The following is a 72,089-nucleotide window of genomic DNA, read 5'->3' on the forward strand; positions in this document are numbered from 1 at the left end:
CCCTAAACAGGTGCTTGGTTCACTTATGTGTCGGGCTGGTGTTCTGTCGAAACATGCTACCACGTTACAGAAGGCTAAATTTATTGGTATATCTGTTGATCTGTGCTACCCCATCACAAGAGGACACAGTCTGTATTTTTCATATAATTCAGTTTTGTATCATCAAAAATAGTTAATGACCATTAATCCCTATAGGTATGGTCTCAGCAAACTATGTCATGGATGTTCAAAAATCAAATGGTAAATACATTTATTTATGTAGGACACCTCAACCGTATAAATTACCCCGTCTAAGTATGTCTCTTTGTATTTTTGCAGACAGAATGCCTCAACAGTATAAAGTATGCCACAAAACTATGCTAGCTTAGCAGGTATGCTGTTTTGACATTGTAAATAAATTAATGTATCACTTAATTTTTCATTATATAATAATAAAATATCTAAGATTTTAAATGGTAAATGGTAAATGGACTTATATAGTGCTTTTCCAGTCAGTTTGACCACTCAAAGCGCTCAAAGTAATTTATTACATACAATTTCTATGAAAATACATAAAAATATGTATGACAGTAGTTAATGAATTTTTTCCACAATCTGGTGCAGCTAATCAGAATTTAGGGTATGGATTTATAGGCGTGTCCTCAACCGCACATAGAAATGACATTTTGATTTCATACACATGCACAAAAACCATAAGCAGTACTTCTCGATGGGTACGATGGACTGTTAGAGGGCCTCAATATATATATATATAAAAAAAAAAAAAACACAACAGTTAATCTTTATTTTTTTACCAAGACAGTTCAAGTTATTGATAAATTAATTTGATCATCACCAGACAGGCTTTCGTTTCAGCTTTGGAAAGTTTTACCACATTTGTGTTAACGTTCAGTGACATAGCTTTCCTTTTCACCATCATAAAGGCATCATTTTCCCAATTTTATTGGGGAGAGTCTGAGCAGTTGACATGGAGCCATGACAAATAATCACAGCTGAGATAAAGTAAATCTTTGCGATATACCCATAGCATTATCTTTCACCTTTAGTGGTCAGCCTCACTTATTATCATGTTGACTTTCCCAGGAGAGTGAAGGCTTCATAAAGCCCATAGATCTGAAATGAGTTGTTCAGCAAATACATGTCAGAGTATTGCCTGGCTGTCCACATGCTTTATACTGATGTCCACATACTTTTGGCCATTTAGCAAACTTTGCTGGCAAGCCTGCCAACTGATACTTCCATCCACAAAGATGAAAACTTAAATTCCAGACATACCAAATCTCTGAAGGTCACGTTTCTTTTATGAAACACAAAGTGAAAGCAATACCGCAGGACGTAATCTTACATCTGCTGAAGTTTGCAGTGTCACTTCCATGCTTGGTTTGATGTATTACAGACTTCAAAGAGCTGTTGAAATTAATTTAGAGCTTAAAGTTTAAACTGCAGAAGAAATCAGATCATGAAATAAGCTTTGGAACATGTTGCGAATGTTTCTCCCCCCTTGCCACATGAAATGATTTACAATAATGTCAGTCTTTGAAGGCCGAATAAACAATGAATGCAACATGTTTTATTTTTAGTTCACTCCCTTCCCTTTGCCAGCCATCTATTCTTCCTAGGATTATAACAGTGATGACAGGGTCAGGCTGGCTTGAGAAATGTGTTTGTCATACTAGGCTGTGTTCATTTAATCAGTCCAAGTGAGGACTGACTCATTCAGACACAGATGGCTCCCACACACACTTACAGAGAAAGATAATCCGGAGGTGGTGAACTAGTGTGATTGGAAAGGTTTATGTCTACTTATTTGTGGGTGAGACAGCGAGACAGTTCAATGAACTTAAGTCCATGTTCACTGTATGAAATTGAGAGAACAGAGTTATTATGGTGACTCACTGCACTGTTTGTAACCAGGATTTCAGCAGGAGTAAAAACAGCAGTCCTAACTTAGTAATGGAGATGTTTCACTCTAACACGGCTACCACACGGATTAATACTGCAGCTGCTAGTATTACTGCTCTATTAGTAATAGCAAAACTATCAGTATTTCTATTACCACTTTTTATTCCCTTTTATCTCTCATTACAGTTTCACAAACTTTTTTTTTGGCTCCCTTTAAAACGGAGATAAAGTATAATTTTTTATTTTCTTGATGACCATTTTACATCAAGAAACATTGGCAATTAACCTCGCTGTCATATGCTACAGGGGTACTATAGTAGCCTAGAAAGGACAGACCAAACACAATGGCTATAGAGTGAATGTTTTTTGTTTTTCACAGCTGCAACTGTTGTTTGGAAATGCATGATTTTCACATGGCTGGTCTGCGATGAAAACAACAGGTTGTTTGAGTCACAATTCAATTTAATTCAGCTTTATGAGCCAATTTATAACAAAGCCATCTCAAGGCACTTTACAGACGTAAACAATTCAACCCACATTGTGATTCAGTTAAAACAAATCCACCTTTGACCACATTAGTCTTCCAATTAATCCCCCATCCTGAGCATTCACAGCGCGGCATGCAACTGTGGACAAAACGTCCGTGCAACAGGAAGAAAAACCTCTGGCAGAACCGGGCTGAGGGAGGACGGCCATCTGCCTCGGCCGGACCGGTTGGGTGGAAAGGACAGGATGGCAGGACCAACTTAACTTTTAGCCAGGCAGACCTGCCGACAGAAGATGTGGTGACAGACTGATGCAAAACAATCAACCATTTTTAGACAGAATCATGTGCAATAATACAAATGGATATTTTATTCAACAATTAACACAACTACTTATGTTTGCGCACAATATATTTTTAATACAGGACTTTCACTTGGAGTTAAACAACATCAGTACAACAAAAGTCAAATTCCTCCATCACTGTTGTATTTTGTAAATTAATTTTGATTTGAGTTTGTGAACTTTTCTCCTAGCTTTAATAACACTTTCTTGCTTTATAATGATGGTATTTTTAAATGGTTGTACAGGAACACTCCTGGAAATGATGGCAAGCTGTAACTGCCCCTGCATTTACATGAATGAAACAAAATGAAAATGAAATAAAATGAAAAATTAAATGGAAAAAAGAAAATGTCACTGATCCCGGAAAGGAGAGTTTTTTTTCTTTATGAAACCACATGTAATCATAACTAATGATTAGTCATGCAGCTAGCATAAACTCTGACATGTTAAACCTGTTATTTTGTCCAATAAAAGCAAGCAGGCTAATCTGTAGCAAAGCGTGATTTGTGTTGAGTTCAGTATAATTTTTAGTAAAACAAGAACGTGAATTTATACTCAGCATGTAGAGGAGATTTTTCCCTTCCAAAGCTAATGACATTAGCTTAAATCTGTTGCTGCCATTCCATGATTTAAGAAGGTTTCTACCATGATGACAGTTCAACCAAACTTGAGTGATGCATGATGGGTTAAATAAAATGCATGGCACCGAACCACACATTCTCACAAGTTGGTTCAAATGGCATATGTAGAGTGCATGAGAAATACAGTAGATCGTAAAGCACTTTGTAGAGCGTAAAAATGTGAAAATACATTAAATAAGTGCAAATCATTGTGAAATAGTGTTCAAATATACAGTATTGCACACAAAGATTGAACCTATAGTGAAAGTTAATTATTTCTTACGTGTTGTTTTCATTGCTGACCAGCAGATGTCAGCAGTGTTCTGATTAACTTCAAAGAGGATTTTCTGACTTGGTTTGTGAAGTCCAGTGATTATGTTTTTTTGTGGGGACTGGGTTGGAGGAGGCAGGTTGTCAATTTCAACCATTCCAAAACCAAATATAAACTTAAAAAGGGTGAATTTTAAGTGAATAATATTACCACAATTAACCAATTTACCAGCAAGAGTTATTGTTTTGAAATGGAAATATGTGTGCGTCCTTGGTGTCATCTGTCCCAGCTGAGCTTGGTTGGCGGTTGGCGGTCAGAAGATACGCTAACCTGTTCAGTTGTTATTGTCACTGCTTTCTTCACTTTATGGTAAATAAAAATTTCCCCCTACAGAGTTGAGGTCAGAATCTGACTGTAGAAAAAAGAAAAAAAATCTTGTTTAGGTTGTGTACATTCTTGTCTTTTAGTTTGTTTTGTCTACCTTATTAGAGCATATTTAGTCATTTCTGCTGGACAAATTTATTTTGACTGTTAGAAAGAGATGGCACTAAGGGTATGAACTTTACTTTATGGTTAAATGTACTTTGTGAGGAAACTCTTAAGCTGAATGTGATCTATGCAATTTAAGTCCCAGCTTTGGTGAAGCTTGTAACTCTGTGAATGCAAACCTTCATGAACGCATGCTTTACTTTCCTGATGACAGCAGGAGCATCAATGTTGACTTTTAGTCAGTACAAACAAATGTAACTCCCTCACTTAGATGCAGTTTCTTTGATTGACAGGTGATGGCAGTAATTTGCAATGAAAAGTGATAATCATAGTCATAAAAAAAGGCTTACCAAACTTCAGAGGAGGAAGGAAATGATCTGTTCTAACTGAAGGACACCTTCATACATTCAGGAAAAGGACACATTCAAGGCTGTGCACAATGCATTCAGGTAAGGAATGACATGACACGTTTTTTGTTGACATTTTGCCGCCTCTCATCAATTCCATCTTGAGTGAAATAGTTCAAAAATGAAGATTTGTCAAACTCCTGTTCACAAAACTGCTATTTCCCTGCATGCATGAGTGATGCATGCAGATAAATAACAGTTCTCAGAGTGATGCAGAAAAACTAGTCCATGCTTTCGTTACTTCCAGATTGGATTACTGCAATTCCTTATTATCGTGCTGTCTCCAGCTGGTCCAAAATGCTGCAGCGAGAGATCATGTTTCTCCAGTTTTAGCCTCTCTTCATTGGCTCCCTGTTAACTGGATAGAATTAGAAATTCTTCTCACATATAAAGCTCTCCATGACCAATCTCCATTGTAAATCAAAGATCTCATAATTCCATATATTCCCAACTGAGCACTTTGCTCTCAGACCGCAGGTTTACTTGTGGTTCTTAGAGTCTCTAAGAGTGCAGAGCCTTTGGCTATCAAGCCCCTCTCTTATTGAACCTGCTCCAAGTTAGGGTTCGGGAGGCAGACACAATCAGGCTTAAAACCTTCCTTTTCAATAAATCTGATAACTAGTTATGCCACCATAGGCTTAGACTGCTGAGAGACTACCTTCTCATCTGTCTGCTCCTTCCATGTATAAACATATGACAGTGTTTGCATCGTTAACATATTTTTCCTCTCTCAGCAGGTCTTCCTGACTAAAAGCTACAACGTCTGTTGGTCTCTTTTTCCTGTCCTCTCCACCCCAACGTAACGAGGCAGATAGCCGCCCTCCCTGAGCCGGATCCTGTTGGAGGGTTTTCCTTCCTGTTAAAAGAGAGTTTTTTTCTGTTCACTGTCACCCCTTGCATGCTCAGGATGGGTGATAGGATCAAAGTCAAGATTTTATGCAATCTGTTGGTTTCCCTTTACATAACTAGACTATTATTTATTGAATTGACTCAAACTTATTTGTTTGTAAAGTGCCCCAAGGTGAAATTGTTGTGAAGTGGTGCTATACAAATAAAGCTGAATTGAATGCATGGAGCAGTGAAAACGGTTTGATAATTTTTCATATAGACAATTAGCAATTTGTTTCTAAGCAACAATTCTGCTATAAAGGTGTTGCACCATATTCTGAATTAAAGTGGTAGCAGTGTGCCAGTCACTTTTCTTTTCAACAGTGGAGCTTTTTTGAGGGATAAACTCTCAATTACACATGTGAAGTACTTTTTGTTCCAATAAGGCACAAAAAGGCTGCCCATGTTTTTCTCCACACATGTTTTATATGTTTCATATACACATACATAATGACATACAGAGGCTGCATGAAAGGGGAGTCTGTGTAGCAGTCTCTGATCTCACCTCTGTTCCTCTGCCTTTGAGTCAAACCTGGTTTGTTCTGTCTCACAACATCTTTATCATCTGTGTGCAGCCTTCATAAGACATTCTGCTGTGATCCAACGGCACATCAAAGCACCTGTTTGAAGGTCAAAGGATACGACTTTTCTACTTCCTTGAGAAATTAGACAACAAAGGCTTTGTACAGTGTGTGAAAAAGATGTGATATTTTCTTACACAGTCAGAAAATTTCAAATAACAAATAAAAAGTTCTGATAAATTTCTAATTTCATGCCAAGCTGTATGACTTTATAAGCATTACATGTAAGCCCTCCACCTCGTCCTGTTTGTCTTATTATTCCATGCTGTCTCTTCAGTTGGATTGTAAGCTGTAGAGTCCTTTTTGATGCACTCTTAGACACCAATTCTAAGATATTAAATGTTCTGCCCTCAGTAATTAAAATACAAATTTTAAAAGTTTTGGCCATTACAGTCATTTACCAAACTGGCCTTGAGGTCAAATCTCTGCATCACTTTGATGTATCACAATAAAAATATGATGCAGGGATGATTGAAACTTCCAACTAAAAAAAAAAAACAAAAGCAAAAAACAGATTAACAAAGAAAAAAAATATTTCTGTCATATTTTTAATCTGAATTTGATTTCAATGAGCTGCATGTGGAATGTTTTTGCAATTGACTTTGCAGCCTATTTAAGCCTATCCCAGAATTATCATTTTATTTTATTTTGGTGTATAATTTCCTTTTAGGGAATAAAAAAGTTTTTTTTTTCCATATAATTTAATTTTAAACTCTTGACTCAAAGCACACAAGATATCAGTAGGTCTCTGTGTCAACCAAAAATATACAGTTTTGTCTTTTTTGGGAATAATCTCTGTACAGTAGTTTACACTATTATAATGTTTTCTTAGAGTCTTTGTCCTTCTCCAGTTAACCAAAATGATTCTTATTGCAAAGGATAAGTAGACAGAGTGGGAACACTGAAATGAAATTTGCAGCTCTGTTATGCATTAGCTCTTCAGATAATTTCTATAGTAAAACACGTCATCTTGGCATTAGATAATACATTTGACGACTTTAGTTGAATCCTTAAACAGTTTTCAAGGCCTACATTTTTTCGTTTTTTCATATTCACATATTCAGAGTCTTGCAAGGCGGTTGGTTTAATTCAGGTTAGCCTCTTATTTGCATAACTTTCTGTGTGAAATCATTTCTTAGTTTTCGTGTATCTTAGTAGACACTGAAGAATTGCCTCATGTTTTGTTGTGTTTGTTTTCTCCTTTCCTTCAGTGCTTTGGTAATTCTGTTTTCCCTTTGAAGCATCAGCAAAGAGAAAGAGTAAAGAGTAGCCCTACTACGATCTTCTAAGGTCATGATTGAGATTAGGTTTCAAATTCCACCGCTCCATCTTTTGAGGAGCTTCGATACAACATCCAAATTGAAACCTCCTGCTGCTCGGAAACAATAACTTAGAAACATTTAGCTGACCCCGGGAAATATGCTGACAGTGAAAACTGACAGTAGACAAAAGACACACAGTTCTGCACTGTTTCTGTGATGCAAATCATTGTGGTAACCGAGTATTGGAAAAGCAACAACTAACAAAACAAATAAAAAAAAAATGTTATGCAAGTCTTTACTATGAGATATTGTTGAAGAAGAATGGGACAGCAGCATTTTTCAGAGCTGTATTGTTTGCAGAAAATAGTTCCAAAACTGATTTTTTTTTTTTGTAGTTGTCTAGCTGTTATTTACAAACTGCCTTTGTTTACAGCAGATGCATTGTGTGTTGTTGGAAAATTACATTTCATTGTCCTCCTCCTTTTGTCTACCAGCATTTTTGATCTGCCTGTTTGCCTGGACTGAATGATCTCAGGGGGGTCATTAATAGCACAATAGTAAAAAGAAGTATGTGTTATTTTAAAAAGTAATAGAGTGATAACAATGAAGCAGGAAGACAGACGCTGAATGTAACAGCGGCACATCTAAGTCCTCTGATATGATCTGTTAAATGCTTTTCTTCATGTATGATTCAGCTAAAAGCCACACATCGGGTCCATGATGTTACCACTGACCAACCAACCGTAGTATAGCTCAGCCAAAACACGTGCATACCCTGACAAAATGAACCTCCCTGTCAAAAAAAACAACTACGTAAACACTTTTCTGACTTCATTTTAACTTGGAGTGTTTACACTGGTCTGCCAATAACAGATTGTGTGCTGGGTTGAGGAGAGGCCATGGTGTCAGGTGGAGGGAAGCCAGCTGTGGACATGATTTATCTAAACAGAAACATAAAAGATGACTTGTTTCCTGTAAGAAAAACATGGTGGGAGTTGTTTACTTATTAAGAAAAGAATTGAAGTTGAATTTTCTTTGCATTGGTCTCAAGCAATGCAGAATCAGCATTCTGGTCAAAGAATGCACGGGAGAGTTCATCCATGAATCATATTCACTTGGACCATTTTGAATGAGAATATGGAGGGACAGTGAAGAGTTATCACACTGAAGCACTGATTTCTCAGACATGGAAAATGAAGTAGATGTGGGCAATATTCTTTTTTAGAAACGAGACAGGAAACAATGACCTTCTTATTTCTGTGTTTCATGGCTGATCTGTTCCTTTGTTGGTTAACTTGACACAGCCCTGTCAGAGCCACTTCTCTGTCTTTCCTTGATGCATCAGAGTCTTCTGGATGAATAAGAGACCTTTTTTTTTTTTTTTTTAACAAACCTGATGTAGTTATCCAAAGGCAAAGAGCAATGATGTAACAGAGAGGTAATACATTTCATCTCACAGATATAAAAGATTACTGAATGGTTTCACTGTAAAGCAGAAAATCCAGTCATGTATCAATAAAGAGACTCTTACACAATTATGTTTCTAGTTTTATATCCCTTAAATAAGATCCATCTGTTTTCTGGCTTGCTGAGTTGGAGTCATATTTTGTCCAAACTCTCTGGAGAATTTCAGCTACTACCTTCTTGAGTATCTGTTCACTTTAGACTGATAACCCACATCCAGATTAACATGGCAAACATTTCAGAGGCATGCTACTTCACAAGAGGCAAAGTGCTTTAGACTGAGAATCTGAGATACGTCCATCATACTTAGAATAGTTCTTCCTCTGCATACTGCTGTAAATAGAGGTGACAACTGCATGAGTCCAGGTGATACCTGTTGGGATTGCTTCATGCTTTTTTATTCTACATTTTATTTCTAACAATCAGCATGCTATATGGAAGGTCTTGACTTCCTATGAAGTATTTGTGGGACTCGTATAACTCAGCACGGCTGTGATGCAAATACCAGGGCTTTGTGTTGTAAGGTCAGATGGTTATAGATAAGCTGAATCACAGAGAATAACATGGGCTTAGTTGTTTGGAGGAGAATTTGTTGAAAAAAAAAATGTCTATATTAACTGAAATTCTTTGTTGGATCGACAACATATTTGGTTGAACTTCAGGTGTCAATATGATGTGAGGCTGGTGAGGAAATCGTTCATTAGAATCTGAAAAATGTTGTTCTAATAAGCTGATAATACAAAGAAGTAAATGTTATTTTGTTGGATGAAGTAACGTTGCCGCCCTGTTTCATTACACAACTATGATTTCATAAGAGGTGAGGCTCATTTTCACAAGCAAGAGCATGGCTAGCAAGAATATTTCACCAAAGAACCTGTCCCCACTGACAAGCTGTTGATCTTTGTGAGTTTACAGAAACTATTGGTTTGTTTTGTGATTGATATTACTATAAACATATTTGTAGAAAATTTGTAATTATGACTTCAATGATAAACTATTGTTAAGTGAGGAAACAGGAAATCTGAATATTTATTAAAGCTATGTTTCATTTTCTTGTTGTTGACTATTCAGGTTGTTTCTACAGGATTTATTACTGACTCTAAAAATGATGAAACACCATTTTGCAAAACTTTTATGATGTAGATAATGGAACTGGAAGGTTTAGTGGGCTTATGTTCAACCGAAGTGCAAATTTCTGGATTGAATTTAGTTAAAATCTCAACTTAGGAAAATGCTCTTTAAAATTTATTTGGGAATTTTAATATATATTTGCACTGGAAGCCACTATTTAAATAAAACAATATTGAACTTATAGATGTATGGTCATCAAATCCCAGATTATTTATTTACACCACTGAATATTTTTGTTAATTGTTATTTTTCATTAAATTGCTATCTCCACACAATTCCAACAGACTAATGAAAATAAATCCCTAAATGTGTATCCTGAGTGTTTTCTTTCCACTTATGAAAAAGTAACCTCAAATCCCAAAAGAAAGAAAAAAGGCTTGTCTGGAGTGTGTCAAGTCTCATTGAACTAGCTTAAACCCTGGAAATGACAAGTCTTATTCTAAACTATCAAAATCCACTTAACTAAACTTAACTAAAATTCTCTTTTTAGTTTAATGTGTACACACACACACACACACACACACACACACACAAAAACAAACAAACAAACAAAAAAAAAAACACCTGGCATCTACTCTTTTAACCCTTCCAGCAAGGAAAAGGAATAATCACAGTTCCACAAAGTATAACTTGGTCCCTGTTAAATCACAACTTGATATGCTCATAGTTCAGAATTTGCACAAGTTAGAGAGCCCGAGAGGTCAGTGACTATAAGCTGTAGAGGCACCGGTAGTCAGTGGTTTTAACCTCTTGACAAACTTTCAACAGTGTTAAAGTAAGCTAAGCTGAGCTAAGCTAAGCTAAGCTATCTAGCTGCTGGCATTAGCATCAGGTGTGTTTGCTGTACATTGCCTAGATAATGGTTTTTGAGCCCCTCATCTATGTCTCTTTTGTACAAGAGTAAAGTATTTTCTTTTTATTTTAAAAATGTAAAAATGTTATCAAACAAATAGGTCAGTATTCTGCTGTTCTGTTCTCTAAAGAACCCAGAAATTTCTCAAAATCTGGTAAAGCCAATACAAGTCAAACCAAACCTATTTGTTTTTGGCAGTGTGGCTAAAACTAACCCTTTATTGTGATGATTTATCATTATTTTGCACCATACTAACAGTCTCATAGGAACATCAACATTAAGAGCAGCTAATCTGTAACTGTAGACTATTTTGAGATCTTGTTGCCAGTGACAGCTTGTTGACAAAAAGCCCATTTTTAACACAACTTTCTACTCATATTATTTTCATTTGAAAGGTTGCATAATCTGAGAGCTTGGCAAGCTTTAGGTGCTTAGATTGGCTTGAGATATATATCAAGAAAATGGCTAAAAATAACATACATTTTTATGTGGTTGCACAACAACTTCATAAACATAAAAAAAACAAAAAAAACAAAGATATGTCTTGACTGGGAAAATAGGCGACAAACTCATTAGCATTCGGTGCAACACTGTATATTTTTCAACACATTTGAAGGATATTTTGGTTATTCTCAATGAGCACAAGCAACTAGATAAGACATAATGCACACATTTACATATATTACTCCTATTTATAGATATTTACCTGCCTTTTATGTACAAATATACTATACACTTTGATTAAAAAAAGAAGCATTAAATACATTGGTTCACAGAACACATTACAAGTCCACGCACGATACTGCCTATATACAGTCTTGCAACAATACTCATATTCTTTTTTGGGCCTCTCCTCATGGTCTGACAACCATTATAGTGCAGCACATCACATTAATGTGCAGGAAATGGTTTTTGTCTTGAGTGCCAATGAAGCCAAAACACAAAGCCCCCAATAGCGCAGGATGTCAAAAAAATATCAGGAAGTACACTGACGTATTTGGTGTGGAATGTTTGAGCTTCTCCCCAACATTCTGTGAAAGCCATGGGATCAGTCTGTGGGAAGGCTCATCCAACAGTGGTCAGTCTCACCTCATCAAACCTTCCTGTCCACCATCTGTGTGTGTGTTGAGCAATGCTATTTACAGCTGCTGAGTTGAAATGAAAAGCTAGAATTTGGTGATGCACATAAAAGACTGATTGCTGCAACATACAACTTCATGGACAAATTCTAAAAGTTTGGATACAGACAAACATACAACCCCATATCCATCCTTAATTTCCATCTTTTTTCTGTTGTAATGTTTTACATTAGTCACTGAAATGTGTTTAAAAAAATCCTTTATAGAAATCCAAACACAAAGAATGATGTGTCTGCCTTGGTTACTTAGAGGCGAGTGGTCTGGAAGTGTCAGTTTTATCACCATGCACTTTGAGGTTGCAGCAAGTTTTAACTTCAACACTCAAACAGTGAAGGGGTGTTTGGCGGCACTGCGGGGAGACAAAACCACTGGTAAAAGTGTCAGGATTCCTGGAAATTGTTATGAGGTGTCTGAAAATCTCAACTGCTTGAGAGCTTTAAGCTTTTTCATGCTTGAATTTTGAAGAATTATGACTAAATTCAAATGAAAATTTGACTTTGGACATACATTTTGTTGCTTAACATTGTTTAACACTGTGCTATTCTGGCATTTTTGTTGACTTTAAGTGAAAAATGGTACATACGCACATGGAATCCAGCCAAAAAGATATAGTGATTTTTTTTTTTTTTGGTCATTTCTCAAATTTTACAGATATACAATCCACTCAACATCCTTTTGATGTGTTATGTGTTACATGCAAAAAAACTCATTTTTCTCTTGATCTTTTAATAATTTTTGAAGGGGGGCATTTGAGCCCCTATCAAGCATGATCAAGGATGAGCGAACACTTTTTGTGCATATTGATGCCACCGGCTGTTTATTCTGCCTGAGCTGAAATCTTGGGAGAATTGTCCAGCTCTTTCCAGTTGCCTGTGCTCCCTGTTGGGCTCCGATTGGTCATCTTGGTCAGGAGTGTCGTCCTGCGGATGCTGCTGTCTGAGTCCTCTTTTTTGAAGTCAGCATTCATTTTGAGGCAACAGGAGAAGCAGCGCACAAAATCCTGGAGGAGGTGACCACTGAAGATCATGTATATCCAGGGGTTACAGCAGCTGTTGAGACTGGCAAGGAGCGCAGACAGAGTCACTACTGTGTTCTCAGAATCTGAGGAACAGAGAGACGAAAGAGGAAAAGGATGATTAATCCACAAAACATCTGGTACAGGCAAGGCAGCAGAGGTGCCTGCAACACAGTTCAAGGGGTGTTTAGATGTGGGGCCTCATTTTCCTTGAAAGAAGCGATGAGCTTTGCAAATACAATAGTTTAGAAAAATTAAACTCTTAAAATATCTATTGATAAACAGGCTTAATTCAGAGTTTTTCTTTATTCTAATGCAGAACCCAGTCTGCAGGACACGTTCTGGTCATGTATTTGAAAGAACTTCAAATGTGTAGCCAAAATGTGTCCCCCAAAAGTAGAAATGTTGTATTTATCTTTTTTTTATAAAATATTTACCATAAAATGAGGTGTCGATTACTTTTTAAATAAAAGCCTTAAAAACAATACATTAAAAAAAGGAATAAACGCTGCACTCTTCAGGTTAATAAAGACATTGTAGGGTGTTCAATTACAATTTTTATATATATTTTTGGTTTTGTATTTAAAAAACAAACACAAAAAACAAAACAAAAACAAAGAAACTGATGCGTAAATGCTGTGCGCGCTTGGATTTTGCTTCATCGAGAAGGCTTTTTGCATTATTTCGTCAAGGCTCTCTGTGCCGTTATTATTGGCTGTAAATCACATAATAACAGCAGGATTTACTGCTTTCTTTCAGCACTCACCATCCCACTGAAAGTCTGCATCCCACACGGACCACATCTGCACAGTGAAAAAGGGTGTCCAGCAAATAACGTACGCCAAAACAATCACAAAAGTCATTTTTACGGTCCTCAGTTTGGCTCTTGATATAGTTGCGACGCTACTGACAGAGTTTTTTCCAATCAGCCCGTTCCTCCACGCAGCACCAGCCGTCGTTCTTCTTTTCTTGTACTTGATATTTTTCCATATACTGTGGCAGATGAAACCATAACACATCATGAGAATGACCACAGGCACGAGGAAGATGCCCACAGTTATCCAGGTGATGTAGGCCTTGGCACCCCATGGCTCGATAAAGTACGACCGGCAATCGTCCACGTCCGAGCCGTTATGGATTTTACTAAGGGAGAAGATGAAGTACTGCGGAGTGCTGAGCACCAAGCTGCATACCCACGTGGAGATGATCATGATGTAGGAGCGCTTGGTGGGCTGCTGGAGAGTTTTCAGTGGGTGGCAGATGGCAATGTAACGGTCCAGGGTCATCATCACCATCATGTAAGTGGACGCAAACATTCCCATCACCTGGAGGTGCGTCACTACCCTGCAGAGAAAGTCTGGACCGTAGAAGCGGAAAGTGATCTTCCAGCAGAGCTGCGGCAGCACCTGGAAGAAGGCGACTACAAGGTCAGCCAGGCTGAGATGTTTAATAAAAAGGTGCATTCGCGACATCTTCTTCTTGGTATTGTAAATCGCCAACAGGACGCTCACGTTTCCAATCACAGCAACCACAAAGGTGATGCTCAGGACCATAATCTCTATTTGGGCCAACTCTTCATTTCTCGCAAATGGATCGGATCCGTTCGGATGGACGGTGCTGTTGTTCCCAGGCTTCCCCATAATTAGATCATTAGTCAGATCGAAACCCAGAGACTGATTCTCTTCGCTCAGGAGGAGCGCATTGTCAAGAGTGTACATGGCACTGCCCCTCTGTGCGCCCTAATAGATAAAGAGCCAGAGGGGCTGTGAAGTGCCTCCTTAATCCGTATATGGAACTACCTGATGCTTCCAGAGAGGAACACGCTGCTCTGTGACTCGTGGCTGCCGTGGTGGCTTTTTTAAGTCGAATCAAATTTCAGAGCGCCTGTGCGTAACAAGGATGCGCTGGAGAAGAAGAAGGGGGGGAAAAAAACAAAAAAAAAACAAAAAAACACCAGTTACTCGCTGGTGATAAGTTTTGAAGAGACATTCTTCCTAAAATTCAGGGCTTTACCAATCTCCACATCAACAGACAAGTTTCAGTTTGAATTCCAGTGAGATAAGCTGAGATACACAAAATTAAAATAAGCAGATAACAAATATTATTTTAAATTATATAAAAAAAAAATCCAACAACTTATTTTCCGTCAAAGTGCACACTAAATTATTTTTAAAAAGACATTTCATGTAATTGCAGCAGCAGTGTTATGTAAACTCTAAATGTTAAGCACTTTTTGATGTCACAATTGTAATGCTACAAAGTAGGAATGCTTTTGATCAACATAGAAATGTTGCTTGTGTTCACTTCTGCAGAGCAAGGCCACTTAAAACTGTTTATCTGAAATAATTTCTCAAAGAAGCTCTTCAGATTTTCTTTTTTGCCCAATGTCAAACTCAATACGACTTAACCTGGAAGTAATTAGCTTTAATGTTGTTCGGATCAGATGCAGGGAGTTGTTTTTGCGATGGTAAATCTGTGCAGTATAGCAACACACAATGTTTTACCTTTAAACTTCAGTTTCATTCATAAATTCAACTTTTCCAACTAAATTATGTAACAAAATAAAAACATCTATTGATTATAGACCACCAACTTCCACATTAATTGTTTTCAGAATAAAATCTTCTAGTTCTCCAGAAATTTCTTTCCTCTACTGTCAGTCAACCTGACCTGCTTAGATCTCACCATTTGACTTAGTGGAGGTGAACAGAATTAGCTTTACCACAACTAATTCTTTATTATGTTGGTTAAGCCACAGAATTCAATCGCTTAAAAAACAACTGCTTGACGTCTTCTCAGGACATATCACCCCCCAAAAATGTGGTTTTAGAGAAAATTATTCACCAAAATAAAGTGCTTTTTTCTTCTTCCCTGTTGGATTAAATGATCACTTTTAATGTCTCCATGCAATACAATTCAAGATGAACCAAAAACTAAATCTGCTTTGAATAACAATTTGTGTCAGGCTGTTTTCCCCAAAGACAGCTCATAAGTTTTTCCACTTGATGTTTCAAGTTTCAGCTCTCGATAGCGACTAGCATCTCTGCTACACAATTTGGCCAAACATTCTGAAAAGCCTTTATAACAGTGTAACTCATTTATAAGTATAAAAGGACTTCATAAATAAGTACTACTGCTTTGCTTCTGCTCTTTGCTTCTGCATGTTTGCTGATGTTGCCACAGTTTCCAAGAGACCCATAATATAAATTGCGTATTGCAGTTTCCATTACCAAAGCACATGATTGCCAACTGGCTACGAATGTCTGGCAGCAATTCAGCCCGTCTGATCCATGTGCTGATAGCCAGGATAGCTATCTTTATTGTGCTTGCATTGCAGCCACCATCCAGATCTGTTTTCTTTCATTTCCGACAGCCGTTGCAGTGAGTGGTGCAAAATGGAGCACCCTCCTAAAATTTCCTGCTGACTGCTTGAACTGGTTTAATTGTGTAATAAAGTTTCTTCAATTATCTCTGTATCTATCTCTTCTAATCTTCCCATGATAATAGACAGAATTGATTTCTGACGCCACAGGCTTCTGTTGACCAGCTAGCCAGTTTCCTCCCATGGGAGTCCTGTTATGTGATCCACTCACTCCAGAAAAGTCATGTCTTATCCTAGAGGTGGTTCAAAGACAGTAGCAACAGATGTGCTCCTTTACGCTGGCCTGAGCCATGTTTAACCTCATCTCCTGTTTTTGAACACATTCACCAGAGATGTCCTTCTCTGTTATTACAGCTCCAGGCTTTATTTGTCTCAGTTACTATAGAACATGAGAACTTTGCTCACCATCCTCATCTGTGGGTTGTGAGTCTGAGCCCGGGAATCACGGGAATGCATGTTGTGTCTGCAGCAGCCAGAGAAGTCAGTCTGAATTACTTACATTTCTGTTTTACTCGCAGGCTTAAGCTTTTGTGAGAGCCAGTTAGACACGCTGAGACTTTTTTATGTAGGGATGTAGACATTTTGAGAAAGAATTCATTACTTTAGAAAACAGTAAGTCTTGTACCTAAATCTGTTGTAGACAACCTTTAAAAAAACAATGAAAGTTGCATAAAAGAGTTCAAAATCTCAGTTCAAAATTTGCTGATTTAGCTGCTATTATAAAATCTGAGTGTTTTTAGTGTACTTTCTTCTCATGTAAAAAAAAAAAAGAAACTGAAAAAAAAGAAAAAACAGTACACTATCTTCCTCTTCTAAGATGCTACATATCAGGAAAGAAACCCTCCCTTACAAAGTCTAAAATACATGTTACACTGTGTTATTATTTATTTAGCAAAACTAAGCAAAGAGCACAGGCAGGGTGGGAAAAAACGAAAACACAACTAATCATTTCAGCTGTTTAAAGGATATTTTTTCCATGAGTCTTATGGATTGTTCAAATGCAATTTTTTTTTTTTTTAAATCTAAGCTGATCTTTTTTTTCAAAGGAAGCCTCTAAAAAAGCCCCATTTGTTCGGTTCTTTTTTTTAATAAAGTGTAATGAACTGTCAGATCAAAAAGTGCTAAATGAGGCCATCTAATAAAGTGCTTCTCTAAGATAATTGCAGATGTCTTTCCACCTTGGCATTGAGATAACACCTTTTGCCAAAACATAGTCTTCATCTAGAAGTGCCTTCACTCCACGTTCGTTGATGATAAATTTATCCAACACATTTAATTTGCAGCACTCTTATTTTTAATGCCCCCCCCCCAAAAAAAACCCAAGCCATTCTGTTAAAATTAATAATGACTGACAGTGTAATGTGTCACATGTTGCTGTTCATCTGAGTTTGTCATATATTGTATGTGATACATAAAACCACAACGCTGAAAGAGAAGGTTCTATTTTCACATGATTGTATCTGATGGGGCTGCTGGTCTGTTAAACGGAGCTTCATATCACAAAATTTTGTGTTTTTGTTTTGTCGTAGGTGAAATAGCATGCTGTAATAACAGCGCTTGTGACAGACTATAATTTAAAAACAAAAACAGGATATTTTGCTAAACTTGGCAACTTGCCCAAAGGCTAAAATTATCCCGCCACCAATAATACCTGACCCATCAAATTATATTGATTAAAAAAAATCTGATTGTAAGAGTTATGTGTCAATGTGCAGAGACATGGTAATACATACAACACTGTGTTATAAAAAAAAAGGTCGAGTTAAAGAGGGAGAGAGAGAGACATACAGCACCTAGCTGGTTTGACACAGCGCAGGCTTGCCTGAGTTAGAGCAGAGAAAGTTAGCTGTGAGAAACTGACTGTTTCTGAAGAAAAATTGGAAAAAGCTGAATTTGTGACTGAGGATCTTTGGATCTCCGTTAGTAATTCTAACTAGGTAGATCAACGCTTTATCTTTGTCATTATGCGAGCGTAACAAAATTTTGGGGAGTCTCTTGTCTTAAGCACACATAAATAAGAAAATCGAAATATATATATATATATATATATATATATATATATATATCCGGTATGAAGTAGGTGAAGAGGGCAGGGCTGAACACAATGAGCCGGTTATGTTTATGGATTATCAGAAAATAACCAATCAGTTAGTTGACCATTATTATTCAGTCGTATATAAATGCTCAAGTGCTAAGATTTTCTGTTGTGTCATTAAGGTCTTTCAGTAGTTCATTCAGTAGGAGCATAAACAAGTAAAAAAGAAACAAGTTACTTTAAAGGTCAACCACTTGCATCTTCTGATTTGGAGAGTTTTATTTGTTTGGGTGTAAATTAATTTTTCTCCTGGACTACTGCAGTTCACAGGGAATCATGTCAAACAAAATGTTTAATTATCTATTTACTTTAGGGTTAAAGTTATAATGATAAACAGCAATTCCACATGGGCCATTTATTATGTACGCTTACAGTTTATGTATTTTACATCTGTACTACCTGTTCTCAGTTGGCCCCCAGGGTTGTTAATTTATCTGTGCTTCAGTAAACTGTACATTAAGGTTTACAATCAAGAAATCTGTGTCATGTATTAGTTATGCAACATAGACTGGTATGAAAAGTTGCTCTCACCTCCAATGTGTAATCTCGGTTATGAAAGCAGAGTTTACCCAAATTATAAAGAATAAAATTCAGCACAAGGAAGCTGGCAACGTTTGCACAGATAAGTCAACATCTGTTTTGATTTATTACATAAACTGGTTGCATAGTGCAATTTTGTAACTGGTTAAATAGACACACAAACTTATTTAGATATAATGAATTAAGTTTTTTAAGGTTCTTCAATGTTTGGACCTATAGGTGAGAAAAATAACAAAGGATTTCAAATAACAGTAAACACTTTGAGAAGGCCTTATGGTTAAAATATACTGTGAGTAAAGCTAATTAGCCCTATCCTGTATATGAAAAAGCATCTTTATAATAGCCTTAAAAGTGATAGAAGACATTTTAATTAGCCTGCAATAGAGAAACTCATGTTCAAAATCCACATTGTATAATGAATCTTTATATTGGTGCCCTCAAGTCATAAAAAAGATCTTTATGTGGCGGATTTTACACCAGGTTTGTAGTTTATAAAAGGTACAGTCATTATGATAAGTTGATCTGATCTTGGAAAAATAGAGTGAATATGCACAGAAAGGAGGAAAAACACATTTTTCTTCATGCAATGTCCTTAGGGATCACACTAAACATATTTTTATGTATTGTAATTCCCACCAGTCATCAAATATTCACATTTTTATTTTCTTTTTCTTATTCCTGAAAATGTCATCTATCACAGTTAATCAACATGAACTGTAAATCTACCGAGCATGAAGCTTCTACAGCGTCTGTCAAAGCAAACTCAGGAAAATATCTTTAAGGACTGTAAGAATAATCAGATCACTCAGATAACTTTAGTGAAGCTAGATCTGGGGATCATCTGTACCAATCTTAGCAATGAATGAAAGAAAACTGTGTCCTTTTTTCATCTTTATATTCACTATGGCTAAAAATTTCAGAAAGTATTTCAGTCATTCAAAAGGTGATGTGGACAGAATGCAACTTTAACTTCAACTCATTGGTTACTTGATGGACAGGACGTTATGAGGCCAACAACAGTGAGTGTGCTGAATTTCAATAGATTTTAGTCTGAAATGGACTCAAGTGTCAGAAGAACAAAGAAGATTTTTATATTTATGCTAACTTATTGGGAACAATGCCTAAAACATTAAGTTATATAAAAAGAGACATTGGGATCAGGTGTAGCCACAGACTGATTTCCATCTGTATTCTCAGGGCAGGTAAGGACAAAAATACGTGCAACTGCTACAAATGCAAAGCAAAATATACACAGAGACAACATTTTTACCTCTAATGAAACTCAACACCTACTCCCTGTAATAAATTTTCATTTCACATCTTTTGCAATTACTTTATTTATCTCAACAATACAAAGAAGATACTGTATTACAAGAAAAGACAGAACGAGGTGGAAAGGATAATGTAAAATGTTTAGAGTATCAGCAAAATCTGTGAAACTGTAAGCTGCTTGTACTCCTTTTCATTTTCACTCCTGCATCATAATATCTGATGTGTTATGAGAGACTTTCTGATAGGAACTTTATCTTTTTTTTTTCTGAAACCAAAGCAGAAGAAATGTACAAAAAGCTGGACATTGTAGTGGGCTCTCATTAGATGTGCTGAGACCTAAAATCATAAATTGTTATAAGCCAACAACAAAGAGAAATGAAAACCGAGGAGTGAAAATATTTCAACAGGTCTTATCACATTATCATGAATAAAAATGTTGTTACTTTGATATGAAATCACTCCTTTTTGCCCGGAAACACAGCAATTTTTTTCCCCTTTATCCATCATCCATCATCCAACAGTACCACAGGTTATTTGGTCAAAGAAAAACAACCATGCCATACATAATGGTTTCAACATTCTCAATTAGTCATCGAGATGTTCAAGACCATTTTCTCAGCTGAATGCAGGCTTCACATCCACTTGTCCTGTGTAATGACCTGCAGTTCTGCTCTCACATGGATATGGGAGTCTGATCCCATCTTATGCAACATCCCTGGACCATTAATATCCACATTTTTAGCCTTGTCTTCACATTTCATTGTATGTTTTTACAATCCATTTCTTTACATTAGATAACCTTTTGAATATGAGCCTAATATTTAATACAGTATTTATTTTCTCAGTTTTCAAAACAAAATCTAGTGAAAGCATTTAAGAATAGACGTATAAACGTAACACTTATTAAAAGGGATTGCAAGCAGCAGAGTTAAATTTTCCAACACAACGTTATTTAGTGTGTGCAGACTACAGAGCGCTTGAAGGGATATTTAATTCATTCTGTGGGGCTGTGTGAAATACTTTACTGAAGTAGACTGTGATCAAAGTACTCCTAGGCTAAGTGCACACAAACACAGAGAATTTTAAAAACAGGGTTTTCCTCTTTTATTCCCACAAGAAATTTAAATAAAGCAGCTGAGTCTAAAGCAACATCGGTGGTCTGGGCGAGCAAATGTTCTCTCGCCATTCTTCAGTAGAGAACCCTACAGTACTAAAAGTTCTCCGATCAGCTCAAAGCATTACTGGACCTGGTCTAAAACCAGGAATGTTAGTGTGGAATTCTGTTAATGAAGTGTTGAGGTGACTAACACTATACATCTTTACATGTTCTGTTGTCTTTATTCCTCAGTAAAGTTGACTTGTAACTCTTTATTTTTGTGCAATCTTATAAAAAGTGTTAGCAAGGTTGTACCAGTGGTATTATGCTTACGTCAGCCAATATCTGAAGATATAACTGTCACAAACCAAAAATCCTGGTTTTCCAGTCCACATATGAACAGTGAAAATCAGTCAGTGAAGAAAGCTTTTTCCAAAGTATTGGATTTCAGTGCCCAAAACCTTCACTTGCATGTAAATGACTGCAGCTGCATAGAAAATTCTGCACAATACTAAGAAATGTATTTGTGTGTACAAGGCCTCTATGTGGAGAGTTAAGGAGGGACTCTGACTTTAAAACCACTCACAAAGATTTTGTTTCTACCATCTAAAATATCTCGGACCTCAAAGATTTTATAGAGGTTGAAGTGAACTCAGATGCTCACGTTGTCAGCATCACAACATGGCTACATACAATATTTCCAACACATCTAAACCTTCTGCCTGCATGATGTTATGTTTGTACAAGTAAAGGCTCTGTGAAATCTGAGGGTTTTTTCAATTTTAAGTATGTACAGTAAATGTTTATTTACACAGCACATTTCAAGATAAAAACACAAAGTGCTTCACAATAAAACACAAAGCTGTTTCTTTAAAGTTATATTTCAAATCCTTATTATTCTAAACGTAATTGTACAATAGACAAAAATTTTAATTGGCCACACTCAGAAAAAGTTTTAAGTGTAAGTAACATGGCTAACTGTAACTGTGTTTTGGCTTTCTGGTATCTGGAGGACAGCATCCATCTTCTGGATGGTAAAATTTGGAAAAAAGTTGATCAAGAAGTTTATAGCAGTTATTGTGGCCCAGTCCATATTTCTTATATATTAACATCTCTTCCTGCCCTGGTGGTTCTGTTATCTGCCTCCGAACTATCCTAGGCAGCTGTCTCAGACTTTGATAAAACGTCACTGTCCACATACTCACATGCGTCTTTTATGTTGGCATGGTTGTTAGGAAATACATACACTAGAGGGCAGTGCAGAGTTCAGAGTTCATTCCCAATGCCTAATCCCAAAGTTTCATGGGCTCAACACACGGGGGGCGACCAACGACAGCGACAAGCGAAACTCATTGCCACCCTGGTTGAAACCGAACACACGGGACGCGACCAACAGTGGCAATGGCGGCAGTGTCGTGCATCGCGCTCTTGCTTTTTTCCAAGAAATTTGACTGGTTATGATATTGGAGGGAATTTTGACATTTTCCAAGCAGTCTGTGACAGACAAGGCATAAAGGATGAAGAGTCAAAAGATTTTGCTTGAATTGACAGAAATCTTGCTGTTGACTCTATTGTTCAAAAGAAAAAGACAACTCTGGGTTCAGTGAATTTCACAAACTAGGAAACAGCATGGTGAATATCATCATGTGATAGCAAACCTCAAGGCTGATTCAGATAAATCCAGGATCTACGTTCAGTAAATTTACCCTGGCGCCACGCGGCTGCCTTTTCATTTACATATCTATAATCTTTGCATGAATTATTGTGAAGTATGGGAAAACTAGACACAGCTAAAATGATCTGTTCTTCCATGTTGAAAATGTTTGCAGAGTGCACTGTCTAGCCTGCTCTCAGCTCATTGGTCAGTCAGTGAAGTCCCTCGCTTGTTGGTTGTAATGCCATGAAACATTTTTCTATTTTCTTGTGTCTATGTGAACAATTATTCAGTAGGAAAATACAATACTGAAAGATATTTTATGTTTCTTTACATATTTTGTAGCATTGTCTGTGTGTTTGGGGGTCCCCGGCCAGAACCCAATGCTGTTTGGGGGGCTTGGCATGGAAAAGTTTGGGAACCCCTGGTCTAGAGGATGTGATGAATCTTTCACTCTTTCCAGCAGCCTGTGCAGTATTGTTTTCTGGACAATCAGCTTCAGATTATTTCCAGACAATCATGATGAGATAATTATAAGAAATGATGTGGATTCTCAGATAGAGCTGTAAAAAGAGGCAGCACAGCAGACAGCACTGGTCTGAGTAGCCATTAATTACTTCATGTCTTCTTCTTCTCCTTCTTCTTCTTCTTGGTTTCTTTCAGTGGTCGCACTGAGATATACCGCACAATATTACTCAGTGGTTTCAGGTGGTACCGCTCCGTTTGCTAGCAGTGCTATGAGCTGTCTGGATTGGGACCAGAATACCCACATAAAGTATACAGAAGACACACGGAAGGCTCAGCTCTTATAGTTCTTATGCAAATGCATAATTAATGTTGAGGATAAATTAATCTTAAGAAGGATGTTACAGTTTCTGGTTTCAGGTCATTGTGGAGATGTGTGCTAATGTTTCATTAGAACCTGATCCATAATCCCTGCATACAAACTGCTGGGACTCGATGGGGAGCCTGATCCAAAGTTTCAGTGTTCACTTTCACACCTAATCAAGCAAACCTCAGGACCTAACAATCCTGAGCAAATCAGACAATAAATCACTACTGGAACTGTCCAATTTCTATCCACTTCTGTCCGATGAGGCTCTTGCCCACCCGTCTGAGCACTCAATTTTCTCCTGGACCTGGCTGCAACAACCTCTGATTCTACAACCTCTCCTCTAACGATGTCTCAGCTCAGCACTGACAAGCAGAACACACAAGTGTAGTGTAGCACCTGTTTAGTTATTTTGCTAATTTGGGTGGTATTTTGGAGTCATTGTTCATAGTTTTGTTTGGAGATGCTTTTGTGCACACTGCAGAGTATGTGACAGTTGTGTGTGACAGTACATCATTAGCCTGTATGTAGTGTGTGTGTGTTGGTTTTTCCTGGATTTTATGCAAAAGAAAATACATGGAGAATAAAGCTGCCAAAATTCAGACAGATCTTGTCTGTTTTAAAGATGCAACACGTGTCAGCCAGAAGTTCATTAATCAGATAGAGATGTACAAAACTCAGCTGCCAGATTTTTAACTAGAACCAAGAAAATATAGTACTTCACTACCATTTTAGCCTCTATGCACTGCCTCCCAGTATGTTTTAGAACTGATTTAAAAATTTACTAACCCTTTTGTGGCCCTTCACCCAGTTACTTATCTGACCTTTTAGAACTGTATGTGCCTGTGGGAGTGGACTTGTATTTGCTCCAGAAACTCAGTTTAAGACCAGAGGTGGCATTTGTGGTCAAAGCCCCTAAACTCTGCAAAGAGCAGCCTAAGGAAATCAGGTCAACAGAGTCAGTGTCTTCTTTTAAATCGCTTCCTAAAACTTACTTTTACCAGAGAGCCTGACTTCTGAATGGTTTTTGTTTTAACCTTCTACCTTAAGCAGTTATGTACCTGCAGTTATGGAACAAGGCACTTTAGTTTCTTGTTATATCTACTCACCCGAGGTTGAATGACTTTTCACACACACATACACACAACCCCCTTTACACAGACTCTTTCTCAAACCACTCCTGACAGTCTCACCTTCATTTAGAAACAAACATACTATAAACAGGAGTAAAATGCCTGAAGTACTCCAACACCATTTCCAACTTCTTTAGTTTATCCAGATCAGCTGTTGAAGGGTTGCTGCTTGTAGGATTAGCAGGACATCTCCGCTGGAAGGTATCCAGCCAACCCGTCTTTACAGGAGGAGGCTCTTTCAATCAGCTGTGTGGCAAAGACACACATTAAACAGCACAATGAAACTGACTTTAATACCAAATGAAACAACTAAGAATTAATTTTTGTCCTCTGTGCAGGACATGAGCCTCAGACCTCTAAGTCAAGCAATATTTATAGTATATATGTGATTGCTACTTTTCCTTTAAGAAGACATCCTGAACTCTCTTCTGATGCCCCTGTTGTGGGGGTGTGGCCAACACAGCACATTTTCAAAATGGAGGGAATTTCAATTTTCATGTTTTACAACTACCACAGAGATAAGTCATCAATTTTTGACAGATATCTTGTTTATGTTAATAAAAATAAAGTTTTTTATTTAGTATGAAAATCTTTACTAAAAATTACTAAGATTTTTTAAAAGACAAAGGAATTTTAATCCTTTAAAAACACAACTTTTATGTCATGTCCTTTGTGGTGGACATCAGGACCTGCTAACTATTTTTGTTACATCAGGGACCAGAGGGATAAGTGAGGTGGAGAGGATTTTACAAAGAACTGTGGAGGGAGATTCAGACCTAGAGCTGTCTGAAAATGAGCTAGATGAAGTGGAGATAGAGGGGGAAGATCAACAATCGAAGGACGAGTATGACCCTGAACTCGATTCTGAGCCAGGATAAAGGGGATAATAACAATTGTACGTTATGATCAGGAACAATGTGTAAGCTATGGTTGTGAAGTTCATTAGTATTACAGTGTGTAAAAAGGGAAACAGGGACTAATATGAAGAATCGAACTCCTCCACTGTGCAAATCGACAATGTCAGAACAGGTCAAGCTAAAATGGTTGTTAGAAAAACCTGTAAGGTTGCCTAATTACAGTTGTAAAGTTCAGAGAGACATGTCCCTGGTACCCAGAACCAGAGAATTCATTGTAATTTCTTCATTTACTGCCTTAATTTTGTTAAATGGTCATTAAATGAAAAGATTTTTTAAAAAGAAATCCATACAAAAATTAATTCACTATTATAATTGCACCATTACAATGTGTATTAAGCAGGACCCGATGTCCCCTACAAGGGACAGTCCATAAAAAATTAATAAACATAGGTTTTAAAAGAAAATGTTGCAACATGTTTCTTGTGACCACAAAAACCATAAAAAGATTAAAAAAGAAAAACTTTTTTTCTCCCCGGTCTCATTATACAAACTTTTTCAGCTTTGTCAGTCCAGCATATTTTCTGTTTGGAAAATGATGGAGGACACCAGACAAACAGATGAGACGAGGAATGCGTCATGCCCAAACTGTTCTCTGACAGCTTTATCTGTGTCAGATGGAGTTCTCAAGAGTACCACCCACCTGGTGAATTTATGACCTCCTTAAACTGATTAACAATAACATGAAAGACGTATGGCTAATCTAAATCGGCTGGACTCTCAAGATGAATTGTCTGGTAAAACACACCTGACACAGACATACAGCTAATGCAGTGCATGGTAAAATAAATCTACACTATGCTTTGTAGCTTTATGGTCATTTGTGTTTGTGTCTTTACTAACATCTGTTCTGCGGTATGATCACGTCGTTCCCTGCGTGAATAGAAGTCCCTGTAATATCTCTCAGAGGTGCTTTGAAATCATTGCCATAGTTAGGAAAGCTCAGAGAGCTGTGACTGTTTGAAGACTCAAAGCCTTTTGTGGCATGGAGAAACTCTTACCTCATCCAAAGACGATGGAACTAAACCTTGATCTTAAGAGATAAGTCTTAAAAGATAAAATTATTTTGCTTGTCCCTGATCCCTCACAGGTTATTTCTACTCATCTAAATTTTTCAGGCATGATTTTAAGTTGGCTGTGAGACAGTTGAGAGGGGCATACACGCACGACTGCTGAGAAAGTAACTCCTAACATAAACAGCAACACACAGACAAGTTATTTATGTAAAGATGGATTAGCTGGGTGGAAATTCTGAAGGCGTCTGCGTCAGTTTTTTGGTGATTGTGTGACATGCGTGCATCTTCTGGTTCCTGCAAATATGCATCCTGTGCTGGGAACATCTGGGAAACTCTGAGGGACAGGCACAACTTATCATCTATCAGGAGAGTAGACAGCAATGTTCTCACTGCTGGTTCTTTGAATCCATACACAGTGACCTAATAACATCCAGCCTCTTGGGGGGGATCAAGGCCTCACTCCTTTAAATTGGCAAACAGTTCTGTGAAAAAATGTCTGTTTCATTAAAACTATTTAAAGATCCTTGTCCTCATTATTTCTGTCCCCCTCTTTCCTCCCCCTTATTTGTTTTCTTTTCTCAGTTTCTGACTATGACTAAGCCTACACTTTTGGAAAATATTTTAGAGGAATAGATTAATGCATAAGTAAAACCAATGTTAAAACTGGCTTCTTCTTATACTTAGATGGTTTGCTTACATTCTCACATCCACTCCCTTTAGGATACAGAGGATCCCACACAATTATAGTACATGCAAGAACAGAAGAGGCTATCTCTGTATAGATTCTGCTGCTGCAGACAACAGGGATGATTTTCTAAAGATGCTGTTGAAAGTAAATGGTAAATGGTCAAATGGTCAGTATATAGCGCTTTTATCCAAACCGCTTTACATGTATGTCACATTCACACACTGATGGCGGGAGCTGCCATGTAATGCGGTCAACCACAAGCCATCAGGAGCAATTTGGGGTTCGGTGTCATGCTCAGGGACACCTCGACATGAGCTCGACAGGTGGGGATCAAACCGGCAACCCTTGGGCTACAAGACGACCACTCTACCCACTGAGCCATGCCACCCCCATGTGACATATAGGATTTTATTAGAATGAATATAGTCCATTTGAACTAAAACACGAATACCAGTTTCTCTTATACTGCTTGTTTGGCCAGTGAGATTTTGTCACTAAGTGCATTTTAGTTGTGGTGAGCCATCTCTCTCTGGGGATCAGCTCTGAGTCTTCAGCCTGCAGAAGCTCAGGGGAAAACAGGGAAAATATGAAAACAACCAGGACCAAACAAAGTAGTTAACCAAGTTGTAGCAACTTGTAAATATAGCTTTTGAGGTTACTTTGCAGCTGTGGCTTTAAAGAATTTTATTAGGAGTTGGAAGAGATCATGGCCCACTATAATGATTTATTGTACTGCACGCAACATAATTTGTTCCATTTTACTTTGAGAATTTTAGTTTCTCTGTATGGTTTTAGTTGTTTTACTCCCCATTTACCCACCCTTGTTTTTTCCTGTTCTACTGCCAATTCTGTCTCATTAGCCTCTGGGTGTTTATAGACTGTATGTTACCTCTCTGCCTCCTCACCTCAGTGAATGAGTCTATCTAAACACCTGGGCTATGATCCTGTGAGTTTCCATGTACTTTTAGTTTTCCAGTTCAGGGCATTGCTTGTCTTGGACTTAGTTGTTTCCTGAAAGTTGTTTTAAAAATTTACTTACAAAATTATTTCTCCTGATTTCATGTCCTGCTTTTGGATCCACCTCTGAACGTCCATCAGAAACATTTAGTTTTTTTTTTTTTTTAATTTAAGTAATCCTGTCCAGCATTGTAACAAGCAGAATGATGGTCTGGCTGCTGCTGTGTTGTACTAAACAAGTTTGCTTTTCCAAAGGGTATGGGTATATAGATATATAGATTTATTATTATTATTATTATTATTATTATATTTAAACTATTATTTACTTTTTTATTTATTTTGAATTATGAAATTTGGACTGACCAAAGTGAATAGTTATCTTACAAAAACTATCTTTCTGGCAATTATTTAAATTCCTTTTTTTTTAGACCTACTGATGCTGCAGAACTCCATAAAATCATTATAAATCTTAAGAACTCTTACACTGCAGGAGCAGATGGAATATGCAGTAAAATCCTGATAGCTATTGCCCATATAATAGTAAAACCTCTCACACACTGCATCAACTTGTCATTACTTCATGGCGTAGTACCGAAAATGACCAAAATTGCCAGAATCACTCCAATTTATAAATCTGCAGATAAAAACAATATGAACAATTACCGCCCAATTGCTGTGTTACCAACTCTCTCAAAGGTACTAGAGAGAGTTGTGTACAATAGATTAAGTGAATACCTAGACAAGTTCCATTTTCTAACTAGTTCACAATACGGCTTCAGGAAGAAGAATTCAACATGCATGGCTATTCTGGATCTTGTTGAGAAAATTAATGATGCTCTTGATCAAGGCGAGTGTGGAATTGGCATTTTTCTGGACTTATCCAAGGCATTCGATACCATCGACCATGATATACTACTGAGGAAGATGCATCATTATGGCATTAGAGGAACACCACACAACTGGTTTAGAAGTTACCTATCTAATCGACAACAATATGTTAGCATTAATAATCATATTTCAATAAATAAGGAAATTAAATATGGGGTCCCCCAGGGTTCAATTCTGGGCCCACTGCTCTTTCTTATCTACATTAATGACTTTGTAAATTCATCCGAAATATTACATAAGATTATGTTTGCTGATGATACTAACTTGTTTCTTTCACATAAAAACTCAATAGACCTACAGACTCTTTTAAATGCTGAATTAAATAAAATAGATAACTGGTTCAGGTGTAATAAACTTTCCCTTAACATCAGCAAAACAAACTACATTGTATTCAGATCAAATAAAAAAGTAATTGACACAATCAGGATCTGTCTGAAAGTAAACGATGAGAATTTATTACAAGTCAGTTCTACAAAGTTCTTGGGGGTTCTAATTGACAAGTCTCTTAACTTCAAAAGCCATATTGACCACCTGATATCAACACTATCCAAATATGTCGGTCTGCTCTTCAAAATAAGACACTACCTTCCTTTAACTGCACTTCTCACCCTGTACAAGACCCTGTTTGAGCCCCATATTAATTACTGTAATGTCATATGGTGTAACACATTTCCCAGTCACCTAAAGAAACTAGAAGCCCTACAAAAGAAGATGGTACGAGTCATGTCTTGGTCCAGTTTTAATGCCCCCAGCCACCCCCTATTTTCTCGCTTACATCTTCTTCGACTTAAGGAGCTAAATACATTTCAAAATGCATGTATAATGTTCCAAATTGTGAATAATATGAATAATAGGCTGTCAGAGCTCATTCCAATCTGGGCCCCAGCCCATACTCATGATACCAGGAACAAATATCTCATCAGTGGTAAAAAAAGAAGACTCGCTAGCACCAGCCTGAGCATTGTATGCAGGGGCCCTCAGATTTGGAATGAGCTCGACGACAAGTTGAAAGTGTTAAAATCCATCTCCACCTTTAAAAAGATGTTAAAAACCATTCTAATCAATTCATACAAACATTCCAATACCTAAGTTGTAAACTCTCTAGCCCTAGGGAAATTGTTTTTTTTTTTTTTTTTTTTTTTTTTTTTTTTTTTTTTTTTTTCTTTTTTTTTGTGTGTGTGTGCGTGTTTAGTATGTAATACTATTGTTGTCGGTACATTAATGTTGTATGATTTTTCTCTCCTTCTTTTTCTTCTTAAAATTGTCATTATGTATACAGGTTCCTGCTTATAAGCTTTAGGTAGCTTCCTAAGGAGACCTGATTTATACACGATCCTGGCTAAGCCATATGAAAAGGTGTAGAACATGTGAATGTGAATATGGATGTGTATGAATAAATGAAATGAAATGAAATGAATAGAAAAAAGGATGAAGAGTGAACAGAAATTTAAAGGAAAGTAGAGAAAAGAAAGAGGTAAGAAAGACACGTCAGATAGAAGGCAATGGCTCTTCGATCTAAACAGAATCCTCAGATAACCAACTGCTACACAACAGAGAATTTCCTAAAGTTTTAACTGGTAAAGAAAGCTAACAATCATCAGGAGCACATATAAGGGACAAAAGAGCTGAAGAAAAAAAAACACATACATGTATCACAGCAAAAACTAGAGTACCACTAACATGCAAACACAAAAAAAGCTAAACAAAAATAGATACCAGTATATAATCTCACTAGACAACTCAGTTATGTGTCAGCATGCAGAGTATGATTAAATGTGTAGCGATCAAAGGTGGGTGTGATTGTGCAAATGGGACCACGCCTCTACAGAAAGTAAAGGCAGACTAGGGCGGCCCAGAGACCAGGGCAATCAACAGCAAGAACCCCAGCCACTCCACCATGAAGGACAACCCCACACTTACCCGGAAGGAAGAGGAAGGTCCCAGCCAGAGTCCCCTTTGGTCACGGTGCACAAGCCCCAGTGGGCCCCATCGGCACCGGTTCTCCAGGACAGCCAGAGTCCAGAATCCAGGGCAACAAGAGCCCAAACACTCAGTCAAAGAAACAGGTTATAATAAAACTTTCTAAAGTTACAGGTCGAGCTGGAAGTCAAATTCTTGGTTTGAAAAAGTTAGAACAGCTGGAGAAGCAAGAATCTATTTATCAAGAAAATGGCTAAAATCTTTTTTAACAAGCAAGGCCTCTGTGTGTTTCCGTAATTAGATGAGATTGAATTTGATTGTCATTACACATTTAAAAGTAACAAAATGCAATCTGGCATCTAACCAGAAGTTAAGATATTTAACTTGGATGGTTTTTACTAAAATAATCCAGATTAATGTTATTTATGCACTTAGTGTAAGTCAGTTAACAGTAAAACACAAAACAAAAAACAAATATATATATATATATATATGTATATATATACCTCCACACACAGACACATTTAGTGTGTGGACACAGTTATAAGCTTCATGCCCCATAGCTGCTGTTTCCCTAAACAAGATGCCTGGAATTCTTCAGTAAAACATCTAAAACATATTTTCTCTGTTTAAAATAATGGCAATGAGCTCCTTTGTATTTTATTTACACATTATAGATAATCAAGCTCCACCACTGACATATGCTGTCCTGGTGTTGATGCCCTGTTAAGAGAGCTAAAGGGCAAACAAAGATAGATTAATCACAGTTTGGGGCCACCTTGCTGATAATGGCATACAGAGTACTCCAGTTTGGCCTTTCACCCAATTACAGTCCTCCCCCTCTTTCCGTCATGCTCTCACTGTGTGATTGACTCTGTGTGTTATGTACTGTGTACTATGTACGCAAGATCAAGAGAAAAAAATTAACTGGTTTCATGTAACAACTTTGTGTTTATTTTTAAAGTATACAGGAGAGGTTTTGAATTCAGGTTTCTACTGAAAGATGTCATCAAAAGCTACATGCAGCTGGAAACTTTAAAAAAATGTTTGCTGGACTGTCTCTAAATATTTTGTTGGCTGGAGACTAAAACTCAGTGAAAGCTATAGCATACAAAATATATTATTTTATGTCAAACCAACATTTTCAATTTTGCACAAGTCTGCAAAGTCTTTCTACTTCATGTCAACTGCAGCATGGTCACTGAAAGACATGGTCACGGGAAATTTAAAGTTAATAAAAAAGTTAAAAAAAAAGTTGCTTGAAGGTGTGTTGGGGATATTGTCTGCTGATCTGAAAGCCCAGACAGAACTTACCCTCCTTGTTACACAATGGCCACAATCCTTCCTGGATTTATTCTTTCCGTGCAGATCTTCCGATGACTACTTACCCCCCCAAAACAGGAAACCTGGAACCGGAAATACCCTAACCTCTATTCTTCAGGAAATGCATAAGCAAAGTTCTTGTAAGAGTCTTGTTGACTCTTTTTAACTCTCTTTTCCCCTTCTTGCCAAGAGCCAAATGGAGGGATTGGAGCCGCTGCCACTTGTCCAGTAAATGAAAGCCCTCAGCTGGCTAAATTGTAGCTTAACAAAAATAGTTGGCTCACACACTTGCCAACCAAACCAATGACAGATCACCTCAGCCCCAATCAGGCGCTGCCTTTTATGCTTGCTTTATGTCATATTTAAAAATAGATGATGGTATCACAGATACCATGTTTGTATTTCTTTCCCTTCCAAGCACAAGGAGAAAAAAAAATGGGAACTGGATGCTAGCCACTTTTGCTTTTTAAACATCTGTTCAGCATGTGTTCCTGATCTGACCCTTTTATTAATAAAGTATTTATCTTATTTTCTTCTAAATGTAAATTAATTTAAATTCAGAACCAAGACATTGTAAATATCACTTAACCATACCTCACTCACAGTATCATTCAATAAGTTTTCATGGTTCAAAAGGCATTTCATTACTAAATGATTTTCTGATTTATTCACAGACAAACCAAGAGGGGATCTGTGCAAATTTCTGCTGGTGAAAGGGTGACTGGATCCAGGCTGGTCAAAGTAAATTCTACCCCTATGATCTGCCTTCCATCAAGGATGAACACAAGATCTGGTTCATAGAACAGATAACTCCTAATTCAAACATTCCCCACACTGATACAAACAAAAACAAGGAATTTTATTTTATTTATTCTTCTTTAAGCTCTCACAAGACATGGGGTGCAGATTCTCCTTGTTTTCCCCCTTTCCCCTTTTTTGAGATGCATTGGAAAACATTATCGGGTTCAGAAAAGATGGTTGTAGTAATTTATTTTAGGATTTGATTGACAAAAAAGCTGCAAGAAGAATCCCATCCTATTTACCCGAAGCTGTGACATGGGTTTGATGCAGCACAGCTGGCTCATCAGACATTGTGAAACAAGAACATTTTTCCAGCTTTTATTACTTTAAAGTTTCACAATCCAGGCTTAAAAACAAGGAAATGGCAGTTTGGCTGGACATTGTTGTTTTTTTGTAGAGTAGCATTACATCACATATTGGGCACCATGACCAGAGTATGAAACTATGTAGTCTATGACTATATAAATAATTTTCTCACCTCAGTCACATATTTGTGGTATTTAATCTAACCCTAACCATTCAGCTCCTTACAGAAACCATAACTGAGTAAGTGCATAGGTAGAAAAATGAAAGGAATGTGGGGGTTTCTAACCTGAAGGGTTAAACCCTTTGAAGGTGTCAGAAATCTACTTGCAGTGTATTTTTCCTTGGACCAATTTATACGCTATGTTTACATATCTGTCATGAGATTATGTTGTCTTATCATGTTCTTTCACTAAGACTGTATTTTATAAGCTGCGTCATCTTAGTATTACAAATAACTTAAAATATTGTGTCATGATCAAAGATGCTAATTTAAAAAAATGACATTAAAACCACAGGAGTTAAATAAATTATAGTCACAGGCTGATCACACAGTCACCCTCGTGTCCTCTCAGTTATTTGCATGTTTCATATTTAGTGTGACAAAATTAAAATAACTAAGCTTTGCTTGAAAGTTTTGGTGGCAATGAATTGTGAGACAGAATTATCTTTTCCTTGCATAAAGGATGCTCCAGTAGTTTTTCATATGCTAAAAGAAAAAATAAAGGAAGCATTGAGAATTTGTCCTCACCATTTAGAAAATTTGACCAGATCTTATCAGCATGACCATTTTAATGCTTTTCGCTTAGTTAAGAAAGTTCTAAATAAATAAAAATAAAAATCTATTGTGAATGAGCATGTGGTAGTTTATCTACATGGCTTTAAACACACACACACACACACACACACACATATATGTCTGAGCTAAGTAATAGCATAACGGCATCACAGGGCAGAAGCTTCCTTAAAATATAAATGAAACATGACTCAGAAACAAAGGAGAAAGCCGATCATCCACCAGTTTGGGTTCTTTTTTTCTTGGCAGTGTTTCGTAACAACATTTCGAACAGAGATCTTATCACCAAAAAGAAAATATGTTACTCTAAACAAGGAGCCATTCGTGCTTTGTTTTAATGCCAGGTCACACATGAAGTGACTTTTCGTTCTTTCTTTTTGGGTCGGGTCCCAACAACGTAGGATGGGTCGGGTCAAATATTAGGGTACCTTTCCCAGTTTTCACATGTGGAAACACACACACACACACACAAAAAGTGTCCCGACTATACACTGTATATAAAAGATGGGTGGAGCCTCTGTGACGTCACCTGTAGGTTTTTAAATGGCAAAAGTGAAGCTTGTTGGGCTGTTCCCACAGTCGCCATCCTGGCAGCGTCACACGTGGTGAAAATCCCAGAAAATCCAAAAAATGGGCAAAGAGGTGGAGCTGAGAGGTGGACTGTGAAGTGATTGACACCCATCAAACTTTGTGCTACCTGTAGCTAACCAGCTAACGGATGTAGGCAGGCTAAAACTAAGGCGCACTGTTGGCTGGCTAAAAACCGTGTTTGTGCTACGCTGTCCCTTCTTGTCGTGGATATTGGATACATGTCAATCAAAAGGACACGCCCTTAATTATGCCCAATTTAAAGATTAAATAACATTCAAAAGGATGACTTAGAAATAAATTGGTGGAAATGGGGTTTAAGGCCACTTAGATGGAAACTTAACACATTTCCAGCTGTGTCAGTGCAAATCAATCCAAGCCGAACTGAAGACAATCCACTTATAGAAGATCTAAAATGCAGGTAAAGCAATAATGAGCATGATGTCAGAGCAGAACAGAAACCAAACAAAAAACTTACCCTTGACACCAGAAGCCATAAAGTTTGTTTGGAAGAGTTTGTGTAATCTAGTATTTTCCATGAATGGGATAAAATGTCTCAGTTTAAATTTCTGTGGTGTTTATGTTTTTTATGTTCTAATGGAAATAAAATATGGGTTTATGAGATTTACAAATCATTGCATTCTGTTTTCATTTACATTTTACACAGTATTCCAACTTTTTGGGAATTGGCTTTATTAATTCCTAATCGACAAATGTCAATTAATCCAGTTTGTCACATATAAGTAAATGGGATTTGATAAGAAGTGTTTATTTCTACACACTGAAACTTCGTCTGGCCACAGAGGACTCTGAAAAAAGACAGAGTCATTTGACAATTTAGACACACCATCAGATATTAAATGTCACAATAATATGACAAATGGAGTGTGAGGGAAGATGGGAACGACATAGTGAAATACAAAACAGACTGCAGCTCTTTGACTTGAGTTTCAATCTGATAATTTTCCAAGTAACCCCTCAAAAGTCCTCAGAATAGTTTTGAATAGGAAGATTACATCAGCCCAGCAACTTTACTTTCATAGCTTTGTGTCACGCTACACAAAGAATTATGAGGGATGGCTGATCAAGTTGCTCCTTTGTGGTGTCTGCCACGTGGATCCGCTACAGCTTAGTTCTCTGCTGGACCAGTGGGCATTTCACTGACTGTCAGAGGGGTTGAATAGTTCTTTCATCTGTTTACTGCTGGACTCTAATCCTTGCCAAAGTAATTCCTGCAGAATGAGGGCTGCAAGATACCACGGAGATTTAGTCTCCTGACATGTGTGCCCAAAGAGATCCCTAGAATGGATTATTAAAAGCTGAAGAGATGCATTTCATGCAGATAGAATGGCTGTTTTGTTGGACCTCACACAGACACCTTGTAGGGGAGCTCATAAAGCATAAAGACATCACTAGCAAAAACATCCTCTAATGAAATTTCAATTACTGTGTAAATATTTTTCAAATCTTGCATAATTACTACAGGATATTATCTTTCAATGTGGCTGCTTTACTTCTGAGTTTTCTTTCTCATTGCCATATTGCCATATGTATGAGTAAGCCCCCTTGAATACCTTTCTCCAAGGGCACATTAAACATAGCCATAACCTCTTTACATGATACCTGAGATTCTCTGAAATTTACTCAGTTTATCTTGACCCAGCTGCCTTTTTAAATTAGTCACATGCTGATAATTAAGCATGAAAAGTACAATTTTAATAGTTTGCTTTCCTTCATGCTTTGACACTGTGTGTAATATGCTGTCTGTTCTTTGAATACCTTACATAACTAGCATCTGTGAGGGCTTTAGAGTTACAAAACGATCGGCTTTTACATCTCAGTGTCTATAAAGTAAATCAGAGCAGTGTATTACTAAATCTTCCAAGGACACAGTCTGACAGCTCCATGACACTTTTTTTTCTTTGCATGAACAACAGAACACTGGGTAAGTCTCTGTTTTCTACTTTTTTCTGCACTTTCTAATTATGTGTTATTTTGTATAAAAAAGGGTCTGTTCAGCCCAACATCCTGCAAACACAAATAAATCTATCAGCTCTGATTTGTGTTGTTATTCCCTTTTGTGCATCTGGTAGCCTTTTTATTCAGATTAAAGTCATCTTTTACTGGGTTTCAGAAATTTGGCTGCTGGGTAACGTTACTGCCACCATGAATTACTCTCTCAATACACACACCGACTCTGCAATGTTGACCGAAACACCGAGATTGGACTCCAAAACACCCTCTTCTGTTTTATTATCTTATCCCCCTCCCAGGCAATATCACAGCAGGCCTGCCTGCAGATAAAAGATTTACACTTTTAAGGTGGCCCAGTTTACCCATTCAGCTTTTATCTGGTCAAACCATTGCTCAGCAATAGGGGTTTGATGTATGGTGTTGGCTTAACCTCACATTGTTGACTTAAGTGTCTTTATCTGCATTATATATGATGATAATGAGGATTTATGTAATAAGATAGGAATGTAGTGGATGCATTAAAGCAAAGTCGGCCAAGCACATAACCTGAACTGAGAGGTTTTACACACTATAACCCTCACTAGCTTCTGTACAACCCATCAATATCACAGTTGTGAAATTAGCATGGAAAATGTTCCCAAAGATGTGTCATTTTGGTGTAGTACATTTAACTAATGCATCATTCTTCTTCTTACTGTTCAGTGGTTCCATGTGAGCATGCAAAATTCAAATGTATGCACTTTGAAAACAATCTCCACTGACACTAATCTCTCTCTCCGCCTATCATAGCAACACAGGCAGCTTGACACAACAGAGGTGAAATGGAGAGGCTCCTATTTTTGTTTAAGCTGACTGCCATGTTTCCTCAGGGGGGAAACACTTATCGTGTTTGCTTCAATATGTCAGACCTAAATAATGTGGTGAGGAGGCAGAAGCAAACTTGTTGTAAAGTTTGGAGCAGCATCTGCATCTTCCACAGAAAGATACATCATGTATGATTTGACCAAGGGAAATATTTAATGTGGATGTGATAATCACATCACTTTCTGGTATTGTCAGCGGCTTTAAGCTAATAGAAGCTGATATTGTAATATTACATTTCTATAAAGCTTGAGGGAAGTTTGATGAATAAAATTTTCTAAAATAATGATATACATGCTGTTCCATTCTTTCCTTAAAATGTTCTCCTCTCTTCATATCTTTCATCATTTGATGTAATTCATGCAGATTTTCTTCTTATTTTAGCCTCTGTCACAGGAAAATTCAAGTTATGCAGCTTAACTGAATATGCACTGCACCTCCCTGCAATGAATTCTTCAAGAGGAGCTCAACCAAGTAGAGAAGATGTGAATATGAATGCAGACTGAGTTTGTCATGCATTGTGGGTTAAGAACTTATTTAGGGTCAACCATACTTTGGTTAGGAACGGTTACGCTTGGGTCTATTTTAGCTTACTGTCTCCAGACTCCTCCTGTAGTTTGAAAGAGTTTATGATTGGGTACAACAGTTTGAATCATTGGATTAAGCCAGGACTTAACTTTGAATCAGGTGTTTTCTGTTTTATCACCAAAGCTCAGGCTCCAGGACCAAAAATATTGGTGCTATACTGGAACCAACTCTTCACTGGATCAGAGCAAGAACTGCTTACTGCATATCTGGGGCTGAAGGTGAGGTCATGCAGACCACCAGACAAGCTTAATATTTAGACTGCTATGTTTAAAAATTCAATGTATACACTGATTTATCCACTGTAACATGCCTAGAAAATAAACAAAAACTCCCCAACATGAACCTGAAAGCAGCAGCAGAAGAGTAAGAACCCAGAGTTCCTCTTATGTTGCTGCTGATTTTAAGGTTTTACATCACCAGTTAAACGCTGGTGCCATAGTCTGTGTTGTAATCAGTGTTGGGAAAGTTACTTCCCAAGTGTAATATATTTCACATTACCAGTTACTTTCAATTTTAAGTAATACATTTCTTTACAATATTACTCTCTGTATAAAGTAATAAGTAACATATTACTTTTCAGTTACTTTTCACCAAAATAAGCATTTAGGACAAGGCATTACGCAATGAAGGTGCGCAATATTTTGTCATGGTGAATAGTTCTCATTTAAATGTAGTTCCTCATTATTATAGTATGTGTGTGGCAACAAAGTCTAATGAGGTTGCATCAGAAAGTAGTTGTTAATATGAACTGCTGAATTACAATAATGTAATGATATGGAAGAATTAAACGACATGATGTGATACAAACTCTTGTTCTACACCTCATTGTTCTTTTCGATTTCTCTGATGTATTCAAAATAGTGAGAGTAAACCCACTTAGAAAATGTCGAGTCGGTTGCCATCATTCCTCGTCCTTTTCTTCTTCTTCTTCTGTTAATTTAAAGCCGCCGCCCTCGTCTTCTTCTTCTTCCTCTTCTTCTTCTTCTTCTACTTCATATTTATTTTCGGCTGTTGCGCGATGGTTGTTTTATTATTTATTTGTCTGATGTTTATACTGACAGTTGGGATTGTAACGCATTACCGGACTCATTTACTGTAATAATATTACCAAAATATAGTTAGTAACGCGTTGTATTACTTCGTTACTGCCAAACGTAGTATATTAGAGTAACGAGTTACCTTTGTAACGCGTTACCCCCAACACTGGTTGTAATATAATATATATTATATTACAACAATATATTAATATATGGTTCTGTTGTGGTTTTCTGGCAGTGAAGAACTGAACCATTTGTTAGCTAGGACCACCTTAGAACTGGCTCTAGCAACAACCCTGGAGAATGACTTTGAAGGAAACTTCCTGCTTGAAAACCTGTCTGAAAGACTGTTTCTGCTCATTGGTTCATGTGGTCTGTTAGTTCCTTAGTGAATTTAAACTATTGGTTTCAGTTCCTCCTTGGCCAGTTCATGCTTCCTGATAGTTAGTCCATGTTTTTGCCTTTAGTTCAGAGTTTTTTGTGTTATGTAGTTTAAGTTTATCTTTATTAAATGCTTTCACCTGCACCAGTCTGCCTCCTGCCTCTTAAAGCCTGCATTTGGGTCCTCTCGTCCACGGCTTTTGTGACATTAATCGTGAAATTAATTTTCTCATACAAATGCAAAGTAAAGCTGGCATACAAATATTCTGCATGTTTGTGCATTAATACAGGCTGCCATAAAATGTGCAGCAGAGCTCTCAGCTCACTGGCAGTTTACTTTAGAAGTGTAATCCACATCAGGTTTCAGCTGCATTGAAGCCTTTTGCAAATAACTTTGCCTCCAGAGAAGTATTTTGTCAGACAGCAGCCAGTCATTTGGCTTTGCTATATCAGCTTGTAACTATGGCAACCACACACCTATACAACGGGCCAAAGCACCTCCGTAGGGAAATGGGATTTCAGAGCCCTCGTTAAAGGGCACATCAGTGACTCATCCATCACTCTAAAGGCAATGGATAAATTGACTACCATCTGGGCACAGCTTGTGTTCTCCAAAGTGGAAGGTGAGAGATTTAAGTGCCAAATATCAGTTGTAAAAGCTAGGATATGGTGGAAGAAAAGAAAAAAATAATAATTTAATGGCATTTCACTAAAGACCATAAGTTTTTGTTGGCCACTTTTGTAATTCACATTAATGAAGTAAATAAGAGACCCAATGAATTCAGTCATTTGAATTTGTCAGGCAAGTGAAATTGTATTTATTTTTCTTTTAAATGTCTATCTTTAACTCAGTAACTTAGATTTTAAAATATGCAATAACGTCCCAGCTGCCCGTGGGATGTGATTTAAGAGTTTAAACTAAATGCAATTTTAGACCCAGGGCTCATTGTACCTGAGGACACAGCTGCTGACTTTGCTTTCCTTTCCAATCACAACTGCACATATCATCACACAGAATAATTAAACAATAATAGACATGACAGGAAAAAATGTGGTTGAACAAATTTTACATGCCAGCCATTGCTGAAATTGAGACACATTTTACTGCCACACTACTCTTTCGTACGGAAGCATAGAGCTGTCACCCAAATTAAAAAAAAAATAGTGGGACCTTATCATGTTATATCTTGATACATTTATTGTAAGAACATGAAACACAAAGTTGTTGCGACTTAGAAATATTGGAGTGACTGAGTGTGTGTGTTTATTGTTTAACAGGTACCAGTGGTTGTCTTCTAGAATTATATTGGCTATTTGCACTGCTGGGACTGGCAGAATTAAGTTGCCATCATGACACAAAGTCGCAGTCCGGTCTGGTTTAAGGGTGCAAAGTCTATAGCAAGTGGAAGGGGACACAGTGTCCTCCAACTTTACTGTTGTCAGTTCTCTCTTTGCCTCAGCACAGCATGATGTACAAGTATGAAGACATTTCTCTGATCTACTGCATGCACAGTTTTCTCATTTGACAAATACAGTCCACATTTTATAATAAAATGTATCACGTTATAATGTGATATGTTTCACACTTTTACAATACAACCTTCAGGTTATAACACGATAAGTTCCCTTTTTTAATTTATTATTTTTATTTAGGTGACAGCTCCACCCTTCTGTACTTTGGTTATATAGCAGATAACTCATTTTCTTTTGTAACCACAAACATGTGCACTTAATCCACCACAATTAAGCTCTAATTGAACTGCTGCTGTAAGAGCACATTTCCACCTCTCATTGAGTACAAAGACACTTTAATGTGTACAGCATGACCCAGCCATCAACCCACAGATGGTCAGTCTTGGTCTGATGACAGTAGTGTATCTACTGTTTATCAGGGTTTGTTGCAACAAACCCCCTCGGGCAAAAGAGTCATGTCTACATTTCATATCCTGAATCCCATTATTGAATGTCATAAAGTACAGCAAATATTGATCCTATTTGTTCTGGGTGTTGGTGGTTGTGGCACTTGTATATCAAAGGTGTTTGCTTCTGATAAGGACACTCAAACGAAATCTTTTCAAATACAAGAAAAGAGACGCTCACATCCCTGCAGCTCATTAGCCCCAGACACTAGTTTGATGCAGTTTCTATAGCACTACTTAAATTTGATAAGAACCTATTAGTTACAACATTTACCTAAAAAATTACAGTCATGCTTGCTTGAAGAAAATCACTATAACTGTAGATTCTGCATAACTTAACAGCAATTAGTAAATTGCCTTACCTTGCCTTGAAGTTGCACACTGAACTTAACAAATATCCCACACCTCATCCTCCCTTTCCAAACATACAGATGGAACTACAGTACACATGGTAGAACAAGACTATACAATGAACACCTCACTGTAGAACTGGTTAGATACAACCTGCTTAAAGGTAGTGTAAAAACTTTTCACATGATTCTAAACGACAAAATATGCATATTTACTGGCCACTTTATTTATTGTTGGCACCAGGTTTGACTCCCTTTTCTCTTCAGAATTATCTTGAATGTTTATTCAACAAGGCGTTGGAAACATTGCTCAGAGATTTTGATCCATACTTACATGACAGCATCACACAGTTGCTGCAGATTTGTCAGCTGTACATCCATGATGAGAATCTGCTGTTCCACCACATCCTGAAGGTCTATTGGACTGAGATCTGCTGACAAACAGCAGATTCAACTGGTTGAAAACCTGTCTGAAAGACTGGTTTTCAAGCAGGAAGTTTCAGATGCCAGATTCAGATGGTTGGGTCAGAATTTGGAGTAAACAACATGAAATGGGCATGGATTCATTCTGCCTGGAAAACATGGATCCATTCTGATTTCACCAATGGCCTCCACAGTCACCAGATCTCAGTCCAATAGAGCACTGTTGGCATGTGATGGAACAGGAGATTCTCACCATGGATGGGCAGCCAACAAACTCTATGGCAACTGTGTGAAGCTATCAGGTCAATATTGATTAAAGTATCTGAGAAATGTTTTCAACTCCTTATTGAATCTATGCCATGAAGAATCAGTGCAGTTGTGAAGGCAGAAGGGGATCCAACCTGTGTATTCAGAGATGGTATTCTGCACACACTGTTTGGAAACTAGTAACATGGACCGAATAAAGTGGCCGATGAGTGATGCAATCCTTAATAGACTGACAATCCTATTCAGCAAGACAAAGAGTATCAAAAGTTAGGCCACTCAACTGTCTTTTTTGTTTCTGTGCATATGACACCCGGCTGTTAGTTTTCATGATTCTGGCTTTGTTCCTTGGTTTACTTTAATGTTTCACATTTGGGTCTTGTTTGGTTTATGTGTTTTGGTATTTAAGTTCTTAAGTTTCAGTGGTCTGTGTTTTTTCGTGTTTAGGGTCATGTTCTGTGTTTTTTGGTTTCTGCTCATTAGTTCATCTGGTCTGTTAGTTCCTTAGTGCATTTAAAATATTGGTTTCAGCTCCTCCTTGGCCAGTTCTGGCTTTCTTATAGTTAGTCCATGTTTTTGCCTTTAGTTCAGAGCCAGTTAAAGGTGACTTGAGCTTTGTGACGTGGTGAATTATCCTGCTGGAACTATCAGAAAACGATAAACTGTGGTCATAAAGGGTTGGGCATGGTTGGCAACAATATTCAGGTAGACTGTGGCATTTAAGGGGTCCAAAGTATGCCAAGAAAATATCCCCCACACAATTAAACCACAAGCAGCACAGTGAGCTGTTAATACAAGTCAGATGGATCTATGCTGTTTATGGTAAAAAATGCATCATCTGCCATCTGACTCATCAGACCAGTCATCTTCGACTGTTTAAACTTGGAGAGCCTGTGAATTATTAAGTAGAACGGAAACTGCCAAAATCAAAATTAAATTCAGAAATATAAAAGTGGCTTAATAAACAAACTGATATGCCAATAAATTATACAAATTTAAAATAGTTTTTCAGTTAAGAAACTCATAAAATGAGGCATATATTTCTATTTCTATTGTCATTTTCATACAGTTTTAATTTAACTTTGTATTAATTGTGATGACCCTCTGACTTCATATAGGTCAGACTGAATTATAAATATTTACTTAAATATTAAATTATGTATTAATCACCCTAAAAGGTGATTAATATTCTGAGTAGATGTTATTTGCTTCTGGTAGTACAAGCCAAATGGAAACTGACTGGAGGAGAGTGAAGTTAATGCCTTTCACGGCTTTCCCAAGCATGGTAGCTGTGGCAGCCGATGAATCACTAGTTTCAGACATCCAGCTGAGGTGAGTGCTGGAGTAAGCAGATAGGTAGATATTGATTTTCTTTCTTTTTTTCCCAGACATATAGAGAGCTACAAAATGTTTAGCTCATTAGTGTACAGTAGCTCTGACAGGCATTAACCTTCAGCTATACATTTCAGTTCCCTTTGATAAAAGGTTACTGGTACTGTGAAAGTTAGGTTGTTACATTAAATGGGCTTTGGATCAAAATAGAGTTATTTAGAGCTAATATTGGAGTCTGGAAGGAGTTGATCTGAAATATGGTGAATGGTTTTGGCATTTTGCATTGTTGGCAGGCTTTTCTTGATCAGTTCCTGCCATTTAAATTTAGGATAAACAGGAAATGACTACATTTGCATTTATGTTGCCAGTAGATTTGAAGTTACCATAATTAATTGCACCCTTTAAAAAGCTTGTTACAAAACTGCTCCAGGTCAAAATATCATAGAAACAACACAATCTCAAAGTGAGAGCTCAACATCTTATTTGTTATTCCCACTGTAAATATAAGAATTTAAACTGTGGTTTGACTTTTCCAGTCTAAAGTAGTTTGGACATCAACCCTGTGTCATTATGAACATGATGCTAAAGGTCTCTTAATCCTAACAAAACTGGGATTTCAGTAGCAGTGTTTCCCTTTACATAACTAAATTCTTCTTTATATTTTTTCTTCATCAAATCTTAAACAAAACACTGCAGCGACTTTTTATTCTGTTTGTTTTTTGTCCAACAGTTATTTATGTGGCATATGACATATAACATAAGCTCTTTTCAATGAGGAATAACATGTCTTTGGATGTTTTTATAATCCCTAAGGGGCAAATTATTACACAGTCAGTGACATAATCATCAGAAAAACAGTAACAAGGAGATAAAAAATACAACAAAACAAACAGCACGTTCAGTTATTTCAGATGCCAAAAGAAACTCAAACAGAAGTTTTCTACCTGTTCTTTCAGATTCTTTCTGCCGCAGATATCTTTAGTTTGGATCAGCAAGAATTGACTGTCCATGTGTAGATGAGGAATATAATCAAAGATTGTGTCTACACTTTGTTGCCTTTGTGCTCAAACACAGGAGTGTGTCCACAAGCTTCATTTACTGTTGGAATCATACACGCCTGCCGTGAGAAGTTCAGTCTGTATCCCATAGCAACAGTTTCACTGATAAATGTTAATGTTAATCTTTGCATGAAGGTAATTTTCATGTATATGTCTTATTTTCTGCAGTAGGTTCATGATTTTTAGTGGATTCTGGGGTAAATGATAATCACCTTTTAAAGCAATAGTTTGTTCAAGAGGACTGTTATATGATTGGCTCAGGATGACAATGCAGTTTTGAAAACCCCTGAATAAAAGATCAAGTGACAGGTTTAAAACTGCACCTATTATCAGTACAAAATCAAGATTCATGGCAAATTATATGCAAAAATCCCTATTACAAAAACTTGAATGAGCCAAATTTAAATAAAAGTGACAATTGCTGCATTATCATACATCCTGAAGCTCTGCTTACTTCCATTCCCCCTTGTTCAGCTGCTGGGAGACGTACTGACAGAAACACACTCCTCCCTCCAGGTGACTCTTGTAGTTGAGCTGGGGAAATGGAAAGTGCCTTTTAGCAAGGCAGCAGGCATAACCAGAAGAGAAGAAATGTAATGCTCTTTGAAACATTTCTTCTGCACTAACGTGGTCGCGGAAAGTTTCTCCAAATTCCTGTTTGCAGCCATCTAGAGAAACATACACCAGGTGAATTTTTGAATTGGACTGACAGCCCATTAACACCTTCTCTGCAGAGAGCAATGTGTTTGCCTTACCTATAGCTTTCTGCAGCTCCCTCACAATGTACTTCTCATCATCCTTCTTCCAAAGGCTAATCTGAATTATCAACCCCAGCGCAGTGCAGATAAAAATAATCATAATTGTACTTATATAATAAATCCCAGGTATTGGAAAAGAATAGATTCTGAATGGACAAGTAGCACCAATAACAACAAAATAGGCTATCAATAATGCTGAAAACAATACAGCGGCAATGTAGATCAGTACTCTAACCCAAACAGGTCGCAGCCATACTTTAGTCTGAGAGACACTGTTGACAATCCTCAGCGCCTCTCTGTACTTGTCTTTGTCTTCAATGACAAGGCGCAGTTGGTCTGGTACCTCCATGTCACTGAACTGGCCAGAATCCCATTTATTGAGTCCTTCATCATTGACAGCTGTCAAAGGCTGCAGGGCCTTCCCATTGTAGATGGAAGGAGGCTGGAAAGGGACGACGGTGGACCCCTGAAGCTGCTGGTTGGGAGTGCAGAGCACTTTAAGCAGCTTATTTATAAAGTCAGGGTCATTAGCCTCAAGGTAAGTAAGGTGACAGAGGTGGACAGGAACCTGGACTTCTGACTGCAGCATTACTGGGATGATGGGCTTCCTCTCTAGACAGTCTCTAAACAGAGACATGTTGGCCTCTAGGAGACACCACCGACTCCTCACAAACTCTTGGCTGAGAACCAGCAGGACCTTCTGGCTCTCTTGGATGCATTCGGACATGTTTTCTAACACGGTGCGACCAGGAGTGAAGTCACGCTCATGGTAGCAGACCTGCAGGCTGTAGGACTCCAGATGGTTGATGAGAGAGTGGGTCCACTGGTAGTCGGTGCTGCTGTAGCTAATGAAGACGTGGTAACTTTCACCATCTCTCAGAGTGGTAGGAACACAAACATCAGGTAAGTCTGGGACAGTGGACTGTGGCTGAATATTGGGAGTTTCCAATGAATTTTGTGCCTCCATAATATCTAAATAGTTGAAAAAGAAGCAGAACAAACATTGTTTGTAAAACGACTCGGCACATAAAACCATTTCCTGATGCCGTGCAGCCCTACTGCACAATGAAACTTACTCAGCAGAAATTTGTTTACTGCCTTTCAAAAGCTGCACATTACATTTTTGAGGAAGTAAATTCATGTTAAAAACAGACATTTAAGATACAACACACAACAAAGAACTTTCTTACCTCTTTATGGCACAGTTAATTCAAGTCAGATATATCTAGTAAAAAGTAGTCACACTATCTGGCTGAACAGAAGCCAAAAATAAATCCAGGAAACGAAATTGTGCATTTACAGTAAATCTTCTCAAACTGTTAAAGGGACAGGCCACCCTCTGCCTCTGTTCCTTGTGGGTTATTTAAAAAAGTCAACTGCACCCAAAGGCATGGAAGCTTGGTGTGTGTGTGTGTGTGTGTGTGTGTGTGTGTGTGTGTGTGTGTGTGTGTGTGTGTGTGTGTGTGTGTGTGTGTACCAAGGAATTAGCCTCTGTTGTGCCACAGCCACCACTGCTGCTATAAGGAAATCATATCAAACGTATTGATTTAGCTTCTGTCTGATCAGTACTCCTTTGTTGTGCAAAAATCTCTTCTCAAAAACCTACAGTCATATAACCACTATCTCTTCTCCCAGAGACCTCTGTTACCAACCTGGAAGACTCTGATCCTCCTACTCTTTTGTTTTGTCACAGTACCTGTCAATGTTCTATAAATATCTGTACATCTTTTTTTTATTTATTTTTTATTATTATTATTAAACTCATCTTCTCCTCTGTTTTCTGTGGCCAGCCTGTGAACAAACCTTAGCATTTGTGTATTCCATCAAATTAACTGAGAGGTGCAAAGGAAAAATTATACAATGGCTTGCCAACAACAAAAGAGAAAGTAAGAGAATAGGTAACAAGATTCTTCACTGTTGTCAGAGGCTTAAGTTATAGCACTGTTTTGTCCTGTTTTAAAACATTGATCTTAAGTCTTACCACAGGGACCACAATGCTGCTATTAGCCCCATCCAACCACCCTTCTTTTCTCCTTATGTGGACCTTCTGGCTTGATAAATGACAGACTTGACAGTGATGTCTGCCCCACTGTGGAAACATGAAGTGCACTTCCCTTGTGCTGCTTATGGACAGAATTATGGCCTGTATTTAAGGGTATGAGGTACAGATTTTGCCATTTCAGTTGAATGTTTTCATGTCTTCTGACTAAAGTTTCACTCGGGCTCTTCTGTTAAATAGTAGTAGTAATAGTATCCGGTCACTTGCATTGACATATTATGCATCTAGAGATTTTGGGCATGGTAGCGTCAGACGGGTAATAATAGAAATCCCTAATGCTTCTTGTAGAAAAGTTAATGATTCACACTCTCCAATCAAAGAGGTGACTCTTAAGTCCTACATGTGTAAGAAAGGTCATCTAGAAAAGATTACTTTATTGAGTCACTATATTGTTTGTGTCAGTGACCCAGGGCCATTTAATATCTGAGATATTGAAAACCAATAGGGAATTCCATTTATCAAAGATACCTTCCTGTCTGAGTTGATATTAAAAAAAAAAAAAAAAAAAAAAAAAAAAACAATTCTGGAGATATAAAAATTCAACAGTACAAACTCCTCTGACTTTTTCCCAGAAATCAGGCTCCTCAAATTGTTACACCAATGCAAAACTACTATAAACTATAAAAGTTCCTGGCCTCAGGGAGGGAAAACTGTGAAAGGCATCTTAATGAGTTTATGGTCTCAGTTGTGAGTTCAAATCAACACAGTTTGATGTTAATCTTTTAAAAATGTAGTCCCATTTCCAATAAAATATATGATTAACCTTTTAATGTTAAAAAAAAGAAGAAAAAGAAATTGTGGGAAAATCAGGAACAAGATGAGAGATGTGGTTTTGTCAATCTTTTACATCATGGACTGTGCACAAGTGACACTTGTCTCACTCAGCACATTAGGGCTGAGGGGGGAACTTCTTTTAGCCTCAAAGTGAAATATGTGTGTCATGTATATACAGGGCCGGTGCTACCCACTTGGGTGCCCTAAACCCAACTGCTTTGTGGTGGCCCCCTTTTGTTTTTTTGCTTAGTTTGTTGTTTTTGTTGTTTTGTTTGTTTGTTTGTTTTTATCTAATAGCTATTACAAAATTAAAATAAAGCACTTTTCATACATAAGTAGCACACAGTGTTTTACATAATAAAATGTACACAAAAACAATGTTTGCTAATAAAAAGAATATAAAATAGCAAACTATAACACAAAGTTAAATTATGAAACAAAAGAAAATAGCACTTCCAACATACCTGGAACTTTACTCCATCCATATCTAGCACATCCAATGTGGCTAGGTATTGTCACTAATTTCCTGAATTAATTCAATTCACAACAGCCTATTTCAATTCAGTTTCAATTAAATCCAGTTATATTATATTCATATAACTATACATATAACATATAACATATATAACATAACAATATACATTCATTTACAGCTAATTGTGTAACAATACCTATTTTTCTTACAAATTAAACACATTCTCAGGTAACTATTTTTTTTATAAAACCCTTAGTCTTTTTACTTGACAATCAAAATCTGTTATCTGGGAGTAATCAGATTACTGTAACAATAATCTGAATGATGAGAGTTTCTGCGTTCCTTTCACTGCTCGCCATTGTTTGTCAAACAGAAGAGTTAATCTTAGATTTCTGTACAAAAATGACTGTTTTAGAACAACATCTCGCAGGAAAATATTATCAATATACAGAATGATTCAATTTAAAATTGGTGAAATAATGATTCATAGCTACTGAACATTTCAATGTGGGATACATCAACATTCAGTGCTTAGCTTGGAGTGTTTTTACTATGGGATAAGCTTTGTGCCACTGGGGAGCAAATCTGAATTCTTTATATTTGAATTTGAATCATTCAATTTGAATCTGAATGTGCCTGTTTGAATAATTGCTTTAAAAAACTGAATCCAAATTACCATATTTGATATTGAATCTTTGTTTTTTGAATGTGTATATTGGTAAAGTTGAAACGTTTGTATTTGAAAAAATTCATTCCCTAATTCATTTTCATAGTTCAGTTTCAGTTCTCTCCATTCAAATTCAGATCTGAAATACAAATTCAGATCTGAAATTCAAATTCAGATCTGAAATTCAAATTCATTGATGGTTATTGCATTGATTATTTAATATCAAAATGGAACAGATCTGGAAAGTTACTATATATATATATATATATATATATATATACACACACATACACATATATATGTAGTATATTTTATGTGTTAAAAAAAATAATGACACGTTTATTGTTATCAATAAGCGATAATACTAAAATGTTTCCAAACCAATGCAAAAAAAAAAGCTGGTCCGTTATAGCTTACATGGTGTATGTACGTCACTTGAGGTGCAGATTAATCTGTGCAAACTTCCACATATTTTTCTTGTATTAGGAGTTACCACTAATGTGAAAAGTCTGCAACCAGCCCACAGTGGCAAACCGCTGAGACCGTTGAGGAAATGGTAACTACCGCTACAGAAACGGCAAGTGCCATTGCAGGAACAGTAACTGCCGTTGTAGCGAAAGTGGCTGGCATGGTTCTTAGCGTTTCTCCATTTCTTTCTCTCTCTCTCTCCCCGCCGCCACCCTCCCCTCGCCCTCCCTCTGCTCGTAGCTGTTGAGAACAACTGCACAAAACTGACGTTACTCCATCTGAGATCGACTAGTTTTGCCTCACGTCAGGTCCCGGATGTGTGGCACAAAAGTTTGAATTTCAGATCTGAATTTGTATTTCAGATCTGAATTTGAATTTCAGATCTGAATTTTTCACACCACAATACACATAAAAAAAAAAACAAAGATTCAATATCAAATATGATCATTTGGATTCAGTTTTTTGAAGCAATTATTCAAACAGGCATATTCAGATTCAAATTGAATGATTCAAATTCAAATATAAAGAATTCAGATTCCCTCCCCAGTGGCACAAAGCTTATCCCATATTTTACCCCCTTCATTTTGGTTTGCATTTGCTCCAAAGGAAAGTTATATGGCATTAAAAACAAAAATGTTGGATAGGCAAGTCTGAATATTCCTTCTAGCATAACACTTCATTTTTTTGTCCTATAAATGACATGACAATTTTAAAAGAAAGAGTCATTAATCACTACAAGAAATGTGGATTTCTTCCTAGATAACAGCTAATATATCCCATTTACAAAGAAAGCATAAACTACATTTGAAGACAAATCGATACAGATTCATTTTACAGTTTAAGTTAAATTAACTTAAAACCTGCTGCCATAAGAGTCAATCACAACACTTATAAAATGTTTTCCATTTGCATAAACATATGCAAATGGAATACTCTTTGCATGAAGGTAATTTTCATGTATTTGTCTTATTTTCTTCAGTAGGTTCATGATTTTTAGTGGATTCTGGGGTAAATGAAAATCACCTTTTAAAGCAATAGTTTGTTCAAGAGGACTGTTATATGATTGGCTCAGGATGACAATGCAGTTTTGAAAAGCCCTGAATGACAGATCAAATGACAGGTTTAAAACTGCACCTATTATCAGTACAAAATCAAGATTCATGGCAAATTATATGCAAAAATCCCTATTACAAAAACTTGAATGAGCCAAATTTAAATAAAAGTGACAATTGCTGCATTATCATACATCCTGAAGCTCTGCCTACTTCCATTCCCCCTTGTTCAACTGTTGGGAAACGTACTGACAGAAACACACTCCTCCCTCCAGGTGACTCTTGTAGTTGAGCTGGGGAAACGGAAAGTGCCTTTTAGCAAGGCAGCAGGCATAACCAGAAGAGAAGAAATGTAATGCTCTTTGAAACATTTCTTCTGCACTAACGTGGTCGCGGAAAGTTTCTCCAAATTCCCGTTTGCAGCCGTCTAGAGAAACATACACCAGGTGAATTTTTGAATTGGACTGACAGCCCATTAACACCTTCTCTGCAGAGAGCAATGTGTTTGCCTTACCTATAGCTTTCTGCAGCTCCCTCACAATGTACTTCTCATCATCCTTCTTCCAAAGGCTAATCTGAATTATCAACCCCAGTACAGTGCAACCGAAACAAACAAGAATTATACAAACATAAAAAACCCTAGGATTTGGAAAACAATCGACACAATAGACAACACCAACAACAAAAATAAAAGCAAAATAGACCATCAATGATAATGAAAATAATACAGCGGCAATGTAGATCAGTACTCTAACCCAAACAGGTCGCAGCCATACTTTAGTCTGAGAGACACTGTTGACAATCCTCAGAGCCTCTCTGTACTTGTCTTTGTCTTCAATGATCAGGCGCAGTTGGTCTGGTACCTCCATGTCACTGAACTGGCCAGAATCCCATTTATTGAGTCCTTCATCATTGACAGCTTTCAAAGGCTGCAGGGCCTTCCCATTGTAGATGGAAGGAGGCTGGAAAGGGATGACGGTGGACCCCTGAAGCTGCTGGTTGGGAGTGCAGAGCACTTTAAGCAGCTTATTTATAAAGTCAGGGTCATTAGCCTCAAGGTAAGTAAGGTGACAGAGGTGGACAGGAACCTGGACTTCTGGCTGCAGCATCACTGGGATGATGGGCTTCCTCTCTAGACAGTCTCTAAACAGAGACATGTTGGCCTCTAGGAGACACCACCGACTCCTCACAAACTCTTGGCTGAGAACCAGCAGGACCTTCTGGCTCTCTTGGATGCATTCGGACATGTTCTCTAACACGGTGCGACCAGGAGTGAAGTCACGCTCATGGTAGCAGACCTGCAGGCTGTAGGACTCCAGATGGTCGATGAGAGAGTGGGTCCACTGGTAGTCGGTGCTGCTGTAGCTAATGAAGACGTGGTAACTTTCACCATCTCTCAGAGTGGTAGGAACACAAACATCAGGTAAGTCTGGGACAGTGGACTGTGGCTGAATATTGGGAGTTTCCAATGAATTTTGTGCCTCCATAATATCTAAATAGTTGAAAAAGAAGTTTAACTTAAAGATAAAACATTGTTTGTAAAACGACTCGGCACATAAAACCATTTCCTGATGCCGTGCAGCCCTACTGCACAATGAAACTTACTCAGCAGAAATTTGTTTACCGCCTTTCAAAAGCTGCACATTACATTTTTGAGGGAGTAAATTCATGTTAAAATCAGACATTTAAGATACAACACACAACAAAGAACTTTCTTACCTCTTTATGGCACAGTTAATTCAAGTCAGATATATCTAGTAAAAAGTAGTCACACTATCTGGCTGAACAGAAGCCAAAAATAAATCCAGGAAACTTCTCAAACTGTTAAAGGGACAGGCCACCCTCTGCCTCTGTTCCTTGTTGGTTATTTAAAAAAGTCAGCTGCACCTAAAGGGAAGCTTGGTGTGTGTGTGTGTGTGTGTGTGTGTGTGTGTGTGTGTGTGTGTGTGTGTGTGTGTGTGTGTGTGTGTGTGTGTTAGAGTGAGCTTTTAGGAAACTGATACTTTGCCCAACACCTTGTGGATGACTTGCATTGTGACATTCTTTTCTTCTGTCGTCACCAGCTAGGAGACATATTAACCTTTTAATCGATACAGACTCATTTTACAGTTTAACTTAAATTAACTTAAAACCTGCTGCCGTAAGAGTCAATCACAACACTTATAAAATGTTTTCCATTTGCATAAACATACAAATTCCAAAATCTGCTTTGCATTAGCTGTCATTCAATGAGATTTTTACTTTGTTTGCAACTAATGTATTACAACAATTTATAGGTTGTGGACAGGTGATGAGAGGGTGGAAGTCGCAGTGGAAACATTATGCATATGTGTCCATCTTTTGTTTGTATCTGTGTCTCTAGGTTTGTTTCAGGCATTTCATATTATAGCATTTGCAATGGGAGGGTGATAAATGCAGTCTGGCCCATCTTCTTTTATCACCACATCTACCTTCTGAGCATAAATTTGCAGTCTTGGCAGTTGCAGCCTTATTCTCTTTCGTCATAGTTTCCATCTGTGAATGGATTGTTTTCTTCCACCCTGCCATGACGGTAGTAATGTGTTCTGCTGGTCTTTATGATTGTTGAATGACAGACATGAATATTTGTACGAGCTATATTGTATATGCAATAGTACATGAAAACATCACTGTCATAAAAATATTTGTGTGGATGCAACAATCATCTGCTAACTTCTTTGGGCAGTAAACATTGCCCAAAAACCGGCCTAAAATTACATTCAAAGAATAAACAGCCTTTAGTGATTGTGAGAACAACTGCATATAAAGCACTGGAAATTCCACTTGTTAAGGTGAAAGTGGTGTTGTAAAGAGACTCTGCATTAGACACCGGACCAAGAGATGTTATTGCCAGAAACCGTACTGAGAAAGAGGGCTTTTCAGTGAGCACCTTGACTGCTTGATGGATTCCCTCGGGTAATTTTCCTCCAGTTTAGAGTGGCCCCATCTTAGCCAGTCCTCAGTCTCATCCATGTGCATAAATGATTGTTCTACAGAAAACAGAAGTGAAAATAATGTTGCCATATCTGGGCACCACATTGTTGAAAAAGCTGCATGTACCTCCATTCCCTCCTCTTTGCTAAAGGAAACACCTGACAATGACATTTTTCAAATGCTGAAAGGCTCGTACAAGTGTTATTTTTGTCCTGCTGCCTGTAGTGGTGGTAGTTTACAGAGTGTCACACACCACAGCACAAAGGTTCCTGGTTGAAATCCTACATCTTCTGTGTGGCATGTATGAGTTATCTCCAGGTGCTCTGGTTTTCTCACAAAGTTCAAAAACATACATGTTAGGTACAGTGAGGATGCGAGGCTAAGTCTGAGTCCATTGTCCTTGTGTCCTTATCTAGATTTCTGTGTACACAGTTAGAATGAACTTGTCATTACAGCTGCACTGAAATTTCCATTATGCTTAGGGAAATAGGAAAAAGTTTGGACACATCATCTACCCATCCATTTTGAATGAGTAAGAAAAATAAAATATTTTGTTATTATGCTAACCACTGATTACTTTTCATTTAGAAAAATTTTACAGTTATAGTTAACAATGAATAAATGCTGCGAACTGATTAAAAAGTAAAAGTGTTTTTAAAGACTACTGAAAGATCTTGATTTTATTTTCATATTTAGCTAATTTTTTACTGGCAATAACAAATGTTCAAATTGTTTATTGATCTTGGGTCTTCCCTGTTGCTTGCAGTCTGACTTTTTTATTTCTATTTTACCAAATGAGATTCCAGAACATTGTATTCCTGGCCTACAAAGGATGGTCTTTGTTTAGCTGTGTTGATGACTTAAAATGTTTTGGCTACATGCAGTATATATATTTTCATATTTATGACACTTTAAATGAAACAAAAATGTAGAACATAATATTTGTCCTAGTGTGGACCATCAAATAGGCTCAGTACTTAAATACTCAAAGACTTTTTTCAAGGAACTAAAAGTTTGTTTACCCTGGGTCTGTGGTCTATGGTACAAGAGAGATAAGGCAAATTAATTCAGCTGAAGTGTGAAAAGCAACGTCTCACCTCACCACTCTGTTGGTCTGCAGTTCTGATTACAGTACACACTCTAAAGGAGAAATTTCACTTTAGCAACATTCTCTCAAAAATGTGTTTATGTTATTCCAAACTGTGCCTCCCATTCTGATTGAAGCTGAGTTTGAATGTTGTTTTTAAACAAACAACTATCCCTGCGGTCAAATATTAAACGAGCAATAAGCAGAAATTTATCATTTTTAGATTGAAAGAATTACAAAGTAGCTACGAAACGAACTAGAGGTGTAATTTCATCTAAAATATAGCCTGTGATCACACTGACTCTCTATGATGATCTCCAACACCATGTTTACCAGCCAGTCCAGCTACAGGTTCATATATGTTCGCGTGAATCACCTGCTCCTCTCTCCCTCCCTTTAAAAAGCTAGGGCAAGCGAGCAGTGGCATCTCATGTTTTTGAGGCAAAATGGCTGAGAATGTAACAAAACATTCATTTGTGGACAACTAGAATCCGAAGTTACCTCTCAAAAAAGACTAAAGTCATTGGCGAAGAAGTTGTCGGATAAAGAAAGGGACGTAACCCGGATTAACATTGGCCTTGTGTTTCCAAAGTAGACAGCACAGAGAGAGCCAAAGGGGCCACAGTTTGACTCGAAGCTAGCTCTTCTCCTGGACAGTAAGTAACAACATAAACTTACTTTGACATGTTCCAGAAAATAGTGATGTTGTTTTGCTCAGTGTGTTCGTACTTTGCATATTCTTTAACAGTCGAGGCAAGTTGGGGGTGGGGGAAGAGTTAGAGGGAGGTATGGCCCATGACACACTTTGTTTTGGTGTACAGGCAGTGCAGAGCAGCAAACCTTGCTGTGAAGCGATTTCGCTTTTTGCCACTTTAAGCTGAAGATTTTGAGTTGTTGTGGACTTTAAACAGGACTCAGGAAAAAGAAAATAAAGGAAGAAACTGCTAGAAAAAATCAACCACTCAAAAAGCTCCGGGCCTACTATACTGGTAAATCTCACAAATTTTGCCTCCCTATCTGGGTTGTTTTTGCCTTTGTTTGAAGAGTTGTTTGTACAAATCCTCAGAAATGAACATTGCTTGTTTGCAAGTTGCAATATGTAAGTGGAGCATTGTAGGAACCAGTTTGACTGGGAGTAAGGAAAAAGGGTTGACACAGAAAAACATATTGCAGAAAGTTTAGAAGACAAGATGTGGCATGCTGGGTTTATAAGCCTTATAGTTCATCTGTGATACTGCTCCCTGGGATTTTTTTTTAACTACAAAACTGTGCTAACCTTCTCTATTGTCTACAAATTTTGGAAAGCCTGCCTCTTGTCTAATAACTTCTGGGTATGGGTCCAGCTCCCCGGCGACCCTGAATTGGAATAAGGGTATAGAAAATGGATAGAAGGAATTTGGACAACTCTGTCAGGTCTAAGTTCCCTAATGTCTAAAGTTTTTAAGATCTAGAGACCCTCACAGCCACACAATTCTTTCTAATTCAGTGAATGAGTTCCTATGAACATGCTTACATGGCTGAGCCGACATCTCCTTTAGATAGCAAATAATCCTGTCATGTTTTCTCTTACTCTGCTATGCTTATTGATATTTTATACTAAGTAAGAATGTTTTTTTGACCTTTATTTAAACTGTCCCATTGAGACACACAATTTCATTTAGAGTCTCAATTATAAATACTGTTTCTTAAAGGACTCCTTTTGATGGCATACTGACATTCATTCTATGCATTTCTGGGACCATTGTTAACTTTCAGTGTCCTGAAGCTGAGAAACAGTAATTCACTCCCCCCCCTCCCCCAGCTGTGTTATAACACCGCAGCATCACATCAGCAACTGGGTATCCATATGCTAGCCTCTTGGGTTTTTACGTGTTCACAGGAGTTCCATGAAAGCTAATGGATACAAGTGGATGCCAACTTACCGTTTATTAGGTGGCACCAACGTGTGAAAATCTGCCAAAGTTCAGTAGTTCCACTGAAAAGCTTAAATAACTAAATGGCATTTAGACTGGCTTGTTGCTAGTGTTCAGATGGTAGCCATAGCTGCTAGCAACTATATCATACTAGAAGTTCACAGCCACAGTTGCTAATGTCTGCTGACTCACTTGCTGGACTGGGCGGTGAGTGGTGCCTTTATTTTAACAGTGAACACAATAAAAGTGAAAACAATTCCACTACACATTTGCTGTTGTTTCAGCTGCAGAAGGGATAAGTTTGCCCTAGCTTCACCTGTCATCAGATACTCGGATCATGCTATTTAGCTGTAAAGATTCTCCCCTTAAGTTGTCTGGAATTGGTTCTCCAAAGTTCTATGTTTGCTTTATAAATAAAGTTTGATTTGATTTGATTTATGTGGAACATAATGGTTGTGCCACCTGCACTCTCTGAGATTGTAAATGCTGTTTTGAACATATCCCAGCCATAACACTGAAGACTGAATATGTTTGTGATATGTCACATAAAAAGAAACATTATAAACATATTTTTGTCTCACATATTAAATTCGTTACAGTCATATTTTGCTATCTGGGATATTATCAGAAGAATAATCTTCGAAAGGGTGCTGCTATTAAATTTAAATCTCTCTTGGAGAGGGTTTCAGTCAGTATAAGTCACCATGATGACTTAAAAGAGAACTGCTTTGGACTTGGTTACAGGAGGGAAAATACCATAAATGGAGAAAATATAGAAAATACAAAAGTCCAATTAAATATCATCTCAATTAAAATATATGTATAGGCTATAAATATTGTAACTATCTTACACTCCAAAATGAACACTTCTGCTTTGTGTTTGTTCTCCCATTTTATTCATTGGGTTATATCCTGTGCACATACATTACGACAATCAGTGTTGACAGTGCGACTCCACAGAGAGCCCAGAATATTGTTTGCTTGCTGGTCTTAAAATAGGTCAGACACAGACAAGGCTGACAGTCCTAGGTCTGATAAAGCTTTTTTAATGCAATTTCTACTCATTGCACAGATAAAATGTTCATAAAAAATAACAGATGTAGAAAGAAAGACACAATTTCAGCATTTATAATGTTGCCATGTGCACTTTTGTTTTGTATCTGTTGTTGATTGTTACTTGTGTAGCTTGGGACTTCAGCACAACAATGCCTACAGCCTACTGGTTCGGTGATAATGAGAAACTGTGGGAAAATCTAATCTGAAGCAAACCGTAGACAACATAGTGACAGACAGCTAAGCTCCAGGTTTCCAGCAATTACTTTGTTTCAAAGACTGTTTTTTAGGACTTTGTGTTTTTCTGAGCTCAGGTTGCAGCTGAGTCTTGATGCCATCTTGATTGGACATATAAAGCCTTTAAAAAGAAATTAAAAGACACGTTAAAGTGTAGTGCACTGGTTTTACTTCTGCTGATCTAAGACAAATATTGAACTGCCAGCCAATGCATCTTAGAAACCTTTGAAGAATCAATGTTTATCTAAATGGTGTGATTTAATTTTCTGGTTGACAAGTCATATTTTTGTATATGATGAAGTTTGACGATACTGCATTTTTGCATCTCCTTTTCATTGCATACTGCTTCAAGCTGAAGCCATTCTTTACTAGAAAGAATTTAAAGAAATATAACCATATTATTTTTGGCCAGCAGTAAAATATAATCCTTTGTGCCTAATTTGTTTGGCTGTGCAGTCATTGACAGTGGGTATGAAAGTCATTGATCAAAATAAACAAGATTACCATCCAGAGTTTGGTGACTCATACTCCTTCGAATGGACTGAATTTCCGCTGCCTGGGGTATCTAAATTTTAACTAGAAAAGAGACAGTTTAATTACATCTGGACTGTGGGAAATTTTTCAACACCATTGCTGATGAAACGTGGACATGATTAAGGCAGAAATGATGTTCATGGACAAGGAAATAATTATAGAAGCTGTGAACATGCCCATTCTCATTTACAATTGTCTTGACTTGTGATAGCAACACGTTTTCTTCTGATAACGTTAAATTAAAGTGTTATGTTACGATATCAACCCTGATGAGAGAATACCATGTAGGAGATACTTTGAGGTCTTATTTCTCATAAAATATAACCACATTTTCTTCAAATATTTTTGGATTTTCATGTGTCAGACCTTATTGGAAGAGCCTGAAAACAACATCTAAATGACTCAAAATGCCCCTGGGATACTTTTACTGGTTGCATGGCTGGACACAATTTTGCCTGATACTGAAAATAAACTTAGTTATCTCTGTACGAGGGCAGTCTGGGACAAGAAATTGGCCCTGGCATTTTGGCCCAGACCTGCCCATATATGATCATGCACGCCACTAATTTTGGGGTTTTCTTGAATGTGAACGTCAAAACTACTAAAACCATGCAGTAAGTTAGCAGGAATCAGTGAGAGTGAACTCATCTAATCCTTCCAAAAACTGTAATTTGTTAATAAAATTGTTACTAAAATAAACATTTTTACTGCAGCACAGCAATTTCCTACTTTGTGTTTGATGGAGAAAAAAACCAGGACAGACATGAGAAATGATGATTAGAGAAAAACTGTTCCCAGACAAAGTGTAGAAACTTTATCTCTGTGTTGGCTGCCGGTTCTTCTCTTCTGGAGATGTGGCCAAAAGTGTAGCCTAGGCTGTTGTGCAGGAGTCACACTGACTTCAAACATATGTTACCTACCATGTATTGCTCACTCTAGCATAACAAATAGGCAACGCTTCTCGCAAACGTAATGTCTGTGCAGTCCCGTTCTGAAAAGACAAGTGGAGGTGAAAGGAGAGGAGCTGCAGAAGTAGTTTGTGCATCACATGCTTTGTGTGCTTATGATTAAGAATATTACGCACTGTCTTCAGAAGATTCCGACAGTAAAAAATCTAACATTATAATGCAAGTTATGTCAGTCTGCACTTAAAAAGCAAGTTAGAACATCAGCCTCATCGGCTTGTAATTTAAAGAAACATGTGGCATTGAAGCATCCATTAAGTTTGAGAGGATATCTGTCTGTGCCATAAAAAAGCCACTTAGGAAAGTGCCAGAAGCTGCCAGCAGCTCTAAACGACCCAGATCACACTGCCTGCAGCCTTCAGGGTATGACTTCCCAGCAGCAGGTTCGTTGGTTAGTTACAGGTTTCTCAACAGTGGTCATTCTCAGTTCATTTTAGTTGTTTTTCATTAAAACAACTAAAACTGAACTTTGAACCAGACCAAAGTTTAAATGGTGAACTATAAACATGAACTACTCATTTTAACTTTGAACTGGTTCATGAGAAGCATGAACTTGCACAAAATCCTCCCCTCTGAGCATCTCATGTAGATGTCATGGTCAAAAACTTGAAAGACAAAAATAAATCAGCTTACATCGAAATATGGTTGTAGCCAAGGCCGGAGGGACAATGGTTGTGATTGTAATACTATACTCTAGAATGAACATACAGAGAGAAGTTTTTTGTGACCATACAAACCAAAAATACATAGAAGTGCAAGTTTTTCCCCTCAAATTCCTAGAAACCATAGACGAAAAAAATGTACACAAGCTCATGCTTTCCTGTCTGGTCACTTTACATAAAAGATCACCAAGCAAGTTCTGTCAGCTTGCCCACATGGAACAGATTATCGTGAGTGTAGAATATGTTCAGCATGTACATTTACATCTTTAGGTTCTGACCTCATCATTCCCCACATGTAAACACTGAGCCAGGCATACCAGAGAATGGAGAGGGAAGATAAAGAAGGTAAACTCAAAGCTAATAGACGGATGATAGGGCGGAGGTTTGACTTTTCAAGTGGGTTTTTTATGAAAGGTGCTACTTAGAAAAGCAGCACCAACTGGCAGCTGTAGTAAACACATCCTTGAGAGGGCCATGAGTGAAGACTAAGTCAAACACACCTCTTGCTTTAAAGCTGAAGATTGTGATTTTTTTTATGACTCATTCAAAGCCAATATTCAAGTGACATCAAACAGTCATGACACAGAACTAATAAATGATCAAATATATTAATTAACCATTTAAATTCCTGTATTTTCCAGTAATTTATCAAGTTACAGTAAATTATAGAATTTGGTGACCTGGATTAATTTCCATTCCAGAAAATCTTGACCATGCATCCTTGAAAGTAGATCCACGGAATAACAATCATACAGTGTTTGTCATGGACAATACGTTTAGTTATTTTGTTCTTTTTTAAACAAAATTAAGTTTAAATTTCCTCCACATGCCTGCTTCTCACCTGTTACTCCTGCATCACTTCCGATACCGATATCTGAGATTTAGTATTGGCTGGTACCGATCCAATTCAGAATTACTTAAAAAATTGTCTCATTGTGTGAAAAAGACTGAGATCTTTCTTTTGTGCAAAGCAAAATCAGACTTAACTTAAAAATTTCTAATTCTTTCCTAATTTTTAAAAACAAACAGATATATACAAAATAAACTCTTTAGAGACCTGAACAATGCAGCTTAAGTCTGTGAAAGTCTCAAGTCTAATTTGCTATTTGGTCAGACCTAGGCACAGAAAAAGGTAAAAGGTAAAACCACTGCAGTGTGATGACACTTTAACAACAGGTTGGGACAGGTCTGGAGTGAAACTCTTTTGGCTAAAGACATTTACCTTATACAATATGGTTTTCAGGAATGTATGATGACAACATTTTCTTCAGGGGCCTAGGCTGGTTTCTCTAATCAAATACATAGTAAACATTCAAAAGGTTTAGGAAATTTTGGGGGGGGTGCCTGTATTGAATGTCATGATATCACACACAAGATGAAAGAAAACAAAAGAACAGCATGCAACCTTTTAAGGAAGTTGTTTTGTTGTGAAATGGTTTATACCTCACATCCAGAAAGAGTATAAATAATCAATGCAGAACAACACCAGTGAAATGATTTGAAGTCCCATGAGGATGGTCAACCTTTTTCAAAATCCAATACCCTATAATGAAGTACTTTTCAATTCCCATTTCTCTTTGTTTTTAGATACAGTACATCTGTAAGATAATGACAGGGGTTACACACACAGTCAGGTATCCAATAATATCTAATTTGTTCTCATTAAAGCACCATTATTACAAAGCACGCTTTCATTTGCCCCCCACTACATTTCTATCTTTATTAAAAAAAAACAGGCCTTGTGATGAAAGTAACGAACAACCCAGAGGAGACGAAACATGGCTTCATCTCTTGGTGCTGTAATTGATCCAATCAGTTTCCATTACGAGGCTGGTGGAGGACAAAGCTTTTTTTGTAGTTTTAAAGTTGTGTCTGTATGTACCGGAAAGTTTGTCTATATAAATTCGTCACGGTTATCACATCTTAGGGAGGCTGGTAAAAGAGAAGATTGTGGAGCCAGAGGCTGTGTGGAAAAAACAAATCTAGAATACGGTGAAGCCACACAGACTGAGAAGGCTTTTTTTCTGCTTGACTGATTCTGTGGTTAATTCTGTTTATTGAATAAGACATTTGATAGTAAAAAGATCTTGAATGAAGATAATCAGACTATCAACATAACTGCATTTGCATGCACTAGACTGCATTTTTAAAAAGATCACAGATCACGCAAGATTTGTGAGATGTTAAGTCTAACATTTTTAAGACAATGCAAAGATCAAAGTTAAAAAGAAGTGTGTTTAATTCCAAAGAATTCAACTGACTATCAAACCTAATTTTTGTGGACACTTTTACAATACTTCTTTTGTAGTACATGCGATTTACAACTCATAAATCTTTGATAGAGTATTTTTGAAGCAAACACTAACCCGTGATCTGCTATAAAAAAAACAGACAGTTATCTAATCGTAATTTAGATAAATGTACCTTATCTTTTTCTTTTATACTTTGTGAGTCTTACATAATGCTCTCCATCTGAAATACCTTTTGGTCCCAATAAAAGCCTCATATCATTCTAATAAAAAACAGAACAAACAACAGTAGTAGTTCAATGCATATGTGGTGCATTATTAAATTCTGAGAAAAGCAAATAACATAATTCATAACTTTAATGAAACTGAATTAAAGTTACATCCGCAGGTGTCTGGCCTTTGTCTGTTTGCTTTTATGCAAAACTTAGATGTTGAAGACAGTTACAGAGTTGCGCTCTCTTCTCCAAATCAACGGTAAGTGACCTCAGATAGTTATGCAAACTTCTGTAAATGATAGCAATAATTCAGGTTGTGTTTGGCAGATTTATTCTCTTGGAACATTCAGCAGGCAGAGTTGGAATATATCAGCTACCAAACTGCTGATAGATGACAGGCTTCATCAAAAACAGATTTTCTTTCATGGCCAAATTTCAGTTTTGTCATCAATCTCCACCTAAGCTCTGTCACTAACGTGCAGGAAAATCACAATGATGAGGGTGAGTTCAAAGTTTCTTATCTTGGCTTCTAAATCTAATGGCAAAGTTTAAGTTTTTGGAACAATTTAACAGAGTTATGACACCGTGGTTATGTAATCGTTTATTATTCAGTTGAGAAGGAATAGACATTTTGCTTTGGTTGTAGTTCAAAAGACTGGTTTGTTTGTTCCTGAAGATTTGATAAAAATTATTTGAGGTAAGTTAAGAAATTGAAATATTTATTAGGGTATCTCAGTTGTCTTTGTTCTTGACTGTGAACACAAGTACTTCCCTTTAAAAGTCAGAAATCTTGTAGATTGTTTTAATAAGAGCACACGGGTCAGTTAACACTTGACATTGCATGTGCACACATTGTGGAAAATAGACATGATGTGCCCTGCTGTTCTTTTCTTGCCAGATAAAAGAGCAGTGTAAGTGGAAACATGCTTCGAAAGATGAAGTGGACATCAACCTGGCATGTCATCCTCTTTACCTATAATCCTGCTTAATCTGAGTCTCCTCACGTCAAGTATCATTCCAGATGAGCTGTCTGGAGGAGACAGCTGCTGTCTTCATTGCAACAAGGCAGTAAGCACACACAAAGAGCACTTTAGCCTTTAAGGACGTCTTGTAGTGACAATTTTAAACCCCATGCCTCCCTGAGTCCACTGCACAGTGTCAGCTTACTCTCATTTGAGCAATGGCTGTGCCAAGTGCAGGAAAGGAAACAGCAACAGCGACACTGACTATGGCTAAAGTGGGATTTTAAAGTGGAATCCTGGGCCCCACAGGCAAAGCTAGTTTACTGTGTTGTGATTTTTGATGAGTGAATTCTGGATCTTGTCTTGGTGTTACTCAACTCACTTTTAACATATAACACACAGGGGCGATGCAGAAAGGTCAAAGAAAAGGGAGGGTCAGAATTGATCAGAGTGGTTTAGAGATGTAATGACACATGAAGTGAATTACCTGAATAAGGGAGCCGGCCTTTACTCAAACTAAGCTGGGTCACGAAAAGGAAAGAATGTGTATCACGCTATCTACTTTCCAAATCATATTTCTTTGCAGATTTTCCCGTCTTTCTTGCTGTAAATGTTAAACTGATATCAGAAAAAGGGAGTTTTTTTTTCATTCATGGCACAGTAAACAAGTTTTACAATCTACAACATGAAGAAATGAACCATTCTATATTATTTTTGCCTTTTTGCCAGGTTTTGATCCCTTTATCCCTCTTAGTCTTGATTTGAAGGGATAGATAAGGATATTATCTCTGTATGAAAACATTTCAAAATCAAAACATCATATACTTCCGATATCATAGGAAATACTGATAAATTGAGGCCTCCAATAAATTATAGCAATTACTATATGAAAAGATTGAAAGTATGAAAGATATTTTTCAAGCACAGCTTTATTTTATTTTATTTTTTACTTATTTCTTTATTTTCTTTTATTTATTTTAAACTTGTTCTGTCCACCATTGTAGCAAGCAGAATGATAGCCTGACTAATTTGGCTTGGAAACTAATTTGCTTTGCCAAGAGGAGCTTTATGGATATAAGGGCCCTCTTGATACTTAAGTGTTATTATTTATTTTTAAATTAGTCTGTTGCTGAATTTACATAGTAATGCTGAACCTGCCAAGAGTCTTTTCTAAAGAAAGGAGAGTGTAAGTAGAAGAGAAAAAGGAGATAAAGATAGACAGAAATCAACAGCATTAGCTCTTCAATCGAAACAGTAAAAAACCGACAACCAGCTGCTACACTTTTAAAGGAAACAGAAAACCACTTTCAACATCTTCAAAAAAAAAAAAAAAAAAAAAAAAACTGACAATCATTGGGAGCACCTATAAAAAGACAAACAACATGGAAAAAAGTCCACAGGAAAAGACAGTGAAAGTATAATCAAGCAGGTTAGTAAATGTGGGGGCAAAATATCAGGCATGTATAGTGAGTTCAGTGTGTTTGAGTGTGATCGTGCAAATGTGACCAGGCCCCTGCAAAGATCAGAGGCAGACCTGGGGGCCCCTGCTACCCAAGAGACCTGCCGCAACCCCAGAGCACAAATCTTAGCCAGCCCACCACAGAGACGAGCATGCATCCGCCCAGATGACAGCAGCGGAAGCTCCAGGAAGCGCGCCCCATGGCAATGAAACACAGGTCCCAAGGGGTCAAGGATGGCAGCCATGGGTCCTGCCAAGCACCGGCCACCGAGAGGCGGGCAGACACAGGGCCCCACAAGCCAAAGAGCCACCCATCCCCCCAAGGCAGAGGCCCTGCCCAGTGCCCAGGACGACCAGGCCCCCCATGGATGGCCACCAAGTGTCGGCCAGAGCCCACCCTAATGCCTCAGTCAGGCACCCCGGGGACCAGGGCACTACAAAGTTTAGTTTCATGCTGAGGTTTGTGTTTGTAAATCTTGTTATCTGTTTTACTTAGTAGAGTTTATCATCTTGTGTATTCTGTAAATAATTTGCCTAGTTTGCTTTCTCTGCTGCCACATCATTATTTGTTGCTTTAGTCTCCAGTTTTCACCAGTCAAATTGCTACTGTTTAGCTCCTGGATTATCCTTCCTGTACAGCATTCCTTTGTATATACAGCTTTAAGTAGCTGTCCGGCTTCTATTAGAGTATAAACCTTAAAAATTATTTTATTCACATAACCTTTAAAATAGATGAACCGCTCTTCACTGAAGATGACTACTGGAACATTGAAAATACATATGTTTTTGGTTTTCAGGTTCTGTTAAAAAGAAAACAAGAGTCATTCAAGTCTGCAAGAAAACACAGCAAGGAAGCAAAACTGCAGGTGCAAATAGACAAAATAGTACACCACTCCAGTTTCGATTGTTCCCACTATAACAGAGAGCAATTAAGGCCATGTTCAGTGAGGGCGGAGTTGTCTTAGCAAGGCAGCTAGTAAGTTTAGTGAAGTCATTTGTTTGGAACACACACAACAATGGAGGACATCGAGCTTGTGATTTCCGTGCTGCTTGGTTTAATGCCAGTGTTGTTATCCACAGTCACCCCTTTAGGGTTTTAAAGATGGCGCGGTCGGGAGTCGCTCTCATGACTCATCCCATGATGACAATCTGGCCAATAGAGGCCTGCTATTTTGACAAGTCACGATTTTTGGCCCAGCTCCAAACCTTCAGAATCCTGATGGAATAGGTACTAAAAAAGTATCTGCTCGCCCTGGGAAAATCCTGATGGGAACACCTACAAATGAGGAGAGATGGTTTTGGGCTGGGCCAAGGGAGTACTAGTGGGAAAGGGCCAAAAATCTTATAGCAGCTGTAACATGTTTCACATGTGATGTTGGTGCTGTGCCAGTGGATGGAAAGTATCCATTTATGGTGTGACTTCTGTCTAATTGCAGCAATTTCAACTTTACTTTTATAGTAACTGTTCATCAATCCTTCACACCATCATTAAGTAATTTTAGCCCTGCAAACAGAACTGCTCCAAACAGAGGCTTTCCTCACATTAACTGCAATATTTCCACTGGATTAATGTCAAGATTTTGGTTTATTCCAAAGCATTCTGTGAGAATTGGCAATCTGTTCTCATAAAAAGGTGTAGTAACTACATGCCTAATCCTACTGCATGTTTTGTGTAGCATTTCATGCTATATACTGTGAAGATGACATCCTGCCTTGAACTTCTACTCTAATCCTAACCCTAAGGATTTGGCTTGTTTTTTTAATGATGAAAAATTATATGCCAAAAGCTTTAAATGCAAATAAATGACTGCAAAACCCTGTCTAGAGTTGCATGCTCTTTATATGCATTGTGATGAGATCATACTGGCATTGGAGTGCATCGAGTTTTGCATCGACTAGGTGCAATATCTGCTGATTTACAGTTCTGAAAAGGGACAGTGCGTGCATAACAGGAAGACCCCTTAGGTTTGTATGTATCGTCAGTGCATACAAATGCAGCATTACAACAATCTAATGTTTTACATAGTATGACTTCAGCTTCACACTCTCGGTTGGCATCTGTTGTGTGTATGCCCATTCTAATTAAAAACAACCGGTAGATATTTGCAATTTACAATGGCAGTAGAAATCATGTTTTAAGTAGCTGCAAAAGATTAAAGGGCAAACAGCATCACAAATCTGTTCTTTGCATCTATTTTAAAAGCTAAAATTGAAAAACTCTAAAAGGATATTGTTGAATGTTGCATACTGGTTTTAACTTTCAAGGTTCACAGATTTTTTTCGGCTGTCCCTAAATGCACCTCTACAAGCTTGCTGTGCAACAAAGAATCACAGACTCCTTTTGGATGCTGACTTAAACTTGTCATTGCACTCATTCAGGTTCTCTTTATTTAGTCTTAAGACTTTTTTTAAGCAGAAGCTCATTTGGAGTTAAATTATTTTAATAGCAAATTTACAGAATTTGAATGTTTCCATAAAGTTTTAAGCAGCACTATGATGTCAAGACTTGAGCATGCAGTTTCAACATGTGCGCTCTTCAAGTGACCTCATTTCCACCATGTAATCTTTGTCTTTTCTGTAAATAGATGGCATAAATGGATTAGATCAATATGTAAGGCATTCACATTTCACCAGCTGTATGAGCAGCTGAGGGGGCAAGAGGAATGTAAAAGAAAAATGCACTGCAGTTTCTGTCTTAATTTAGTCTCCAAAACAACCATTTTCATTAAATTTGATTAATATTTTTCAAAGAACCTTGTGTCAGGCATCCTGCCAGGCTTATTACTCTTGAATAATAGCCTACTGTTCAATTTAAATGAACGATGTATGTAGTTTGGAGAGAAATGCCTCCAAGTCAAACATGCTATTACCTCAACAGGCCTGAGAATGTTGTTATAAGGACTCAATTGTTTGCTAAAGTGTCCTGTTGCTTAAAAAGTGTATGGATATATATATTTTTTAAAGACAAAAACAAGTTCTTTACATCTTTAAAATGTGTATTATCTGTACTTCTGCCATCACTATCCTATTGCAATGAATATACAGCATCTTCCTCCAAATGTATTTTAAAACTAGCTACATTAAGCAGTCTAATATAGTTGTCAATTTTTAAGCAACAAAACACATTTGTAGAGAACAGAATTTTTTCATTTTCTAACTTACAGTATATAACTTTACAGTCTTCTTCATGGGAAGCAAGATTAAACTATTTTTTCGAGCTGTCCTGTCACTTCAAATTTTCACCCGCCACTGACATAAAACATCTTCCACTCCCATTTCTCAGCACAAAAGCTTTTTCCAGAACAGTGGCCTAAGGTGAAGCATAATCCATTACTGTACACTCTAGAGATTAGCTAGGATTTGAACATATAAAAATGGTATTGAAGTCATGAACCACCACGTAAAGTCTCATTAAACGAAAAATGAGAACAAATAAGGGAAAAAAATTTGAAATGCAAGACTGTGTAGTATTACACCACCATCGAAATGAGTGTGAGGAAATATCTGATGAACACGCTGTTTGACAAGTAGGCTAAAAACCACTCCGGTTCAGAGGACTGCATTATAGAACCTAATGGTAATGCTTGTAATTAATGGTTGCATCTAACTGTGCACATCTACACTGTAGTGCCTCATTAACAATACACACAACTGCACTTCCAGAGATCCACATTTGCATGATGTTAATCACCTATTTGCATAATATGTATCCAAGCACTTTTGTAAAAACTTTGTTTGAGAAAAGACTGATGTTTTAAGTGAAAAGCGTACGTAAGGGGCCTCTCAGTCAGTTAAACAAGTCACCTACCTCTCGTAGAGAGCTGTGTGGTTGTTAGTTAAAGACAAGGAAAAGAAAAACTCTGCTTTCAAAGCATGTGTACACAGTATTATGTCCTGGTGATTTACCTCTGCCAGGAGCAGCCTATGCACAAGATGACTGGGTAGTTTGAATAAGAAAATCAAATTAATATCTCATACGTCCATCATTCATAGCAATATTTAAATATATTTTAATTTTGCTTCAGTGTGAACTAAAAGATCCAATCAGTTATTAAACAATAGTAAGAAACCTAGCCTTTTTACTTGGAAAACATTACAGCAGTCTCAGAGGAAACACAGCGCTCACATTTCCCAGGTCACATCATGTCTCAAAAATTCTCCTCTGTGACTTGGAAATTTGAGATGTTTTACCGTTTTTGTTATTACTATTATTATTAGTTTATTCTTTTGGAGTGTGCAAGAGGATCTTGGCTTAGGCATCCCACTGAGAGTCTCGTTGTTGAGGCAAACCTCTCTTTCTAAGTTACTTTCTCAAAGGACTTTGCCACACCCGCCTTCATTTATTTAAAGATATTAGTTTATGTTATCTGGAAACATTAGTTCCTCAGCAGAAAACAGCACAGCGCTCAGACAGAGCAGGAAAAGTGAAGCACTGATATATCAAGCTTGCATCCATTCTTGTTATAAGTTTGTCAAAGTTTATTTTTGGTAAATTGCAATGATTTCTCTCACTTTAAATAGCATTCATGTACAGCTCCTCTAATTTAAGTATTCAAGGAATATTTGTCAATTAGCTGAAAGTTCAGGTTGTACATTCATTGCATTCCAACTGGATCACAACATGCTCACTACATTTGTTGTTTATGTAAATAAATACATGAAATATTGGGAAGTAGGAATAGCAACAAAGATGAATGGATGGATCATTGAGCAAAAGAAATAAAGAAAAAAGACTCGAGGCTTCACAGACACACTCTGAATCGAGTTTCTCCAACACACCAGAACAGGTTCTGTTTGTTGTTGGCACATTATAGTTGCCCTCAGTTTTCAAGAGCATTGCATCACATACTTTCCTATTCACAAACATCCTGCTCACCTCATGTTTACCTTGGGTCACTGTCTGTTTAAAGCTTCACAAAAGTAAAACTTTTTCCTCATATAAACCAGGTAGACTGAAGATGGTCAAGTTAGCATAATGCTCTACTGGGGGACAGGCCCCCTACCCCCATCTCCCATACAGACACACACTGCCCTGTGCCACTGCCACACTCCTACCAAAAGTACTAATTGAGATATTAATGAGTGTAAGAACATTTTTTTAATTTTAACAAACATGAACACTTTCAACATGGCAGCAAAAGCATAAGTACAACAACAAACGATGGCAGGTCAGAACTCTCTTCATACAAATTCCAAAGTAATGGTTGTTGTCTGGTTTTCAGGGTGATAGTTCAACTCATTCTGAACAGCTTGTTTAATTTTTGAGCATTAAAGCGTACTGTCTCTTTTTTAATTCCACAAAGTGGTCAATCACTTCACTGTGACTCAGCTTTAAGAAAATCAGGAAGAGTTGTGTCTTATTTGGATGGTCATCTGCTTCAATTCAGCTGTGGTTTGAAGTGACTGGGTTACTTGGTTTAGAAGCCACTGGATTTTTTTTAAAAGAAATTATTAAAATCTCAATTAAAATTTGAAGCAATTTAAAAGACTTGGCACCCTGTATAAAAACCTTCAGAAGTCCGCTTTTATTCAGTATGTAAATATTGTTTTATGTTTTTTATGAGAATTTCCGTTTCACGGAAAGTCTGTCATTTGTTGATGGTCCCTAAACGAGACTGCGGTAGCTCCAACCTAAAACAGATTTCACCGCTATCTGAACTCTCTCTTTCTCATCTCATTTGGTTTCATTTTAAAAAATAATATAAAATTGACTTTTTTGTGACACGTTACGGGACCTCAAACTGCACTGTGTGCCGTGACGTGTGTGTGGTTCACCTGCTGCTCGTGCACGGTGACATGCAGTGACAGAATGTGTACCTGAGCTGGATCCTCTGTTTGGCGTTAACCCTCTTGGTCCTCGTTTGAGTTGAAATATATATCTTTCCCCATCTGAATTATCTGAATTAATGCATGATAAATATTTATTGTAGAAAATTAATCGTAGCATTTACACTGGGGGCATGTGCCCCAGTAAATGGGGTCTATCGACGCCTCAGGCACTACCCAGTGATTATAAAGCAATCTTTTTTGTTTTTCCTCCACACTCTGAGTCCAAGCGTGACATAAAAATTAAAATTGCTCATCACTGTTTCCGTTGGCATATTTTTGATGTTCATCTGCATTGTAAAATTCCATGGGATTATAGTTGCTGCCCATTCGTTCTCCCATATGTTTTGATTTAGCTAAAATTTGGGAAGATACCCAAACCATCTAAGTGGTCTCCTCTAAACCAGGATTCCTGCTGCAAACAAGTCCCGGGACACTCAGTGCAACAGGTGTAAACAGTTGGAAATTGTCAAATGTGTTAAAGTTA

At 37.5% G+C, this 72,089-nt stretch overlaps 2 protein-coding genes across 5 annotated transcripts; both read right to left on the reverse strand.

Moving 5' to 3' along the window:
• Positions 1-10,569: 10,569 nt before the first annotated feature.
• Positions 10,570-14,706, reverse strand: avpr1aa (arginine vasopressin receptor 1Aa). Its single transcript, XM_041998163.1, has 2 exons — positions 13,617-14,706; positions 10,570-12,936 (listed from the first exon to the last, which is right to left on the reverse strand). Exons 1-2 carry the CDS (start codon positions 14,566-14,568, stop codon positions 12,653-12,655), a joined length of 1,236 nt encoding a protein of 411 aa, XP_041854097.1. The 5' UTR covers positions 14,569-14,706; the 3' UTR covers positions 10,570-12,652.
• Positions 14,707-44,891: 30,185 nt separating this feature from the next.
• Positions 44,892-53,293, reverse strand: LOC121646891. Of its 4 annotated transcripts, none has more exons than XM_041995976.1 (3): positions 53,208-53,293; positions 52,226-52,980; positions 44,892-46,210 (listed from the first exon to the last, which is right to left on the reverse strand). In XM_041995976.1, the coding sequence occupies exons 2-3, from the start codon at positions 52,973-52,975 to the stop codon at positions 45,686-45,688; spliced, it is 1,275 nt and encodes a 424-aa protein (XP_041851910.1). In that variant the 5' UTR covers positions 52,976-52,980; positions 53,208-53,293; the 3' UTR covers positions 44,892-45,685. The 4 variants fall into 4 exon arrangements, 3 of the variants coding, with proteins under 3 accessions (XP_041851910.1, XP_041851909.1, XP_041851908.1); XR_006011728.1 differs by lacking the exon at positions 44,892-46,210 and adding an exon at positions 47,981-49,851 and having other exon boundaries at positions 51,011-52,980; XM_041995975.1 differs by lacking the exons at positions 52,226-52,980; positions 53,208-53,293 and adding an exon at positions 47,184-47,899 and having other exon boundaries at positions 44,892-46,965.
• Positions 53,294-72,089: the final 18,796 nt, after the last annotated feature.

This window comes from Melanotaenia boesemani, chromosome 10, assembly GCF_017639745.1.
Source record: "Melanotaenia boesemani isolate fMelBoe1 chromosome 10, fMelBoe1.pri, whole genome shotgun sequence".
NCBI classification, from domain to species: Eukaryota; Metazoa; Chordata; class Actinopteri; order Atheriniformes; family Melanotaeniidae; genus Melanotaenia; species Melanotaenia boesemani.

Excerpts from the sequence above, each read along its gene's own strand:
- LOC121646891 (XM_041995974.1), bottom strand. The coding sequence starts at position 52,975 with ATGGAGGCACAAAATTCATTGGAAACTCCCAATATTCAGCCACAGTCC.
- avpr1aa (XM_041998163.1), bottom strand. The coding sequence starts at position 14,568 with ATGTACACTCTTGACAATGCGCTCCTCCTGAGCGAAGAGAATCAGTCT. Across the intron at positions 12,937-13,616 it reads TGCAGACTTTCAGTGGGATG|ATTCTGAGAACACAGTAGTG; the intron begins GTGAGTGCTGAA and ends TCTGTTCCTCAG.